This window comes from Diadema antillarum, unplaced genomic scaffold, assembly GCF_040938485.1.
Source record: "Diadema antillarum isolate AM-2024a unplaced genomic scaffold, OU_Dant_1.0 seq00000160_RagTag, whole genome shotgun sequence".
Lineage (NCBI taxonomy): Eukaryota > Metazoa > Echinodermata > Echinoidea > Diadematoida > Diadematidae > Diadema > Diadema antillarum.
In genome coordinates this window covers 236,116-300,946 of record NW_027271231.1, presented here as the reverse complement: position 1 = coordinate 300,946, position 64,831 = coordinate 236,116, and the positions used below count along the sequence as shown (strand labels likewise).

Genomic DNA, 64,831 nt, shown 5'->3' with positions numbered 1-64,831 from the left:
ACTTTCCTTTTCAATAACTGATTGATTCATTATGTACTTTTTTTTTTCTTTCTCTCCTTGTTTGTTGTATTTTTTTTCCTATCTTTCTTTTCTCCTACCTCCCGAGTGAAAGATGGATTTGTGAAGCGCTGTGATACATTTGTACTATTTGTAAGAGCGCTATAGAAATACTAATATTGTATTGTATTGTATTGTATTGTTTGAATTTGTTTGAACGAAAATGCTGAGTTACCCATTTTTGTTTCTGTTTTTATATACAAAATATAATGGAATTCAAAGTTACGTAGCAGATGGTTGTGATTCCAGTTTGACTTTTAGTCTGAATTTCGCTATTTCGTCTTAATTTCAAGGAAAATTACACAGAAAAGCGGGAAACATGCTTCTATGTGATGACCTACTCATGATCTTATAATTGCAGAAAAAAAAATGGCGTGATTTTTACTTCATTAAATTCTGCTTTACCGACCGTTGATAAAAAGGCACAAAATAATAATAACCACCTGTTAAATGTAGATTTTCTGGGTACCAATTCTTGTTATTTTTCTGTTTTATGATTCTGTTACACTTTCGATGCGTGGATGCTGTCTTCGTTTAGGAGAAAATATCTGCGTTTAGGAGAAAATGAAGAAATTATCATTAGTATCAAGGCTTATATTCAAGGCCATCAATTAAGCCAACCTCAGAATAATGAAAACAGGCTTCTTGTTTTGTCGATGCCGAATAAGGAGAGAAGAAAACCAATCCATTAATTGTTGAATTTTCCGGCAGGGTTTAATTGCGCATGCCTCGAAACGGAACCGACTGCTCCCTTGCAGCAATGAGTGCAGAGTGGCGTTATACATATACTAGTATGCCCCTATATTATTAATGTTTCGACTTCTAGGTTACATGAAGTCTTCCAGTTAGGCCTACATTAAATTTTGCACTCTTCTGGGAAGACACGTAATCATCAGAACCCAAATATCATTTTGAAAGAGAAACCAAGTTCATGCTGTATTCACCAACAGTTTATTTCGGCACCTTTTAGAGCGATTCGCTCTTTCTCAAGTGTTGATACTGAGAGAACAATAAGGATATGTTATTGTTATTGTTCTCTCAGTATCAACACTTGAGAAAGAGAGAATCGCTCGAAAACTTGTGTGCCGAAATAAACTGTTGGTGATTGCAGCACGAACTTTGTTTCCGTTTTATATATGTATATATGTATATATGTATATATGTATATATATATATATATATATATATATATATATATATGTTCATATATACATATATATATATATATATATATATATATATATATATATATATTCATGCAGATAAAATAATGATAGCAGCCACATAATGTAAGCTATAGTGAATAACATTTTCGATTACTCATTTGATAGCACACACCTCCTTTTTCATTTTCGGCATTTTAGGATTAACGAGCCTTTGGAATAACGAACCTTATTCTATTTTCCAGAGCATGAGCATGCCACAATAATCTCATTATGAAAGTTACAGTGATCATAATTAAGCAAACATTATTGCCTTATGATCCTTTTAGAAGTTTGACCAGTGTACAGTTATAAATCATAGCACACACACAACCCCCCCCCCCCGAGATTTAGCAAGACTCCACACTCACCTCAATCAGACTTAAGTGTGTGATCACATTTTTTTTTTCTTTGATAGCTCCATGTTTATCAGTATTTATGCTGACTGCATAATCTTTACTTTTAAACTATAGGCAATGTTACAATTCGTTCGACACGTTTTGGACGTGTACACACAAATACACTTTGAGAATTAAAAACAGAAACAACAGCACTTGAAGTTGCATAACTCGCAACATCAGATCTGTGACTTATATTGGCTAACAATGTCCTCTCTCCATGGTAAAGATGCCCCTGATAAGTGGCATGAATATCCACATAACAATTGCATCATTGCTTGTGTTATTATTGTTATCGTTGTTACGTTTGCGTTTGCTCTAACATCTGGGTTATTCGAATTTTTGATTTATTTCAATTGTTCTTCCATTATCATGGCAAACGTAAGCACATCTTTGGTTTTATAATATTATATATTCGTTCCGTACAAAGTAACTTTGAGTCAATTGGGCTGTTGGGTTTACAGTGTGTAATGAAAGTGTATCTATACGCGACATAGGTACAATAGATGATACAGAAGGGCAGCTTGATTTCCTTGTGGCCCTTTGAAATAAACAATACATGTCGTGAAAGATGAAGTTTGACTGTTTTGGTCAAAGGTTAATTTGCCTGTTGAAATTTGTCAATACAAAGTTGTATCACCTGAGCCCTGTTGAATAAAAAAGATGCAATCAAGCAAAGTCAGAATATCGAACGTAAGTCAGCTATCAGCCAATCACAACTGAGTATTCAGAGACTTATGTTTGATTGTTTTCTTTCTGTCTAAAGTTTGATCTCAATTTTTATGCAACAGGACCCCGGACTACTGATCTGCAAAGCTCGACCTGATTTCTCATCCAAGTTCATGTAGATTGCAGGGGCGGATCCAGGAATTCCGTAAAGAGGGGGCGCGTTTACAAAATTAAAGGGGGGTGGGGCGCACGCACCCCTCCCCCATTTTTTCTTTTTTATTTCTTTTGTTTCAACAAAAAATAAAGGGGGGGGGGAGGGCGTGCGCCGGTTGCGGTCCTCCCTGGATCCGCCACTGGATTGACAGTTTCATATAGCAGGTCATGATCGGTTATGCATGTCGGGATTTATTTAGGAATGGTTTTGAGGTCTGCTCCTACCAATGAAAGTACATTTTCTTTTTAATTTTAATGTCCATCCTTCGGTTATGATCATATACCCAATTAACTCTCTGCAATAAACTGGCATGAAATTGTCCAACAGTTACAAAAGAGAAGGAGGGGGAGAGAAAGCGACCCGATTAGATGTGGAGGTGCATGCGCGTGGGTGTATGTAGGTGACTTTGTAAACCATGGACCATCCCTGATGATTCGGAATGTCAAAGGATGTCAACGTGACAGTACAGCCATGTCCTCCTCTTCATTGTCATCAAAGTCCTCATCATTGTCAACATTATCATACTGATCATAACACCCGTCACCTCGTCCCCCTTCAATAGTCGGAGAGTTGCCCCCGTCACGAATAAAGGCACGTAGAAACTTTCTTGAATACTTCATTGGCAGTAAACTTGCATGTTATCTGTTCCTGTGGTTTGGGGTAACAATCAATCATTTGGGGCGGGCATTACCTGCGGTAGCGGAAGGATGTCCTTTGCCGTTAGCCTTGAATGTCCGCTGCTCGTGATACTACAACCGGTTGTGAACACCCTTTATAATAATAGGCACAGTAGGGCGGGACTCCCGATGCGTACGATAATGAGAAATTTGATTGCATCACTATACAACCTGACCAATTTTGGGGCCGGATATAGTTTTCACAGACTCAACACCCCTTACTAAACCTCTCAATGCCGTAGACAATATTTGTTTTTATGCCATATCAATAACTTTAGGACGTTGTGGTGTTCAGAGGGTTAAACGTTTATGATATTATATACACCAATGAACCCGGAGAATATCCGCATCATTCCGTTGACCTAGTCATTGTACACGAATGCAGCAGATAGGTTCGAACTTATAATGTACAGGGAACGTCAAGGGAAAAGCCAAGGAAATACTGGCGGTCTGGGTAACCTGCTTTGTTTCTACATCTGACCGTCGTGTCGAATTCTTATAAATGACCGTTGGGTCGATCGATTTTAGTATACTTTTCATCTCTTCATGCGGAACGTAATCAGTTTTGTGTGGAGCCTAAACCAGCGCTAACCTGCTGCACACGGGGACGCTCGGATTACGCAATCACGTGGCCGTCACACTCAGAGACAAATGTCCCGGATTACATGAAATGAACTGCGCTCATGTTGCCCTCGGGATCGCAGAATGTTCTTCCGCTGACAGCGCCGACGTCAAGCAAGGTACGCGATATCTCAGAGGACTGAGGGGTTATAAAAACGCCAGCACGATCAGTTTGCGCGATGTCACTCGGGCGGATGCAAACAAATGAATCACATGTAATGATCGCATCAGTTTACTCCTAAAAATGATAGTTCAAGCGTCATCAGAGATTCGCACGATAAGTGAGAACAATCTACAGGCGCTAAAACAACAACAACAACAAGGAGAAATGATAGCTTATACCATTCGCTCCTTTATGTTGTTTTGTCATCCTGAAGCAGGCAGTATATATATATTCAGTCGCAATAAATCTTCACACTCTCTTGGACCATCACCTGTGAGAAGTAACAACCAGGCATCTTGCCATAGCCTGTCACCTCTCGTAAGCAGCGCGTAAATCACCACTGGGAGCAACTGCGCAGACGGCGAAGCGACAAGAAGTTTTTCGCACCCAACCTATATTTTCACCGCGTTTGTTCGATAAGCATGTTGTGACTGTGTACATTTACACTTTCAGATCCCCGGCTAGATCGGCGTATTTGTCGCTTGCCTGCAAGAAGGGAACCTTTGTGTCTCGTCTCTCAAATTGGCAAGTATTGAGCGGTTGATGTGTTTGACACGGAGAATCATAGAAAATCAGTGTGACACCTTTGAACTTCCATCTTCCGCACATCAGAGGCACCCCTACGTTTGTTTACGTACGTCAAGCAGAACTCAGAAATCGGTACACCTCGGAGAGAGCAGGGCAGTTGGAAGCCTGTAACCATGGCAACGTTTCCCTGGATTTTGTTTACATTGTGCTTGACATTAGGCACAAGTTCAGCGCTAGTACAAGGTGAGTTGCACGGGAACCAGCTTTTGATACGTAGGATAGGCCTATATTGTGAGGAGGGGGATGTCACATCCCTACTGGAAAGAACACAGTGTCCCACAGTGTGTTCACAGTGTGTTCACATAGTCGACTACTATAGTATGTGAAAACGCTCGAATTTAACAGTGTGAAAATGATTTCACACTGTGGTGTGATGGTTTTCACAGAGTGTTCACATAGTAATGCTTTGTTTCACCCTGTGAATTGATGACTCACATTGTGATAACACTGTTAAAACGCTCGAATTTAACGTGTCTCACACTGTGGGACACTGTGTTCTTTCCAGCGGGGATTATACCTTTGAATGTTTATGACATGATGCTTCATTTGTAGTTTATTTTGCATCATAACATCATACCCGATTATACCAATCATACCAATTCGAAGAAGTTTCAACACAAAACACTGCTCCATTTGCATGACAAAGAGAAAATTGTTCGAGTGACAAAAGACAAGAGACTACTAAAGTTTCTCAACTTCTGCCTCTTATGTTGATTTAATCGCTGTTAATTAAAACTGTTATGAAAAGTGAAAAAGAAAAAAAAACTAAAATGTGTATGCCGGAATTGTTTTCCCCTGGATGTTTGACTCTACATTGAGAAGCAAAGATGAAATAAATGGGCACGACAAAACTGGAAAAAAAAAACAAACATGTGGGAAGGTTGTTTGTTTGTTAGTAAAGCCCCTTTCCATAGCAACGGTAAAGTAGATTAGATCAAGGCAAAACGATGCCCTCAGCTAGCAACTTGACAATGTTAATTCCACGGGACACCTTGTGAAGTGCAAAGGAAAATTCGCAGGAGATTAAGGTCTGTTTGTTCCTGAATAAAGCGATATGTGAGGATGAATCATCGTATTGTGGTTGGACTACCGATGTTTTTTTAGTCCTTGTTTTTGTTTCTCAAACTAACGTATCACATATTTTATGGTTTTCCTCCTCCAAGATGTCGACACTTAAAACACTAAGAATACAGTAGGACCGCGATTATACGGCCATCGATTATCCGGATTCTCTGTTATCCGGATGTCGTCTGGCTGACCTTTCGTTCTATATGCTTTCATGTATTTTCATTGCCAAACCTCACTCATAACAAACACACATTCAACCATAATGATTATCGTGCGAATACACGACGGGACATATTCCAATCGTCCATCGCAGCGGACTAAAACTTTTAAGACAGTTTGTGAGACGATGTCAAAGACTGGTGCCGCGCTTGTCACTGGCACTGAGTACATATAGCAGTGTGGTTACAGTACAGTGCTGCAGAGGTATTCGACAAGTCGCAATATTGATCTCATTGTAGGTCAATATTAATTGATCAAACAATACATGGACGGGATATTTTACTTTTGTTTCGCTTTATTTCCACATCAATTTCTGAAGTATGAAACATAAAAATGCCATCCAGATAATCATGGCATGGTATATACTAGAAAGTGCTGTATTTGAGCATTTCTCTTATCCGGTCAAATCGATTATCCGGACGCCCGCCGATCCCGACGTGGCCGGATAATCGAGGTCCCCATAAACCTCAATCTTGCATGTATCTGAACTAGGTGCACACTTAGAGGGAAACATATATTTTCAAAATCTTCCCCCAACAGTGACGACTTTTTATATTGGTATGTACTTTAAATCCTATGATTACTCAATCAAGTCTTCAAATTTTTCAAACAGGAGTAAAGGTCATTGGCATATTTTGCATGGTGAACTGTAATTTCACATAAATATGTTTATTGAGCAGCCTTAACTACGAAACATGAGATTTCACTCCCTTCTATAGTTTGTATAGATAGACTGAAATTACACAAACAGAATGCAATTTTGCTTCATCGCAATCGGACGTGAGATAGGAACGTTTGGAGAATTTCGGAGCTTAACATGTTTGTACAGGATACTAATTTTGTCTCCACCAAACGCATACGTCGAATGAAAAGATTATCTGCTCAAAATTCTCATTGACCTGCACACAGATCTTCACAAAATTTCTTTTTTTTTCTCAATATGAAAGTAAGAAGTAAAGTTGTGTTCTTCACACGGAATGCTTGTTTCATTGTATTAACCTCTTAGAATTGATGACTTGATTGGCGAAATAAATGAATGTTAGGCATACAATAGAATATACATACACAAATTTGTGTACACACCTACGGGAGATTTATGCTCGCTTTTTAACGAAGTGTAAATTCGCAAGCTTATGGTATTTAATTTATGTTTTTTCTCTTTTAAATTTTGCCACATAACGTACACTATTAGCTTTGAATTAGAAGTGAATAGTATTAATGCTTTCGTTCTTGTTTGACACGTAGTTTTGATAAGACGTGACCCTTTGAATGTTTGTTTCGATTTAAATGAATGAAGGTTCGTTATTCCGAATTAAGTTGTTCGTTAGTCCGAAAATGAAATGAGGATTGTTATTCCGAGGGTTAGTTTATCCTAAATGACCCCCCCCCCCCCAAAAAAAAAAAAAAAAAAAAAAATTAAAAAAAATCGTTATTCCAAAAGTTCGTTAATCCGAAAACGAATAAGGTTCTTAAATTCCTATAGGTTCGTTATATCCTACGCACTTTTTTTTTTGGGGGGGGGATTAACGAACTTTATTCTATTTGTATGCAAAATTTGTACATAAACCACATGATATATAAAGGAAGATTTGCGATTATAATATTACTTTTCTGATGAAATTATAGTGTTATTGTGACATCATGCATTATCGAAGGCTTCCTATCCATTAGGACCATCACGTGGAATGACCAAAATCAAATGGATTTTCCTCTCATCTTCATTCTGTGGAAGTTGTTTTTGTTGTTTTTTCTAGTCTTTCTACATTTGCGGAATCCACATGCCATGTTTGTGGAAACTTTCCCCCAGTGTTAATCATATGAAGGTATTGCACTTCAGTGCTAGTTAATTTAATACTATTAAACTGTTACTTGGAAACACTATATGAAGTTGTGAGCTGTTCCAAGTTCGGGGTTTCTTCACACATGAGCAGAAAAATGTTATTTCTGTAACAACAGGCCATGTTGGCTTATAAATTCACTGTATAAGCATAACCATCTGTGATGTAATGATTATTCAAATAATCCTTATAAATGGTGCTTGCCAGTAAAAGAGGTATTAGTTAATATCAACAGAAAAAGGACTATTGTTTGTTTGTTTTTATATCCGAAACAGTAAAAACATATACAAAATAAACAGTGTTAAACATGACATAATTGAAACATGGATCAAGGGTGAAGTATCAGAACACAATGAAACGAATTTACATGTGACAATGATTGTAGCCCATTTCAGATCTATACATGATAGATCTGGTCTTCCATTCATCAATAAATTCAACGCAAAAATAATGAAATGGATGCTTTCCCAAGAAGTAGTTGCCGAACCATTCTAGTCACGTGGTCTACGCAGGGTCATCTTTTGTTTGAACATGATTAATGAATTCCAAATTCTTAATACTCCGGTATGGTATAGGTTGGGAAGCTAATGCATTATGTCGCTTTGTAAACGAGTGAAGCGCCTAACCAACTGAGAGAAAAAAAAAGGAGAAAGGTCATTTGTACCCATGTGAATAGATATGAATCGTGATCTAACTCCGATCTGGCTTATTTAAAGCGACATTGACGACAAAGCGCAGGCCTGTGAACGTATAGAGAAGACGAACAAATTTCTGAGCGTGTACTCAAACAACCCCAGAGACTCTTTCGCCCACATTTTTTTTTTTTGGGGGGGGGGGGTAGGGGAGGGAAAGAGAAGGGAAGGGAACATTAATTTGTGACTTCGCTATCCTCGACATCCGTTCCGATGACGAGGCGCGGGTCTGTTACCTCTATTTTTCTTCTCTTTGCCCGGGTAAAAGTGACGAGTTAACCCGCCTTACACCTAGCCCCCTAGCTGTCCCAGTTCATCCTTCATGGTACCACATCTGTATGACTCCTACTGATGGATGATGACCCCCAAAGCTTCCGTCTTCACAGTGAGTGTACCTTCCACCTCGAACAGATAAGCAGGGCAACTGTACGTCCCTGGCAACGCATCCTGTTGATATGCACATTGTTGTCAAATCATTTGTGTCCGTCATAATTGTGTTTTTCAAATAGGGAAAACAACAACTGCAAAGCGCACTCTCTCTTTACCAGCAAACACATTTCACCGAGACGTCGTTTATAGCAGTTTTCCTTCTTTTAAATGATGAAATGGAGGCCCAGAGGAAAACGTCAGCAGTGATAAATGTATGAAATGACTTTCTCATATCACAGCTGCAGTCTTCTGAGGTTATTTTATTCCACTGACACTTTGATCTATCGTACTACCTTCTTTTTTTTTCGCATGACCTCGAACCTCCGACATCAATAATTCCTATAATATTAAACATTCTACAGTTCCCTTGACGTCTGTATACCCTTGACATTATTATGCCCAATATAGATTATTTCTGTAGGGAAATATTACAATTCTGGCATTGCCCCAAACATAGAATGCAGCATAAAATTATGACTGTCAGCTATATCATACTCATGTAGTGTATCAATATTATTCTCACTAATATCTTTTCAGGAGTAGTAGCCTATGATTAATGTGACATTGACATTGTTACCAGGAGTTCTATAGTGCTTGTGTGAGATGACTACAGGGGTGGGGTGGGGGTAGAGAAATACAACAAACATGAAAGAAAATTTATGATCTTAAGACTTCGTCTATAAAGCCAGTAATTCTCATAAATGAATGGAAAACTGAGTGGCTTAGATAATAGAGCTGGTGCTGGTAGGACGAAGAGGACATGTTTAAAACCACTGTTAACCATCAGGAGCAGTGATTTACAAAAATGTTTGAATTATCACATTCGATGCACATGTGTAGGTCAGTTGTATCACAAAACATCCTACGATATTAAAAGAAAAATGGCAATAAAGCCTAGAATATAAGGAGATATCGTTTTTTTTTTCTCATTAAACCATAACTGTAGACGGTTGATTATAGAAATAATTTTCAAGAATTTGTTGTTCACATTTTGTATATTTAACAATATTTAACATTGATTATACTGATTAACATTATTGGTTGTTTCTATACCTAACTCATAATTTTAGAATTGTTTTAAAGCACTAAAGCTAGCTAAGTTTTGTGTTATCTGCAAATGATAAATAGTGTGTTTAAGGGGAGGATGAGATTATATTCGTATTCCATGTTTTCTCTTTAAGTGCGATTTTCATTTTTTTTTTAGAAGATAAGAGTAAGTTTCCAGTTTACCATCAAAACTCTCATTTTCCATCTCTCCCTTACTCAGTTTTCCGGCCAAGTGTGATATATGTTATATATAGGAAGAGAGGGAGAGAGAGAGAGAGAGAGAGAGAGAGAGGAAGGGAGAGAAAAAGAGGGGGGTGGGGGCAGTTTTCTGTCTGGGCCAATCATGATTAGTTTCCGTGGAAAGCGAGGGGGAATCGATTTGAATGATTCAATGTAGTCACATCTGTGTAAACATTACATACTAGTAGCTCAAAGTTACAAGTACTCATGTCATCGTAAGTAATACATTGTTTGTTTTACAATATGAAAGCAAATTGCAACAAACGATTTTAAGCGAAGAATGACACACAGAAGGGTTTGATTTAATCAAAACAAAACAAAACAAAACAAAGCAAAACAAAACAAAAAAGCAATAACACTGTCATACTATCCATGATTTTGACAGTGGATTGAAGTTGCTCTGAGGTTTTTCCAACAATTATAATTATCATGTACTGCCACATTATGACTGTGTATTGTCACTTCATTTAATTCATGTTTATCGAGGGTTGTGGAATAGATATACTCTTTTGTAAGAATAGACATCCGTAGTTATGAACATTTTATTGCATTAAAAGCTGCGATTTTAAAAGAAAAAGACTGTCAAGTGATCTATCATATCAATAAAATTGATTTGACACACGTACTTTTCTGGTTATTGGCAGTACTCGCTTCCTGACAACAGTATAATAAAAATGATATAGTTATATATTGGAAAATTAATGTGAGCATTCCCATTACACGCCCCGATGCAAATCGAACGATGAAATGTTTTTATTGAATCCAATAGCAATATAGTCCATGATCACTGGCCAGCGATGTTCACATACTAGACGGGGTTGGGTTTTTTTTTTTAGAGAAAATTTCATCAAATATCGTAAAATTTCCATAAAACTACAAACTTCACAAACCTTCATAAAACTTCATAAAGTACTGGAAATCGTCCACACGTTTGCTCAGCTGCAGGGTCGCTCTACATTTAGGGGAAAACAGCGGATATTTTGTCAGCAAACTTTTTAACACTTTGTCCAGCTGGTGACTCCAGTTATATAAATTTCATTCATCGGTGTAGTCATCTGGAAACAATGGGATTTCCGGTTGGATAGTGTTTGGCATGGCGTTATATATTTACTAGTACGTGCACCACATTGTTGATCACTGCCTTCCGAATATCCCGGCTCTGCAGAATTTGGCTTTGTGCCTGAAAATGATGAGCATTCAGTATGCATTTCCGGGAAAGAATTATGAGCGCGTTACTTTCGATTCCATCGTCCCATGATATCCCGTGTTTTGGGGTGGTTTTTTTTTTTTTTTTTTTTTTGTTTTTTTTTCCTGTTAGTGAAGGGCGTTTGGCTTAACATTGGGTCTCACTGTGTTTCGCACGAAGTGCACTCATCTCGTTCTGTTTCAACACTAATAACGGGAGTGTAAATGGTGTGCACAAGAGCATAATCTGGCTCTTTACACAGGCAAAACATAGTTACAATTGTATTTCTGGTAGCTTTGCCCTTTATATTTGGAGGGTTAAGCGATAATGATGCTGATATCGACGTACATTATGTGTCTTCTCGTTTCTACTGTCATTCCCGCCGTTCTAGGGGATTTCAGCGGACGCTCGCAGATGTGCGGCGAGCCTCCGAGACTCGAACACGGCTCGTGGTCGCTCGTCGGCGACGGGGCCTTCGTGTCTTACCAGTGCCACTCCGGGTACGCCAGGTATGGGGAGGAGACACTCCGATGTCAGAGGGACCGAAGGTGGTCGGGCCAGGCTCCGATATGTGTGGGTGAGTTTCTGTCCGTGCTCATCACGATCATCTGCATCATCTCTCATCTTCCTCCCCCTCCTCCTCCTCCTCTTCCTCAATTTCCTCTTTTGCCACTTCTTTCTTCTACATGCCCCCTCTTCCTCGTAGCATTCTCCACTCCTCCTCCTCCTCCTCCTTCTCTTCCTCGATCTCGTCGATTTTTCCCCACTTATTTCGTCTGCTATTTCTGCTTCTGCTACTCTAACTACAACAAGTGATTCTACTGGTACTACTTTCTACTACTACTACTACTACTATACTACTACTACTACTACTACTCCTACTACTACTACTATTACTACATGTACTACTACTACTACAACTAGTAGTAGTACGGTAGTAGTAGTCAGTAGTGCAACTGCTACTGCTACCAGTATTTTTTTATGTTGATGTACTGCTTCTTCTTCTTCCCCTCCTCCCCCCTGGTTCTCCTTTCCCTCCCTGCCTCCTCCTCTTTCCGTCTTTCTTTCTTTCGTTCTTTCTCTCTTTGTTTATTGTACATCTTAGCCCAAAGTACAAAAATGATATTCTTCGGTTCAACATTGTCCTTGTACTTATGGCTATGGGTGGAAGGTATCGGGCAAAGGGATTTTGTGTAAACACAGTTTGTATATAAACAAGGTACAATATCGTGATCACCCTCATGGCACGTGATCTCCTACAGAAAAAAAAATGAAGACATTCTTTATCATTATTATTTTTTTTTACTTTTACAGCGCCTGGATGCAGCCCTCTGCCTAAATTTGCGACTGGACGCGCTTTCGTCCGCATGGAGGGCGCAGTGGTTGTGTACAAGTGCCCCAGACTGAGCTGGATCCAGGGGTCGAAGACCATATTCTGCGACGGCACTCGATGGAACGACACGGTGCCGACGTGCAGGCAGCAGAGCTTCCCGCGACTGGACTTCCTACCCATCTCCAACTGCCCGCCCCCTCCTAAGGTGCCAGGTGCGGTCGTCGTCAAGAGTTTCGAATCGGTGGCCTACACATGCGTGAATCGCACTTTTCCGACGGTGGGGTCCGAAATCTTGCGGTGTCTGCCCAGCGGGCAGTGGGACAGGACGCCGATCATCTGCGCCAGTGAGTTAACATACGCTATTTTGGGTTAAACACCGATTTGGACAGAAATGAGTCAACACGAGGCGGCCTTTTGCGGTCACGCCACAAAGTTATCAATTAGCATGTCTCGATAAATAGTTAACGGAGCTGCGTCGTCTGATCGTGGGTGGGGTACGATGAGACTTTTTTGTCTTCTGTGCGAGGACGTCACCATGCGCACATTATTGATACGTATACAATTGTACAGTTTGATATTACAATGTATATCACATCATAGATCTCTACCATCACACTCTGGCAAACGAAGTTTTAACCAAGATTTGCATTTAAAGTCAATCATGTTCTCAATCCATTTATATCTTTGTCTGTTTGTCTGTCTGTCTTACACATACACACACACACACACACACATACACATACACACCACATACACAAAACACAAACACATGTATGATAATCATTATTTCTCGCAAGTGATTGCCAAATCAGGCACACCCACTTCATCCCATCCGAGCATGTATACCCATGATATTCTTATCGTGGCTGTTGCTCGAACACATTACGTCGATGTAGGGTCATTTGTCAATCAGTTGCAATGAAGACAACCCTACGCAAGAATCATTAATCTGAATAGATTACGATTTCTTTAATCTCACAAGAGAAGAGTAATAATCAAATCAAAACTCCTCCCACGCCCCTCGCCAACGACGCTGTCATATCAACAGTTCCAGCTGTTCCCCTGCAGAACGCAATACAGGGGATCATCTTTCCTACCGACGACCAAAGGGCTGAAACAGCCTCCCATAGGAAGTAGTGAATGCTCCAACCCTTGATACATTTATGTCAAGGGTCAGCAACTAACCAACCATCATTGGACATTTAAAAAAATACAGTGTAAAAATAAAACAGTTCAGGGCAAGACAGGACAGGTCAAGCTTGGTCTACATCCCTAAGCATCTTCGGGAAGACAAGACTAAGGAGAACTCGAGAATAAAGAAAAAATGGAATAATGGGTCTTTCCATGAGGTAGGGCCTAATTTATTTATTTATTTATTTATTTTAGGGTGGCACGAGAACTTGACATATTAATCATTATTTTAATGTGAACAGTTTGTGCCTGTAAAATGATGTCTGTTTGACGGATAGATCCCTGAAGATTGTTTCCACCTGTTCGCTCCCTGCAGAGACCGGGTGTGAACGCCTCACCGAGCCGGAAAACGGGCTGCTCATTGAGATGCACAGGCTGTCTGTGGTGGAGTTCCGCTGCTTCCTCAACTACCACCTCATCGGCTCCAGGGTCCTCTTCTGCGACGGGCGGCGCTGGAACGGAACAGCGCCCACCTGCGTCCAGGACATTCCCGTGCCGCCAGCTCCGACAGAACCCGCCACCAGAGACCATTCGGTCCTCTTCCGGGTTCGGGAAGGGACGTCCTGCGGTCAGGCCCCGGTCGTCCGTCACGGAACTCCCCGGTACACGACCGAACTCGACGAGCAGGGCACTACCTACTGGGCGGTGACCTACCTGTGTGACCCCGGCTTCCGGCTGCTGAGACAGGGCCGACTTTTTTGTTCGAGGGGAGCGTGGCTTGGGGAAAGCATCCAATGTGTTGGTGCGTACTATTGATGAAACACGCAGGAGGTTTCGTGTCGTATTGATCATACACGAAGAGATACCTAATTATGATAACTAATTAACCTGTCACTGTAGCATCGGTAGCACAATTAATGTAACTTTCAATTCTTGTTGGTCAAGATTTCTCCATAGATTCAAACGGTCATGACACCAGCATCCTATCGACACCGCAAGATGTTTTTCCGTACATGACCGATTTTTTTTTTTTTTTTTTTTAGCCATTACCATAATTAAGATTTCTTCGTATAGAAGAGCTCGTTAAAAAGAACTGTGCTAATTTGGTAATTGAGATCTTGAAGAAATGAAAAGTTCTATCGTAAAACGAGCTAACTATAATCTTCTTAAGTTTAAGATATTTGTGATTAAAGCTGCAAAAAAAGAGGGGAAAAAGAAAATCATAACTTCTAGAATATTCCTTTTCATGTTACAAGTGAAGCATGACTGGAAAGGTTTTATGTTGCTCTGTCTGATGATGGATTTACTTTGAAATGTTTAAAAATGGTGCTTACTTGGTAGCCCATTTTGCGATAAAACTCTTCAAGTACGGATATACAAATGCCTACATTATTCTAAAAGGAGAGCAAGTTGATAAAAACTATGAAGAGTTATTTCATGAGAAATGATATATCCATGTATAGTTGATACGTGAGTGCGTGTCTTTTGTTTGTTGTTGTTTTTTCCTTCTTATTACACCTTTATAAAATGGTCTTGAAACTTGTTTTCCAACTGAAAAGCTCACTGTGGTTTAAGGAACGGGCGATGCGCGCACAACTGTCTGGACATCAACGGGCGGGCTACATGCACTTGTCGTCCAGGTTACCGCCTGCACATCAACGGGAGGAGCTGTGACGGTGCGTAAAGCGTCCTATCAGCTTTGCGCTCGCGGCATATCGCTCGGTTGGGTGGCGTTTTGCGAGAATCTAAGTGGCGAGAACCAATTCATTTTTTTTGACAGTTAAAGCGTACAGGGGGCGGTCTGAATCAATGTAGCAAAATGTCGGATCAAAAATATTGATAGCCTGCGCGTTAGGCCATTATAAGTGTAGTCAGTAATGTATTCATGCAATGAAGACCCTGACCACTTCTTTTTCTTCTTCCTTTTTTTTCAAGGCGGGATAGTTTTTCAAGCTTATTAATTTGCTTAATGAGAGAATTGCATTGATATACTGGTAAGATACCAATGATTTTATTGTGTATTTTATGCATGATGTATTGTGCAATGTTTTCCTGCTACTTTTTTAATAATGATGTTAAACATTAAATTGCGATGAAATGGACGATTTCCATGCTATTTTTATGACGCAGTCTGTCTGCATATTACATTGTCATGTATAAGTTACTGTGTACTCGGAAAAAAAAAATTCTCGGAATAAAATGAAAATAAAGATTGGAATCAAAATGTTGCAAGTACTCTAATTGTGTCGTCTTTATTAGGAAGTGATTAGGGTCGATTTACGCAACAAAGTTTTTGTTCGACTTATCAATCCATATGGGCTGCATTTTGACTTAAAGTATGCAACCTATTATCATGAAATATTACGTGTAGTCTTTAAGAAAAAAATCTTTAAATAAGGAATTCTTATCGACAGTCGTATCTGTAGATATAACAGTGACGAGAAACTGATAAGCAAAGGTGGCATGTTTTTGTTTGTTTGTCTGTTTTTTTTTTTAATTAAAAGCTAATGCTATCCCGTAACTGGTGGTTCTACAACTATATCCAACCCCTCTCTGGTGTATATTTTTCCCCCAGAATAATTGTACTCGCCACCAGCTTTTTTTTTCATTAACTTCCAAAACTACTGAGCAAACAAGAAATAAATGAAATAATGCAACCAATATACTTCAACCTACTACTTGTGTCGGTACCAAAAACAGTATTAGCTCTGAGTGTGCCACTGACGTCATACGATGATATTTTTCTTTCGATTACAATGTGATCCTATCAACATTGTATATCATAAAGATAGATAGTAAGGATTTTTAGAATCGCGTGCAGGGAAAGGGTTGATCAAATTTCAGGTACCGTTAGATGTATGTTTTATTTGTTTGTTTGATTTATTTTCTTCAAACATAAATTTTCATACATAAATCAAATTTCATTCCAGTAATATCACAGAAAACATCAATATACAGATTACAATGTACATGATTCAACGAATGAAAATATAAGATAGCAATAGAGGAAAGATAGTAGAAGAAAGAAAGAAAAACTCGAAGAAAGAAGATGTAATTCCCGTCTGTCTGCCTGTCGGATTTCAAGATGTAGTGGACTGTAATATTTGTTAAAAATCTGATCGAATTCCGATGCACAATATGACATCCCTTCATTTATATAATCATCAATAGTCAGTCGTTGCAACCGGTCACAAATTCAGGGTCTCTTCAGAAGTCTTGCACAGATACTGAAAATACTTCATGAGTCAGGCAGGCTGTTCAATTATATCTCGGTTATATCTCCATTTAAGTCCAGTTAGCATGGAGGTCTCTTACCCCGAAAGAACCAAGGTGTTCTTAGCTAATTGATGCTACTTGTAGGAGGAGGAGCTGCGCAGAGATTTACTTATCATGACTTTAACATTTGTGTCTTGTGTACAAATATCTGTACATCATTTTTTTTTTTAATATTGGAAATAATTACCTCGATCATGTGGGTCACTTCGATATTTTTTAAATCTATTTTCTTTTACGATTTCAGTGTGCTTGAAGACGCAGTATTGTAACTACACTTCAATTAATGCTTTTTGAAATTGTGTTTCAATGCAGATATCAACGAATGCGCTCCGAACAGTGGTAGGGGACCTTGCAGCGAGAGATGCCACAACCACGGGGGCAGCTACTCCTGCAGCTGTCAGCGGGGCTATGAGCTCAACGCCGATGGACACTCGTGCGCATGTGAGTCAGTCAAGCCGGGGGAGGAATGGGGGAAGGCGGAGGAGGGGGGGGGGGGGGGGCACCACTTGGAAGATGATTTGTTTCCTGTTTTTGCCTCGTTTTTCATGATGCATCAACTGTTGATAGAATGGCCCTGATTTTTTTTTTCTTTTACAAGAGGATGTATATCAAAAGTCGGATTAGGTTAGAAGATCGTATCCATGGAGACGCGTTCATGACAGCCAACTTTCCAAGCGGAGAAGTACCTATGTTTTAAGAAGAGAATTGTTTTTCTCCCTAATTCCCCTTCAACAATAAAGTTGCCAGAACCCTGTATCTTCTCCGTGCACCTGTTTAGCCTCTTTACTCCATTGTATTCATGGCTATAGTTACACCCCAAAACAAACAAACAAAACACCCCTTACAAAACAGTCCCATTGAGAAGCAATGTCATGTTTATCGTGTTATGACGATATTCTGTCAACAAATTCGCTTATATCATGAATTTTCGTGCAAAGATGAGTAGGATCTACTTAAGCACACACAATGCATTCTATAAGACGAAATAGCTAAATAACAGTAATTACTAGTCTGTAAATATAACAAACAGAAAAAATGGCATTGATTTCTAATCGGCCATAAAGTATTATAACCTGACTACCCCCGTTTGACCAAAAAAAAAAAAAATCTATTATTTTTATATCCCTGACTACCAATCATTTAATTTGTTTGTAGCATATTGATTTGTCCTGTATTTTTAAAGGCGTTATTTAACGGCACACCCTATAGCCAACGCAGAACACAGACGCTACCGACAGAAAAATAATTGGAATTATGCAGAAATAGTTTTTCTGACTATTAAATGCGCAGAAAGGTATCATACTTCGATAGCCTGGTTACGTAGTTAATGAGTAAATTATCATTCCTTTGATTAAATCCCGGGCTGTTTTATGGGATATTGTAAGCGAAAGTTCAATTTAATTTTAGTCCAATTTATTTTTTTTTTTTCATTTTCTACCACACAACGCAGTATAGGAAAATTACAAATAATCTAGAATAGAGACGCCTACACATTGATCGACGGTAAGATTAAAATCAGAGGTGACTAACTATTGGAAACAAGTATAGATAGTCTCACACCAACTTGTTTCATAATCTACATGTTCTGAAAAAAAAAAGTAGTGGACCACTTGTCTAAGCAGTGCTTATACTCGTATGTGGACAACTAATATAATCGACGCAAAACACTTAGACTTTCTTGATTTACAAAAGAAAAATATAAAGTAATTCAAAACAGGACAGACATTACAGGACAGACAAGAAGAAAACCCACAAAAACAAAAACAAAAGCGCAAAAGCACAGCAACATATGACTGTAAATGTAAATGTAAATGAAACGATAGTGCTATACATTCATTGAGTGATTGTTTGATTTCATTTCCTAATTTCTTTTTAGCGTGTGTAGATGTAATAAAAAGTCAATTGAACGAAGTATGATTGAGTATAACATTTGAAACTAACATTAAACTTGAAAATGCTACTTTTTCTTCAGTAAGTCATGATAAACAAAGCTTGCAATGCATAATGAAGAGTCAAATGATTAGGTCGGTTTAGTTATGTTTTCAACTTCATGCATATTTTCCTCTTAGCACCTGTAGCAAGCTATTTCGATCACAATGTGCATTTCAATGTTTTGAATGCAGTTTACACTTAGGATAGTTGTTACCATATATCGGGCAAGCCTCAGGCAAGCTGTCTGGTAACATCAGTAACATCTGCCATTCCATCTTGCCATACTTCAGGTTTTCGTTCTTTCGAATCATTGACAACTTGAGCTCTTTTAAAAGCAATCCAGAAAGTAGATTTATAGATATTATATTAATCTCTTGCCATTCATTATTGTAACAAGTCATTGTATCAAATTTTTGTTTTCATTAGGCACATTATTCTTTTCTGTCACAATTTCATTCCTGTTGTCATCGAAATGTACTCTTTGTCATTCCAAATCATTTTATGTTTATATTCACATATATGTTCCACTTTTAATTCTGCTCATTTGCAGGTCATTTATGTTGTGTTTAATCAGTTTTATTATTATCATTATATTGTTTTTATTGTTATTATTACTATTATTATTGTACCTGATACTCTTTGTGTTTGAAGCAGTTTTGTAAATTCTTATGCACTGCACGCGTGCCCTGCTGGAAAGCAGCTTCAGAGCTGATAGCAGGCTTTTTACCCTGTTGAAATAAATCAAAGTCATATCAAAATCAAATCAAAATCAAATGCGAAGAGAGAAACAATCTAGGCGTGTTTTTCCTCATCATCTTATAGTTTTTCCTATAGAATTAACAAAGTTTATCCCGTTATGTCTTTGCAGATCAAATCGTGGATCCGTGCTCTCGAATGCGGTGTGCTTACGGCTCATGCGTAACGGTTAACGGGACGGCGTCTTGCCAGTGTCGACGGGGACTCGCTCTGTCACGTGACAGGCGAACGTGTGAAGGTAAAAAATAGTTGTCAGAGTACAGCCGTTTTCAGCTGGCATTCATCTCTCACTCCTTCACACAATTCCTGTATCACCATCTCCCAAAAGAGATTGGTCTTTGATTATGCTCTTGCCCTATTTGGCGATTTTGTTTTTACATATAGATACTATACAATTTATTCATACCAGAATATGTGTCATGTCTTCTGTATTATTAAATAACACATCTGTCAAACTATTTGTGTGCATGATAAAGGCCTTTAATGTTTTTGTTTTTATTTGTTTGCTGTTTGTGTGTTTTTAAGAGTGTATTAAAATTTGCATGCACTATTCTTGAGGATGTATGATTCGTGCTCATACTTTATCAATGCGTGACTGTGAGCTACATAAGAATTTTTAGAGAATAAGAATGAATTACAAAATTAATTTGAAATAATTTCGTCGTCTTGTGCGAACGATAAGAGGAGCAAATACACTAAGCCCACTAAATCACATTAACATGCCCTGCAAAAGTGTCGTATGTCCACTATTCTTAGACTCTGAATGTCAGAGAAGAGATTGGTGAAGTGTCAAAGTTTTCATTGTTCAGCAAATTCGATATTGTTTTATTTTTGCTTCCAAATCATTTGTGTGTCCTTCTCTCGGCTTCGATATCAGCATCTCAATCAAGGTCACAAAATGGCGGGTTATTATGACATTACGTTAGCATCAGTTTTGGTATCACAAATTCTGTCTTTGCAAGCCGTATTGTGAGATCTTTTTATGAATATCATTGTGTCCCTCAACAACTTTTCTTTGAACCGAAAAAAAAAATTCTTAGACATCAACGAGTGTTCACGTCCGTCGTCGCCCTGCGAGTACCAATGCCGCAACACCTTCGGCGGTTACCAGTGCCTGTGTCCATCGGGCTCAGCCCTTGTGGGAGGAAGGCGGTGCAGAGGTAAGCCAAACAAAAGTACTAAGTAGCACTAGCATCGAGTAGTTCGACGTTTTCGGGGGATGGGGTCGAGACCTTGTCAATCGTAATACATGTATTTAAGTTTCCATTACCCAATTCATATTTCCCACTGAGATGTTGGGTGTGGCGTTGTAGTCGGCACTGATTGTGTGTTGCTATAAAGGTAAGGTGTGTCGGGCTCTTAGTTTGATTTCAGTTTTCATGTGTAGTAACAGAGTCTTACTGACCTGTCATGTCTTTGCCATATGTGAAAGGTCGATTTAATAAATGTAGTATCAATTCTGAATAAAAGATGATGTACTCTGACTCCTAGAATGATAGCCCGGGGAATGATAGTCTTCAGACGCTGTCTAGAGCTGATGGTGTCGCCTTTGATGATCTTTTCCTGCCCAGCGAATGGGGGAAGACGTGCTGATCCATCAATCCTAAATAAAGCGAGGAAGCAGCAATTTATTATGCATTCAAAGAGTTGAGTCCCAGGGGCATAGAGCTGTTGAGAAATTACCGAGGGCAATAGGATCAGACATTGTAGGATTCACTGCCCCATCCACTCAGCAATAAGTGGGTATCTCATCGGTCTGGTGATGGCTGGTTGCGGAGATGTCTTCCCGGCGTCTCCGCGATGTCTCCTGGAGACTATAGCCGGGTCCTGAGGAGAATCGAGCATGTTCAAAATTTCAAAGAAACCTTTTCCAATTTCAGCTGGTCCCGGAGATGTCGTTGCCTCGTCGCTGTGACTAATTTTGTCCGAGACGTCTCCGAGACCTAATGGCGACCTACCGGCGACGATTTTGAGACGTCGCGAATACGTCTCGGCAACAGAGAATGCTTCTCGGAGAAGTCGCGATGAAGTTACGGGTGAATAAGTTGTCATCTTGTTTGGAGACGTCTCGGGCGTCGCTCTGCAGTTGTCCCCTTGGTGAGAGCTCAAGCCATTTTTTGGGTCTACCGAGACTGACCATCAGTAGCGGCAGCAGTCGTGGCGACGTCTCCTCCTGTGGGATAGGCCCTTAACCCCTCAGAATGTTTGTAATGTTTTTTCGGATTGAATGAAAATTCTGGGCCCTGTTTCATAACGCCGTTCGTAAAGTTGCGCACGACTTTACTAACGACTTCAATATGGCAAGCCAAGTGGGTTTCCTAATCATTGTTAATCAATTTTGATAGCTAAATTTGCAGATGATAATGATTATTCTTACATGTTAACACACGTTTTTAGTTGAAAGCGTATTTTTGTTTGCTGTAGATGAAAATAATATTGACATACAGTCGTACTTTGTTAAAACGTAAGGGGAAAAGTGGGCACTCATATTGGCACTTCATATTCCAGTCTTTCGTAAAGTCATGCGTAACTTTACGAACAGCTTTATGAAACGGGACCGTGGTCTTTGTGTGTTGCAATGCAATGGCGGATCCAGGCAGGGGTGCACCGGGCGCGCGCCCCCCCTTTTTTTTTCAAAACAAAAGAAATAAAAAGAAAAAATGGGGGTGGGGTGCGTGCGCCCCCATCAATTTTGTAAAAAGGCGCCCCTCTTTACGGAATTCCTGGACCCGCCCCTGCAATGGCATATGATGCATGCATCATTAGTTTGCATGCATTAATCCACCGACTGTTCTTGACGGCAGAATGTCCCGCCAACACCTACCTGAGCTCAAACGGACGGCGCTGCAAACCTTGCCCAGAAAACTCGATCACCAGTGACCCCGGTCGACCTTCAATCGCCGACTGCCGATGCAAAATCGGCTTCATCGTCGTCCCTGGATCTAGTGTTCGATGTGCAGGTGACTATCTGGCAGGCATCAGCGAAAATGATAATAATAACAATACTAATAAAATAATGGTAGTAATAGTAATGATGATGATGATAATAATGATAGTAATATAACAATGATAATGATGCTACTACTACTACTACTACTACTACTAATAATAATAATAATGATAACAATAATGATAATAGTGATAATAATAATAATGATAATAATAATAATAATAATAATAATAGTAAGAAGAAGATAACAAATATTTGGTAATCTTTATACGCTTTACATACAATACTTGAGTGACTCTACAATGCAATATAAAACAGACCCTAAAGAAAAAACAACAACAACAGAGTTTTTGCCCCTAAGAGACGTTTTTTTTTTCTAGGTCACCTGAAGAAATCCGGAAGTGGAATCAGAAATTTGCGCTGAGGGTCCCCCTTTTTTTGTGCTTGTTAGGTGATGAAACCCAGAAGTGGTATTAGAAATATAAACGCACTCTCCCCCCCCCCCAAAAAAAAAAAAAACAAAACAAAACAAAACAAAAACTGGTGACGCCCCTGTAATATCATATGATATACTTGATATAATTTGTTTTTTTTTTCCTTTGGAATGTATAGTAGAAGTACTTAGTAAACACCATCCAATCTGATTCGAAATAGATTTTTAAAACATCGTTTGATTTCAATCTGAATCAACTGACAGTAATGTCAATGCTAGAGAAATGCAACATATAAATTCTGAAATAGTTGATGCCAACTTGCCTCTCTTTGTTACAAATAACATTATTAAGACGAAAACGATATCTAGAATTTTTTTCTTTAAAATGTTATTGTTATTATACATCATCCGTAATCAGGGATGTAGAGAATGTATGTAAGTTGTTAATGTCTTACATTTGAAGATCTTCCAGTTCAATACGGGGGATCAGGAGTGATGAATTGCATCACGTGACTAAAAGTAATAGATAATAGCGTAAGTAACTCACTAAACTTGCTTATTTATTTTATTTTTATTTTTTGTTCTGGTATAATTCACACTACCTCAGTTGTTACGAAATGTTTTATATTGCAATTTACACTGTTCTCAAAGATGTCCTTTGAAATGGATGAAATTACAGTACAAATGTTACGTAATTTTTGTGTGTGTTATTTTTGTGGGTTGTATGTTTTCATAGGGAACTGTTAATCTTTGGTGACGAAGTATGATGTTTTAACCTTTTCATTCCTCGTTCGAATGGAATCCAGACGTCAACGAATGTGCCATGCGCAACCATGCCTGTCAACACTCGTGTATCAACACCGAGGGATCCTACTTCTGCACGTGTAACACTGGTTATACACTAGATCCCCAGGATCAGAATTCGTGTATAGGTAGGCAAGAAAAAGTCAATAACTCTCCCGGTATATGAGTAACACAAACACTAGCCCCTCATGTTGGCTTTACAGGGCTGTACAAATCATACGACTTTCTTCCTTCTTCTGTAGCTCGTTTGTCTTTGTTTTTGAACAAAACATCAAATTTCATGTGTGGACGCTTGTGTATTTTTTTTTTTACATGATCGTTACTTAGCAAAATATGGGATGCAAAGCTGTTTATCTGTTTGATGATTTAAAGGGACAATCATAAAGTAATTAGGCGGATTTGAACAGTATCACCCAGAAATTTACGTTTACATAGTAATGCCCCTTGCTAACTCCCTCATTACACAGGTTAATGCACTTCTCTGTTTGTGAGCGGGTAAGTGGATAGAAGTATCCAGAGTAAGTTTAGGTGGCTCACTTAAAAGAATTAGTTGCCTTCCAGTAGAATTAAGCTGTGTTTGTAGCGGTGCGTGTCTGTGTGTGTGCATGTATGTGAGTAGCATACTATCATGTTTTGTTTTTTCAAAATGTCATAAATTTCAAGTCCATGTTTTCCTTTTTTGTTGTTGAAAGAAATCGATGAGTGCTTACTGAACAACGGAGGTTGTGCGTACCAGTGCCGCAACTCTCCCGGGAGCTTCTCCTGCACCTGTCCCGAGGGTTTCGCCGTCGATCCCCATGATCGGTTCAGCTGCATCGGTAAGACTTTGAATGCAATTAGCAACTGTCACTTCTAATTCAGGGTCGTATCTTCACTGACGGTTTGAAAGTGCATTTGGTGTCTTCCAGTGCACCTTCTTTCGTTTTCCCAATTCTATATCTTTTTGTTTCCACTTGTTTTTTTTTTTTACTGTACTGAGACTTGCTTAGAAAAATAATTTTGCCTGGCATTTGTTCCCTATTTCTATTCATTAAGAGATGCCTTCTTTTTAAATACACAAAGTTTATTGTAATTTTTCGCATAAGATGCGTGATAACGGGGTACATGGTTTCTACATCTAAAGGTGTATACATTTAACAACATTGTCATCATGTTCTCATAGTCGTCACCATAATTACTATTCTAGATATCATGATTACTATAGTATTATCATGTAATAATTATGGTCAATAATTATGATAGTCATAATTATCACCTATATCATTAATCTATTATTATCAGTGGACATTTCATTTAAAAAAAGATTACACATGTTTCTGTCTCGCTTTGATTTTTATTGACGCACAAAAGGAGCATTAATCATTAAGTTCAAGTTTATGAACTTTATTGCTTTTTATTGTACACCCTATATACACCCTATTCTCTTTACATTCGTTCTAGCCCGTCCACGTGCTAGTAAGTATACAATGTGAATGGTCAATGAGCGTGATTTTACAGGATTTCTCATGAGATGCAAGATGTAGACGCTCTACTTCACGAGCCAAAGCCAAATTAAATAATGAGGATTTTTTTTTAATTGCACGTATAAAGACCGTTCACTATTTGTTTTATGAACCCATCGGATGTTAACGGAGCGTGGTCCAAGCCAATTACAAAAGGTCTGAATGTAACGAAACTACGAAAATTGCGAAACTGCTAGTTTATTGAACAGTCAGCTTACCCGATAGCAAAGGTGTGTTATGGTACATTTTAGAGAATGTCATATGATGAGCAATAACGAAAATGTTTGTATTCTGGTGGTTTTTTTTTTTACCATATTATGCAGATGTGAATGAATGCGCCTTCGACAGTTCTAGATGTGACCATGTGTGCGTCAACAACGTGGGTTCGTATTTTTGCACGTGTCCTCAAGGCTACAGGCTCAACGAAGACGGAAGAACATGCACAGGTCTGTACCCAACTTTAAAGTTTGTGCCCGAGAGCTTATATCCACTCCTATTTTTTTCCGATGTATGAGGGCTGCAAGCAAATCAAGCTACGCTTAAAGGGACTGTACAGTATTGGTTGAGGTGGGGATTCATGTTTTCAACATTCCTATAAGTGAGACAATGAGAAACCTCCTATGAAATATGAAAGAGCATGTAATTTCAAGAAGGATTCAACGTTTGTTTGATGAAAATTGGTTTTCAAATGGCTGAGATATCCAAAAAAAAGTTTAATAATAATAAAAGGTGACAGGCCACGCCTTTTATTAGGATCTCTTTGTTTCACCTTGTTTTTGGATATCTTAGCCATTTCAAAACCGATTTTCATCAAATCAACTTTTGAGTCCCTTAGAATTGCATGCTCTTTGACATCTCATAGAGTGGTTTCTGAATATCTCGCAAAACGTTAAAAGCTAAATCCTCACCTCAACCAGAACTGTACACACCCTTTAAGCTGTAGCTGTAACCCTTCTGTATAATTCCTTGTATCGCTGATACGTTTTGCTGTACACTGTAAAGGCAATGAAGAAAAAAAAAACCTACTATGTTAAGAACGTATTTCATATATGTATGCCACCAACAATCTATGTACACATACTCATGAATGTGTATGTACGATGATAATGTAAGAATCAATAAATCAAATCAAATCACTTTCATTGGGTAACCAGGATTATGGGCAGAAGATGCCAGTTAAGATTTTTTTTTTTAAGCTCGCGTAAAGGAACGAAGTAATTGATTATCTCTAGGACTAAATATATTCGAGTAGGCAATTGACAAGCCCGCCCCCTTGATGAGAAAGTTTACATTCCGTAACATCTATCAGGATTCATGCGCTCCACCAAAAAGAGCAAGCACTAATCAACAGCTATATTCAAATTAAAAAAAAAACAATAGTGTAATGACTTCATGACGTCGAGGATATTCATGTATATGATATGATTTATAATACTGCATGAGATACTTAGTGAGGGGTAATATAGTGACGTAACAATTTCACTATCCATTACATTTAGTTTTTTCATTGAGTGTGAACTTTGAATGTGTTAACATGTTAATACTATGTGTTGTAATAATCATTGTTCGCGTCTCATTAAAAGCATTATTCACCATTTTGCAGATGAAACAGAAGCCCAGCATTAGTGCTTCAAAATACTTCTAAGATCTGAGTTAGGGATAGAAACAGCCATTGCGAAAAATTAAATCAGTATAATCAATGTTAGTGTCCTGGGTATGACGTTAAACTGCATCCGGACAGTGTAGGGAGGTCATGCGTGGACTTAGCTTTGGCCACAGCTAAGCTCTTAAAATGTGCATAATTGACCATTATTACCTACACTGTAAGTGGCGAGTAGTCAGCGCCATAAAACTGACTAGGCCCCTCGCTGGCAGCAGGACGAGGAACCAAAATTCAGCACGAGGTGACAGACTACCAACATGGTGACTGGTTATTAGTAGCAGCCGGATGAATGGTATCATCAGCGACTGGTACTGTTGCTCTAGTTAGTTGAGCACTGCGAATGTGGAAAGTAATGGCGACCTACCACATTTCAATTGTATCGCTTACACACCCAAATGGCAGCACAAAGACATGGAAATCACGTTTTTAGGACAGAGGGTGGCTCCACCAGGCCTGAAGTCCTAGAAGTTGCTACTGGCGAAGAGCCTATTGTTGATGCAAGTACCACTACTCAAGATGATGGCCATGCACCAAATCCTGCAGGAAGTACACGACCTGAAGGCGATAGTGTGGAAAACTCAAGAATACGGCTGAGAAACCACATGAGAGTAGCAACATGGAATGTCAGAAGCTTGAGGTCAGGAAAGCTCAAAATGGTCATAAATGAAAGTAAGCGTTATAATATCAGCATAATGGGTATCGCAGAACACAGATGGGCAGGTCAAGGACATTTTCAACCTGAGGAAGGAGGTATGTTTATCTACTCCGGTAGAGAACAACCTGGAATAGGGGGTGTTGGTATATACCTGACAGATGATGTTGCAAACTCTTTATTAGGATATAACCCTATCAGCGATAGGGTATTAACACTGAAACTACAAGGTCAACCAGCAAACATCACGGTCATCCAGGCTTATGCGCCTACGAGTGCAGCCCTTGATGAAGATGTTGAACAGTTTTACGAGAGCATACAACAAGTACTTGACTCAATCCCAACTAACGACATCGTCATCCTGATGGGGGATTTTAATGCAAAAGTAGGTGAGGGTTTTGAACCGGGTGAGGAAACTACAGTTGGTGGCTTTGGGCTAGGTGAAAGAAACGACAGGGGAGAACAACTTGTGTCATTTGCTGTAGCAAATAATCTGAGCATATGCAACACTCTCTTCAAACACCACAAGAGGAGACTGTATACTTGGACAGCCCCAAATGGGACAACAATAAATCAGATCGACTACATTCTTGTCCGCAGAACCATGAGATCAAGTGTTAGAAACACCCGTACATTTCCAGGTGCAGACTGTGGGTCGGATTATCAGCTACTGTGCTTAGATATGAAATGCAAAGTCAAAGCCAAGAAGAAGTGTCAACCAGTCATGAGATTTGATGTGTCAAGCATACCAGATATCTTTTCAGTGGAGGTACATAACCAATATGAGGCCCTAGCAGCGATAGCAGAAGAGATGTCACCAAAATGATCTTTGGGAGGAAACAAAGGAAGCAACACTCACAACAGCCAAAAAACACCTATCACGGAGAAGGAGGAAAAAATCAGAATGGATCTCAGAAGAAACACTCAATCTCATTGAAAAGAGGAGAAGTATGAAAGAGGAAGGTGTTAGCATTGCCAGCTTGGAGTACCGTAATGCAACAAAGGATATCAAGAGGGCATGCCGAAAAGACAAGAGACAATATCTTTTAAACAAGTGTTGTAGTATAGAAGCACACAGTAAAGCAGGCAACAGTAAAGCAATGTATGGTGAAATTAAGAATTTGACCAAAAAGTTTAAACCCAGTCTGAATGTTATTAAGAATAAAGAAGGCAGTATTTTAACAGAAACAAATGACATCCTGGATCGCTGGAAAGAATACTGTAGGGAACTGTACGAGGATGAGGAAGTGGAGGAAGAAGCAGAAGAAAGTCCGCTAAACTGGAAGATAAAGACATCAGAAGACAGTCACCTGACCCCTTTGCGATCTGAAGTAGAAGCGGCAATGAAAGCTCTGAAAGGAGGAAAGTCACCAGGCTGTGATGGGATTCAAGCAGAACTACTCCTTGCTGGTGGTGAAGCAGCCATTACATTGATGCACAAGCTCTGTGTGAAGATATGGCAGACAGGGGAATGGCCTGTTGACTGGTGCCGTGCTCTGTTTGTGCCCATCCCAAAGAAAGGTGATCTACAAATTTGTGAAAATTACAGAACAATCTCCCTTATATGTCATGCAAGCAAGATCATGCTAAAAATACTTCTTAGTAGGATCACTCAACAACTAGAGAAGGAATTGAATGATGCCCAAGCAGGTTTCAGGAAACACCGGGGCACTCGAGACCACATCTTCAACCTACAACTGCTCATTCAAAAATGTCATGAAATGAACCAGGAGGTATTCATTTGTTTTGTAGATTATTCCAAAGCTTTTGATAGTATCAAATATAACCGTCTTTGGAAAGTGATGCTGGAAATGGGCTTCCCCCATCATGTAATTAAGTTGATTAAATTTTTGTATGCAGAGCAACAGTCAGCTGTTAGATTGGAATGTGGCACCACGGACTGGTTTGGCATCAAGAAAGGAGTACGACAGGGATGTACACTCTCTCCAGCACTTTTCAACATCTACACAGAGAACATAATGAGGGAAGTACTGGACAGAAAACAAGCAGAAAATTTTGATCTCCTACATGTTGGAGGGAAAGAGCTAGGAGATTTGCGATATGCAGATGATGCAGCTATAATCTCTAAATCAAAAACTGGCCTGAGAAGTTTTGTCACAACCCTAAATGAGAGAAGTAACTCATATGGTCTGAAAATGAACGCATCAAAGACAAAAGTTATGTCAGTGGCTAAAGAGACAAGGGGAAATGATGAAAGAGTTAGCATTGATGGTTCAATACTGGAGGAGGTTGACAACTTCAAGTACCTTGGGGTGAGAATGCAGCAAAATGGTGATAACAGCAGGGAAATCAAAAGCCGACTAGCTATGGGTTTGAAGGCATTGAATGCCATGAAGAAGCTATGGCAAGGACAAGACAAGGAGACAAAACTCAGAGTTCTCAGAGCCTGCATTTTCCCAATTGCAACCTACGCATCCGAAGCTTGGGTTCTACGGAAGGCAGATGAGAAAAGAATCTGTGCATTTGAAAATAAATGTTATCGCAGAATTTTGAGAGTCCCGTGGGTGGAACGACGAACAAATGAAGACATCAGAAAGGTACTCAATGTACCGAGTGACTGGCTACTGAAGTATGTAAAGAAACAGAAGCTTGGATATTTTGGGCATATTATGAGACACAGTGGGATGGAAAAGAGAGTCCTTATGGCCCAATTCCCTGGAAAGCGTAGTAGAGAGAGACCAAGATATAGATGGGACAGAACGGTGAGGGAGACATTTGGTTCTATGGAGAAAGCAACTAGAATGGCTCAAAACAGACGTTTGTATCATGCTGCCGTGAGGGAAGCTACGCTCTGACAAGAGTATGCTGCGACGACGACGACGACGAATCAATGTTAAGTACTGTTAAATATACAACATGTGAACGATAGTAATAATGAAAAATTATCATAACAAGACTCATTCCATAGCCAATTCAAACCAAGAAAGCACTGATGGTTACCATGGATTCCAGAGTTAGCATTAATTGTAACGTTACCACAGTTTTGTGCAACATGGCCCTGATTGTGAATATAATAAATATTAAGTATAAGCCATATTTGCAGTTTGGGAAGATCGCTAGGGCGAGATTTCTAAGTAAACTACAGTATAATTATTATCATTATGTATATGTAGGTACAGTGGAATTCTCTTTGGTTTGCTAACCGAAACATTCGCATCAGAAATCTGATTGAGAGGGCGTTGCAATTTATTTCAGTCTGATGTTAACTTTACTAACATAATTTAATATGCACGGGACTTTAAGGCGTCCCTTCTTCTCACGCAAAGTACTAGTACTATCAGATCCCAAAAAGTGCCAATGGTGCCAGTGTTAACGTTTCATCTAGATAACAGTCTGCAGTAAAAGAGTACAATGAGAGGTCGCACGTTGGTGTTTGGAAGCTGTTGCAATGTCAGTATTATCGCAGTCAGTTAAAACCTAATGACAGGAGGTGAAACTGTCAGTGGAAGCTCAGACCGGTGCCGCGAGATTACCTCTTTTGATTTGAATTATGGTAAAGGTCGAGGGGAATTCCCGGCGAAAGTCCCGCCGCCTTGTAATTGGGATAGTTTATTTCCTGTTTCTTTGGATTATCTATTGATACAATCAAGACGCTAGTTGCCATCTACTCTGTACAGTACTGTAATAAAGATAGCAATGACAAATTGCACTTTTTCAACTTTGAGTGTCATCACGAAGGAACAATGACTGTCTCAGTGAAATAATGAGATCCGTCAGTGAAAGTGGCCGAATAAATAGGCCACCCTTTAGGAATACAGGTTTGTGTTTACGGTTGTGTTCAGGGTTTCTTCTAACATTTTATGGTCCATAACATTTAACATGGCCACCTGCGTGATAACTTGGTCACTCCCACAAAGGCCAGAAAGGAGAGAAAACGGATAATGGTTTAGCATTTGTTGGAGTTAGATTTCTCGACAACGTGGATATATTGAATGTTATGGACCATAGAAGGTTAGAAAAACCTGCCGTGGCCTGCAGGCTGGCCTGTTAATTTGACCACTTTCACAGATCTCACCCATTCAGTGAGACATCCTTCGTTTATTTTTGATTTATTGTTTATTGTCCCCGCCGAACGAGTTCGAGCAGGGGACTATGAAACGGGCTCCGTACGTGTGTGTGTCCGTGTGTCCGTCCGTGTGTCCGTCCGTCCGTCCGTGTGTCCGTCCGTGTGTGCGTCCGTGTGTGATCAAAATCTTCAATTTGCTACTACTCTGTCATTTATGAGCCAATTTTGATTCTGTTTGCTTTATATGATAGCACTACATGGGAGCTTTAAAACTTCTACACAGAATTTCAGTCGTGACCTTTGACCTTGACCTTTGACCTATATTGTACATTTTGCTTCAAAATGCTACTCCTTCGCCATTTCTAACCCGATTTCGATTCCGTTTGCTTTATGTGATGGCACTAGGTGAGGGCTTCAAAACTTCTACACAGAATTTTGACCTTTGACTTCTTTGACCTTTGACCTTGATTTTTGACCTGTATTGTACATTGGATACAAAATGCTACTCCTTCGCTATTTCTTACCCGATTTCAATTCCGTTTGCTTTATGTGATGGCACTAGGTGAGGGCTTCAAAACTTCTACACAGAATTTTGACCTTTGTCTTCTTTGACCTTTGACCTTGATTTTTGACCCATATTGTACATTGGCTACAAAATGCTACTCCTTCGCCATTTCTAACCCGATTTCGATTCTGTTTGCTTTATGTGATGGCACTAGGTGAGGGCTTCAAAACTTCTACACAGAATTTTGACCTTTGACTTCTTTGATCTTTGACCTTGATTTTTGACCTCTATTGTACATTTTGCTACAAAATGCTACTCCTTCGCCATTTCTTACCCGATTTCGATTCTGTTTGCTATATGTGATGGCACTAGGTGAGGGCTTCAAAACTTTTACACAGAATTTTGACCTTTGACCTTAATTTTTGACCTACATTTTCTTGTACATTTTGCTACAAAATGCTACCTTTGCCATTTCTAACCCGATTTCGATTCCGTTTGCTTTATGTGATGGCACTAGGTAAGCGCTTCAAAACTTCTACACAGAATTTTAACCTTTGACTTCTTTGACCTTTGACCTTGATTTTTGACCTATATTGTACATTTTGCTACAAAATGCTACTTCCGGCGGGGACATATATTACGCACTGCGTAATTTCTACTTTTCCTTGTTTAATTATTCCTGTTACAATTATCCGCTATTTAGTTGCAATAAAAGATACTGGCAATAATGAATACATGTTTCCTTTAGATCACGACTTCAGAGCTGGATTGTAATGCTGCAAAATGCTTTTAAGTTTCTCAAGAATTATTTCCTCTGTGTCTTTTAATTTAACGGGGTGGACTATTAATGTTCTCTCTTCTCCATCTCTCACCCTTCCTGTCTCTCCCCTCTCTTCCTCTATCTATCTATCTATCCACCTATCTATCTATCTACTTACCTATCTATCTACCATTGGCCATACTATCAGCCGAAACTTGCAGTCCGCTGTCAGACCCCAGAAACGGAAGAGTGAGCAGAAGCTGTGGCCGGGACCAAGGCGACACCGGTCTGCCGGGTAAAGAACCGCAGAAAACTCTCCGCAATAAAAAAAAAACAAAAACCTATGAACCTCTGGTACAATGCACTGCTCTTTTTATCACTAGGTTATTCTACTTAGCCCATAACTCGTCCTGTGTCCTTTAAGTACTTGTTAATGTAGAGCTTGAAAAACACAATTATTTTTCAGTTGTAATGTAACTGCAACACCCATTCTTGTACCGCGTTCTATATCTCTCTGGAATTACACAAGTGGAATAGATATTGGTCCCTGAGTGAGTAGGTACTTGTTAGAATGAATTCCAATCGAAAAACGAAAACAAAAGGAATAATCAGTGCATGATAACCATTAGAACAAACGACCTGAACAAAGATATGGTAACTTGGGGCCGACGAATAGAAAATTGCAAAGTAAGGGTGAATGTTCATAATCTTGAAAAGAGTGGAAAAAAAGTCGACTGAAATATTCAAGGCCTCAAGCCGTCACGCATAGTGACTATGCTGTCCTATGTTGGAAAAAGGAAGCAATTACCATGTAATGTACCATAGTAATGAATGTCTTTAGACTAAGCAACACTCGTCCTACTGATGAGATATGTCCGCATCAAGACGTCCTACGGTTAAATTGAACTGGTGTCAATGTAAATTACAGATAAATTTTGCTCATCTATATTAAAGGAACAGCATTCTGTCGCTTGTTTCTCTTGTCAGGCTAGGACATAACATGCAGTATAAACCTGTGCTCACCTTAGATTCAAGTTTCCTTCCTCAAGATGTAGAAACAAGACTTAATTTGCATATAATTTATCTACGAACAATATCGAATGACTATGTCCTCTCAATGTTGTTTCCCTCACATTTCTTTGCCATCAAGACTAATCGCAATTATACCTTAATCAGTGTTATGTGAGTGCGATCTCATAAAGGGGGCCAAAGAGGCGCAAAGGCACCAATGTGTGTATGTTGTTTACTGTCCTCCAATACGGTATGTTTTTTTTCTGCTCTTTTTCAGTCCAAACAACATGCACGTATAACTGCAACCGAGGTTACTACTTGGAAGGCGAGGAGCAGCTCGTGTGTACAGCCAACGGCCAGTGGTCAGGGGAAGTTCCCCTTTGCGTTCGTGAGTACCGCATCGGCCATGCGTTTAACCTTAAGCGGAATTGTCGCATTCTTTGTGATTTTTTGCCACTGTTTTTCCTCACAATCTTATGATGTTAATTTATTGAATATATCAACTACACCTGCAAATATTTCAATTGATATGCATGATATTTATGTATAATTTTGAGCTTGCCACATGTTATTCCTGTTTCATTTCATTTCATTTCATTCATTTATTTATGCACGGCACATACTTCAGCCCGTAGGCTGTTCTTCCGCAGGTCCGTGCGGATAAAAAATACAACATAGATATACATTTTATACAGAAATGATCAAAGAAACCAAACAAACAAAAACAAAACTCATACTTAAAAACCGAAAAAAACATATAGAAAAAAACACAATAACATGTTGATGAAACTGCGGCACACATTTCGACAGAAACAGACATGATCAATCAAAGATAACCATGTACAATTATACAAATGATCGCCGTAGTTTAAAATGAAAGAGACTAAAAAATTGAGAGTTCAGGAGAAAGAGAGAATGAGGGAGACAGACAGAAAGAGAAACACAGAGAGAGAGAGAGAGAAAGAGAGAGGAGAGATAGGGAGAGAGAAGCACATACAAAGGGGGAAACTGAAAAAGTTGTCAATTAACAGTTTCGGTCAAGTGCGTTTTTAAAGCTTACAAACGTTGGTTTTTGTTTCAATTCCAATGGTAACTTATTCCAATGCATTGATCCAGAATATGTCAAACTTTTATGTTTGAAACAAGTCTTAATCAAAGGTAACACAAAATTTAACGATGAATTCCTTACGTTATAGCTGAAAACTTTAAGTTGAATTATATCAAGCAAATATTTCGGACAAAACTTGTGTGCAATTTTATACATAATTTGTAGAGTATGTTTATGTCGCCTCTTATCCAGTTTATCGATGGGGAGTGCTGTGTATAATAAATCAGTGGGGAACCTAGCTTGTACGTTCAGTACTGCACGCAGTGATCTATTTTGAAGAATTTGGAGTCTTTGAATATGAGATTTCTTTATATTCCTCCACACAACATCACAGTAATCTAATTTACTTTGAATAATTGATTTATAAAACAAAAGGGCTATATCATCAGAAATAAAAGACCGAATTCGTTTCAACAAGTACAAATTTTTCACTGTACTTTTACACAAATAATCAATATGTTCATTCCAGTCAAGTGATTGGTCAACAAAAACGCCAAGATGTTTACAACAAGAAACTTGTTTAATGGTTGTATTGTTAATTACTATATTGATATGTTGCTTTTTAACTCGCTTATGTGAACCAATTATCATAGCTTCACATTTATTGGAATTTAGAACTAAATGATTACACTTCAGCCATTTAGATACATATTCCAAATCGGTATTAAGTTTGGCTTCAATCTGACTGATTCTCTCTCCAGAAAAATAAATACATGTGTCATCCGCGTACAACGCAACAGATGAATGCTGCAAACAATTGGGTAGGTCGTTAATGTAGATCATAAACAAAAGAGGACCGAGATTGGACCCCTGTGGGACGCCACACCTTACATTCAAAGGCTGGGATCTAACTGCATTGACTTCAGTGTACTGAAAGCGACCACTCAAATAATCCCCAAACCATTCACAGGCGAGAGGACCCATACCAATCAAGCGCAGTTTGTCAAGAAGTACAGAGTGATCGACTGTATCAAACGCTTTTCGCAGGTCAATAGTAACCATGCCAACGAGTTTCCCTGTGTCCATAGAACTTAACCAGTCTTCCGTTACTTTTAGGAGGGTGGTCTGAGTGGAGTGTAGAGAACGAAAACCAGACTGGTTTACATTGATAATATCAGCAGCTTTCAAATAAACATGAACTTGATTGTACACAATTTTCTCTAGTATCTTAGCGCAAAGAGGTAATATAGATATCGGTCTATAGTTATTCATATCAGTCTTTTTACCACTCTTCAAACGGGTGTAATTCTGGAACATTTCAGTTTCATTGGCACCTTCCCTGTTCGAATGGACAGATTGAACATTTGGGTCAAAGGAATCGCAATATATTTAGAAATAAGTTTCAACAAAAACAATGGTAAATTATCACTTCCACAAGACTTTTTATCTGGTAATACGTCTATTACGTCGATTACATCTCTTTCCAAGATCGAGTGAAATTCAAACGTATTGTCACGTGCTCTTATGAACTGTCTGTATTGTGTGCTATCATCACACTCCACACTTTTTTGTATGGACTCACCAATTTCAGTAAAGAATGAATTAAAACAGTCTGCTATTTCTCGTTTGTCACTTATAATTCCATTCTCTTTTTCTATAGACATAATATTTTCTTTCCGACTTTTTGATGGCATGAGATGTTTCAACGATTTCCAAATTGCACTGGAACTACTAATATTCGATTTCACGGTATTACTAACAAATTCAGTTTTGGCCTTTCTCACTTCCTTTGTGACGAGATTCCTTAGTTTCCGATATTCAAACCAATCACATTCTTGCTTAGATTTTATTGCTTTTTTCTTTTGTACATTTCTTGTGCGAATTAATTCCAGTATATTGACAGTCATCCATGGCGAGTTTTTCTTTTTAACTCTTTGTTTCTTTAATGGTGCATGTTTATCAATGACTTTTATTAAACTTTCCTCAAACGAGCGATATGCATCATCAACATTTGTCATAGTTGTGATATCACTCCAAATTATTTTACTCACATCATCGACAAATTCTCTCATATTTACTGCATTAACATTACGCATTTCTCTGTACCTGTGACAATTTCCTTGTAATCCAGGCGATTTATTTCCCCATGTACAGTATATCAAAAAATGATCGCTGAGAGAAATGGGCAAAACTCCAGACTGAACGATTTTTTCAGACTTATTGGTGATAACCAAATCTACAATCGAAGAAGTTGTTTGTGTGACTCTGGTCGGACTATCAATAACTTGTGTTAAGTTATAACTTTCAAACAATTGTAAGAGTCGCTTAGTCTGCCATAAATTCACACCAGACGGCTTCGTCATATTACAATTGATGTCACCGAGAATAACAAAATCAGTGTTTAAGTCATCGATATTTTGCAAAAACGATTGAAAATGTTCAAATACTTCATGATTGGCGCTAGGTGGCCTATACCACACAACTACTATCAAGTTCTTTCTATTTGTGAACTTCAATTCAATAGGCAACAACTCCAGACTGTCTTCGACTAAATCTGTACGTATTTCATACATCATATTTGATTTGACATAGGCGGCGACACCACCTCCATAGCGGTCCCTATCCCTGCGTATGATATCATATCCATCAATACTTAATTCAGAATCAGAAATTAAATCATTTATATGTGTTTCAGTCAAAAGAAAAACATCAGCTGAAAGTTTATGTTGAAGTGATCTCAGTTCATCTATGTTCTTCAATAAAGACGTGCAATTTAAATGTGTCAATTTCAATCCTTTACACTTAGAAATTCTCTGAACATTTACTTCAAAATCTTCAACGTTGGGTTCACATCTGTCTGTACTTATACACTCATCGGATGGCCCACTTAACTCGGGGTTGAGTGAATATGGATAGAATGGCAATTCTTTGGATAAACAAACATCACATATCCAATCATTTTCTGATTCGAATGTTTTTCTGTCAACTGACGTGCATTTGAGATGGCACCATAATGAACATTTAACACACATCATAGCATTTTGATTATTTTTGACTGCTTTACAGCATATGATACATGGGTATAGTGTTGGCATATTGCTAAATCATCGTTACATTACTATATCACCATCATACTCATTGCAACTAACTGAGACGTTCGATGTCGGCCTTTGTCCGGATGACGATTTTCCTCCTGTCAGCACCAGTTCCAGTTGTCAAGGCGTAGATCTTTCCATCTTGCGACCATGTCCAGGCGATGGCATCACTGGTCCTCGCAGCGTACATCAAGCTCTGGCGATGGCTGGTTAGATCCTCGTTGATGAAGACAGATGTCCCTTTCAACTTCGACCTTGCAGCGTAGACCTTTTGACGCACATTGTAGCTGGCGAACTTGATTATGATGCTTTTTCCCCTCTCTGGCCCTGTCCTGGTGCTGCTTCTCGAGGTGATTCTATGGCTGCGATCAATGTCGGATGCTGCCAGGTGAATGTTCATGTGGTCTCTCACAATGTCGGTGATGAGTGTATCGGTATTTTCGTCCGGCTTTTCCTTGACACCGTAGAATCGCAGACAGTTCCGGCGACTATACTGCTCTTGTTCCTCGAGCGCTGAGTTCATGGCGGAGAGTTTTCCTTCCAGCTCCTTCACTTTCTTTTCCAAGCTGTTCACATGAACTTGGTGTTGGTCGGCGTCCATTTTGAGAGCCTCATACACCTGCTGTGTAACTTGTTCAAGAACAGCTTCTTTCACGGCGCACACGAGAGCTTTCAACACATCATCAGAACAAAGAGCTTCCTTTATTTTCACTTCAATGGCGAGATCGAGAGTGGTATTACCCTCGATTGTCCCGGCCTCGGTTTGATGACCAGCGGTCAGTTCCTCGGTCATCGGTGCTTGAATCAGCCCCCTGGTCCGGGCGCGGGTTTTCGGAGCTTCGTGTTCAGCAGATCGCCCGTTGCTCGACATTTTGACCGTCAAATTACACCAAAATCAAGCGACAAAACAGTATCTTTTTGACGTTCAAGCTGTCACATCCTCACGTCTATGTCACAGTGACAAAGCACAACACCAGTATGTGCAAAGGAACGCGCAAATATCGAAAAATATCCACAACTCCAGGAGCAGCTATGATAGACGTCTCCCCTCCTCTCCTACCAAATTCCTGTATATGTAACGTATACACTTATCTACTTATTCCTATCTTTACCTCTCCTTTTCCTCTATCCCTCTCGTATCTCTACTCCACACTTCTTCCGTATTGATACTTACTTTGAGAATCACTACCATAATGTTACTTTCCCTTATATTTCTGCAATTCTGAATGGATATATATGAAATTTTATGTACATTTCGGGACAGTTAGAAAAAAAAATTATTTTGAAAAATTTGATGTTGTTATTTGGACGATGTTTAAAGAAGAATGTATGTCACGGGATCTTGGAGTCGGGCGAGAGTGCTACGGTTCCCATATATATGTTTCACGGGATAATCTAGTCATTAGAACGAAATTTGGTTACGAAATATATAAACAATTGATATAATTATATTTGGGGTTCTGCAATGACATATTTCTAAACATCTTATTTTTGGTTATCATCAGTCATGCAAAATTGATGTCCTGCGTATGATGTTCTGTAGTTTTATTGGAGTACAGGCAAACCAGTTGTCACAGTATTTTTCATATAGTTCTGCTTGTTTTGACCAATGTGGAATATGTTCTTACCGTGCGTTTTATATATCGGATATTGCTCAATCTATTGATTTGTGTAATTATGATATTTTCTCACTCATTTTTATTATGCCTGTAAATGCTTTATTTAACTGTCTAAAATTATTTGTAATGTTATACGCAATTTACCCCTGGGCTTCGAGATATACATTGTAATATGAATAAAAAAAACTTTTCTGAACTTCCTTCCTTCCACTGGGCCATTTTCTGCGTCATTAGATGAAAGATGCCCTCATTTCTCACTTCCCAGCGAGAGTGAAAAAAATGAGGAAGATAATGAAATTCATTCGCATGTCAGTGGTCATTTTTTTCCTATCATAATACACATTCCATACCATTCAGCCCAATACTTCTAGGAGTAGGGACCTATGTGAAATAAGTGGGTGAGTACAAGTCTAGTTTGTCAAATGAAAAACCGCTTTGATTCTTGTTAAGAATAAAGTTTTGGGTAATGTGTGTTTTATTGAACCTTTTCCGTGTTCCTAGTGGTAATATTATTGATTAGCTATTGAATATGCCAGTGTATTTCATTATGATTCATGTTCATGAATAAACAATTTCCAAGTGAAAGTGACTTTTTGCCGAGCTAATTTTCCCTGAATTTTCAATCCGTTTTTCCATGTGCAGGAACCGACTGTGCCAGCTTTGAGCCTCTCGAGTTCGGCCAGATTCTGCCCGAGAGCTGTCGCCTTGGACCCAGCGAGCCTCAGTCCGCCTGCACCTTCTCCTGCCAGAGCGGCTACCACCTTCTTGGTGCCTCGGTCGTGACGTGTTCGCGAAGGGGAGAATGGTCGCGGAGGGCGCCAATTTGTTCAAAAGGTAAAGGAGACCTCCGGATGATTTTCAGATTTTTACATTTGAACAACTATAAATTAGCTATACTGAGGACAGAATTTCAGAATTTATGATAATTTGGATGAAGAATGAGAGTATTTTCAAAATTTATAACAAATTGCAATGAACAAGGATGATGACATGGCAGGATCACCATAAGAATGCATGAGCTGGGGCTCAAGGGAGCAGAACAAAAAAAAAAGAAAGCATGCATAGATTATACACAGGTGAACTCGCGAGCAAGTGGTATTGTAATGTATTTACATTGCTACATTTCTGAAATATGTGAGCCTCCTATGTCATCGTCCTTGTTCAGTGTAGTATGTTTAAGGTTTTTTTCAAATTATTGTCTCTCTGCTCAAGAACCACAATAGATGCCACAAATCTATACATGGAGCTGTTGATTTATGTACTACATGATGTAAAATTATGAAAATCGTCTGGAATGCCCCTTGATTAAATTCTTATGGTGCAGAACTCATTATAATACCCTAATTGTGCAGAAAATGCTATTGCTGGGTTCGTTTGACGAGGCTAACCGAGTTGAACTCACGTACTTGAACAATGAATATGAACTTGATGCCGTATTGTATGAAGATTTGAAATAGATTTTGTCAAATCATTTGAAATCCAGATTTCTTTGACCCTCATTCTTATTGGTAAATCAAGTTATGTTACCGTGAAATCACAGCTACCTCTGTATCAATAGATGAATTGAAGAATGCCTTTGGTCTTTAATCATTATGTAATATTGACCAAAATAAAACCCAAACAGACAAACACCCCAACAGAATACTGATCATTTCATAGCCAGACAAACACAGAAAATACGAAGATTAAGAAAGCAGTTTTACCCCAAGCTCTGTAAAGCAGTGGAAAATCAAATCTAAGAACTGGATCTTGCTTTTTCGGCACATTCCGGGCAACGGGTCACGGGTTTGGTTGACAAGTTGTGTATTGCATGTTAAGGGTTATCATAATTATAATCTTCCCTTTCTTTATCTTCCCAGATTCTCGGATTCGATGCCATGAAAACATCACGGCCATTTTACCACAGGGGTCATCGCAGATGATCGTCCCCCTTCCCGAAGCTGATCACGTCCTGGACTTCGTCAACGCGTCGCATCCGCTGTCGGGACACTCTTTCGGGATCGGCGAAACGCTGGTTACGTACACGGCCTACACGAGTGACGCCAGGACGGCCGAATCGTGTAAGATGGCCGTCACCGTCGTGGGTAAGCCGCTGTCACTAAACCAATTAAAGGGATGGTGTAGTTTGGTTGAGATGGAGGCTTCATGTTTCCAATTCTTCGCTAGATAATGAGAAACTATTCTTGAAATATGAAAGAGCATACAATGCTATGATCAGCATATCTTTTGCTTAAATTTTATTGCATGAAAATTGGTTTTGAAATGGCTGAGATATGCAAAAACAAAGTGGTCTTTATAAAAGATGGGACCCACCTCTTATCAGAGACACTTTGTTTTACTTTGTTTTTGGAGATCTCAGCCATTTCAAAACCGATTTTCATCAAATAAACTTTAAATTCCTCTACTCTTTAACATTTCATAGAAGTGGTTTCTAATCATTATCTCGCAAAAAGTTGAAATATGAATCCCTGTCTCAACCAAAACTATACCATTCCTTTGAGACTTGCTGAATAAAGTTTGGTTACTTTATCTTTCAAAGTAACGAATTCCAGCAACCCAGCGATATATATCTTTCTTTCTTTTTTCTTCTTTTTTTTTAGCACTAACAAATTGAAAAAGACAGACGTAGTAAACAATAGAATGGCATAATGGGCGTCGGGCAGTTGGGCGTCTTTGTGTACTGTTGCGTCTTTATATCAAGTAAGTTTTAAATACGCTCGAGCCAAGTGGCTGAATGGCTCCGTATTATTATACATGTCTGCACCTTTGATATTCTTTGCCATTTTATGAATGTAGAGAATAGAACATTTTCTATTGATCACCAATAACTCTGTAAAACTTCTCTTTACTCTGTAATTGTTTGTCTTAAGCCACAGTTACAGTTCACTTCAAAATACCAATATTGCAACTTAGGTTCGGATTTCCGATATTTCGCAAGCACACGCGTCAGATAAGCAACATTTATATAATATTGACTGGCCTCGAGGGAGATACCAGAAAATATTGCCCAAATTAAAAGAATATTGCCCGAGTCGAAGACGAGGGCAATATTCTTTCTGTGCGGGCAATATTTATCTGGTATCTCCCTCAAGGCCAGTCAATATCATAATTATTACCTATCCCCTACGTAAATTAGGAAAATATGTGAATACGGCTATACACTATGATATAGATCAAGCCACATTTGACTACCTGTAGATCATCAACATGTCGAATAACTGAAAAATTGTTCATCAATGTATATCATTCAACTCCAACTTCAAAGATACATATGTAGTCGTAACAGGCGAATTTCAAACATCTGAACGCTTTTACACTTTATTTTTACTTCTGTTTAAATTTGGAGGGTTGTAAAGCTGATGGTCACTGTGCAGTTATTGAGCGCAAATGGACTAGTCATTGTTTGACGCGTAGTGCTGCTGGAAGTGGTCGACCTTGTATGACTTGATTTATCGGCGTTCTTCTGCGGTGCGCGTAACCGACACGCAGCGGCGTCCTGGAATGTTTTCTTTTCGTGGTCGATCGGAATGTTTACATTTAAAGCAGGGAGGTGGGGAGAGAGATTCCACTCTTTTTCTTCCCACCTCCCTGTGTAAAGTGAATAGCGAAAACCGGAAGAGGCAAAAGACCAACGAATATTGACTGATGACCTTTGACCCTGCAAAATAACAACTGCAATTGCCTCGCAAAACTACCTTGTATAGGTAATAATTATTTTTTTCCACTTAGCTCGGAAAGAGATGTGCTCGTTCACCATTCCGTAGATCACATTTCTTCACTTGTCATAGTACAGTTCGACCTCGATTATCAGGCCCTCTCTTATCCGAACATCTCTATTTTAGTATCCGGACGCCTCCTGGCAGTGAGGACAAAAACAACATCAACAAAGAAAAAGTGATTTAAAATACAATTCAAACCCCGCCAACTCACGCAATTTTCCTATGATGATGCCACAGAAACATGAAACGAATTTTACATTAAAATCTTTCTATTCCATTACCGTGATTTTAAGTAGGCTAGCACGAATTACATTATTGTTGCGGTGTACACTGTCTTCGTAGCTACCACTGGGTTGGAACATTGAAACATTGCTTCTCCCATAACCGGCCAAATCGCTTATCCGGAAGAGTGACAGTCCCGACATGCCCGGATAACAGAGGTCGGACTATTGTCACTTTGATGTTCCCATCAAATATCATAATATTCCACAATTCATCCCTACCACAGACAGCGAGTCCCCGCAGCCCGTCGAGTGTCCCCAACAGGTGACTTTGAAGGTTCAAGAACGCTACCCATCCTCGATCAACCTGACGCAGCCAACTTTTACTGATAACGTGGAGATCGCTAGTGTCACACGCGAAATAGTGAGTCCACAGCAAGTGCGTTTGTTTTTGAAGTTATTGTAAGATCTTACTTTATTGTTTAATTTATTCTGCAACTGTGTTTTATTGTTAAACACATTTTTGTTTGTAAAAATGTATCATTCAATGTTTGACCACTGGTTTATTCTAGGGTATCTCTTGGACATAAAACTCTTTAAAAACTGTTAGTCCATGCAAGGCTGTAATGTATTTGATAAATGTATGCGTTTTCTCCGAGTTCTAGGCCCCGTTTTAACAAAAGATATAATCGATTATGAATTTCTTTACCGCACAGGCTGCCATAAACTTACTTGATAAAAAATCAACTATACAATCAATTATAATAACTCTTCATTAAACAGGGCCCTAGTCTGTAGGTTGCAAACTGATGAGCAAATCACAAACAAAAGCGTGTGATCTCAAAAGTGACGCGACATTTGATTGCTCCTGCGTCAGTTGCTCCGATATTGTTTTCTCCAAGGACTTTGGGTTATGGTTAGGGTTGTGATAGGGCTATATAGGATTAGTTTGATGTGAGGATTAGGATTAGGCATAAGGTTATGTTTGTGGGTAGAATATATTATGTTTTGAATAGCATGCAGATATTTCATGAGAGTAATTGTGGCAGGAGCAAATGTCATGGAACCGATCACAACTTTCTACTTTGATTACCTATTATGTCAAGTCCGTAATTTGTTCTTGAATCCGTCTAAATCACTGAACTGAGATTTATCAAATTCAAAGTACATTTTCGTATAGGTTACAGTAGTAGTGATAAAAAATGATAATAATAATAATTGTGGATTTATATTGCGCAGTTTCTATGAAGCATATATCAACTGCGCATAACAATAAGATATAATCAAAGAAAAAAAAAACCGAGTAAATGCACGACAAAGAAAAATGATATTTTTCATCTTTGTGTTCACATTTATCTACCTCCCAAATACGTAAAAATTTATTTGTAAACTTCGAATTAAAATCTAAGATGATTTTCATTTTTTAACTACAAAAGTAAAATTCTAAGTGTTCATGCAACTGTATCAAAGACGCTGTTACAGTATTAGTGAGTACACTTATAGACAAACCTAGTAATAAACAGTAAAACGTAAATTTGGTCACGTGTGATTACTAAGCGTACTGCAATGTGACGTATGTATTCCATGTCTAGTTCCCTGACGGTGACATCACGTGGGGAGAATATACAGCCCGGTATGTTGCCACTGACACGTCTGGTAACACAGCTACTTGCACTTTCGGAATCACTGTACAGCGTGAGTATAAGCAACGTAAAAAAACCCCCAAAACACACACACACACACACACACGCACACACGCACACACAAACAAGAGTTTACACACAAACACAGACATGTATTCATAATCGTGATAATTTCTGTCATGATCACTACCATTGCTATACAATCATGACCATTGTTTGATTGATTGATTGATTTATTTATTTTTCTTCCAACACAATTTCATACATAAATCAAAATTATTTTCAGAAATATCACATGGAATATCAGTAAGCAGATTACAAGTACATGATTCAAAGTAGGAAAATCGATGTGTAAATTAATTTCATTAACAAATTATAAATCGTATTACCAATTTTCCAAATAATTATCTGAGAAATTATGCGGAAGAAGGACTGCCACTATAAGCAAAAGCTTGAGCACGTGGCAGCCCAGGCACCTATCTACATAATACACAGAAAATTATATTGTTTGCGGAATGGAGAAATACTACAAAATATAAAACACTGTAAATACATTATGTTTTTTATATATGTATAGTGCATAGGTACGAATAAGAGTAACGTGAAATATGATGATGATGATGATGATGGTGATGTATGATGATGTTGACAGGGTAATGATGAAGAAAAATGTGATAATGAAGATGAAAGTGATAGTGGGGATGCTGAAGATAATGGGAATGAAATGAAATGATAGACACAGAAACATTGCGTATATTTATTGTAGTTTTAAATCCAATTTACAGGAAAAGAAATGTGATCATACAAAAAATATATATATTCAAATGCTATATTCATAGATTGTAATCTGACAGTAATGTAGTTTTCAATCTAGCCTTGAAAGAATATAAAGTTTTACACGATTTAACATAATCTGGGAGTGTATTCCAAAGATTTGGTCCATTGTGTCTTATAGATGTTTGTGCAATTAATAATCTGGGATTTACTAAATGAAAATTTTGCGAATTACGAGTGGGATATGAATGAACGGTATAATTCAGTTTAAAGAAATCGTGAAAAATGTTTGGAAGTAAGTTGTTCAAATACTTATACATAAAAAGCAAAGAATGTAGTGTATTTATATCAAATATATTCAGTGTTTTTAACTGATAAAAAAGTGAACTGGTGTGGGCTAAGTATTGTGATCCAGTACAGATGCGAATGGCTTTCTTTTGTAGTAAATAAATAGGGTTGAGTTTAGTTTTTGAACTTGTAGCCCACACTAGATTACAATACATAATATATGGTAGGATGAAAGAATTGTAAAGCATAAAAAGAGTATGTTCAGTATGTCAAAAGAGTATGTCAAAAGATAGTGATGATTACCATTACCATCATCGTTGTTAGTATCAATGTGAGAGTCATAATCACCAATTTGCATCATAATTGATCAAAATTTAGTGTTGCCTGCATCATTTTTTACATCACGGACGATATTGCTTTTTTTACACATCCAGTAGGCCTACTACTAGATGCCTACTACTGCTAAATAACAATGGCAGGTTATGACTTATTAGAAGCTGAGTAATAGGGACCACTCCATTTTTCATAGTTTATTGTGTGACGTCATTAGCAAAAATTTGCTTTGACTTGAACATCAATCCTTCTCCTGATACGGTGATTTGTGGATTTGCACAGCTCTCGCCATGGATTGTGGCGTACTGGACGGCCCACTCAACGGCCACCACTTCTGCACCGCCTGGCGCGAAGGACAGATGTGCCAGCCGGCGTGCCTACCTGGTTTCTACTTTTTCGATGGTCCCCTCCCTAGAGCGACTTACACTTGCGACAGTACCGCACAGTGGAGCCCATCGAAACAGGTCCCAGATTGCACCGCAGTCGAGCTCGTGAGGAGGAACGCCTCGGCGCCGTGTGTGGCGGGAAAGCAGCTGAAGACATTCCCCGCACTTAGCGGCCCAGCTTGCAGTAAGGACAGATGTTAACTTATAATCAGGCCACCCATACTGCAGATCGCACCAGAAGCCTCGGTCACAAATACCTTTACGAACTGCTACGAACGCCGTACGAACGATTTTTAAACAATTTCGTAACATCTTCTTAAGAAGGCCATACGAAACCAACGTTCGTAGACCGTTCGTAAGTTCGTAGCCTGATCGATGGTCTTGTCCAAGATTTTATTTTAACTTCGTATGAAACCCTCTCTTCGTAAGGCGGGAGTAGGAACGTCGTACGAACATTGTAAGAACTACGCACGATTTTGTAGGATCGAGAGACAGTTCTAGAAGCCTTAAATTCTTACGATGAGTTGTTCATAGAGGGCTCTTACGTCTTTCGTAAGATGGCCGTAAGTCTAACGAAAGAATAAAGCTACGGTCACAAAGCTTTGTACGAACGATGCGAATGTTACTGTTCTTACGAATTCTGGAATTCGTAGAGATTCGTAGATCGGACACAGATTCTTCCGGCCTTCTTACGAATTTCGTACGAACGCTTTTTAATTCGCAAGAACAACTTAAGACCTTTTAGAGAAACGAAAGGATTTTCAGTTATACAATGGCCGTAGAATTCGTAAGTTATTCGTAAGAATGCCTTGAGTTATTCTTTCGTCAGACCTACGGGCATCTTACGATTTCTTTTTGTCGTAAATTGGTCGTACCTGCAACTCTCGGCACTCTTAAGTCATTCGTAAGGAGATTTCACGATTTTTTGCATATTTCAAGGCTTCTAGAATTGTCTCTCGATCCTAAAAAATCTTGCGTAGTTCTTACAATGTTCGCACGACGTTCATACGGCCGTCTTACGAAGAGAGGGTTTCGTACGAAGTTAAAAAAATCTTGGACAAGACCATCGACCAGGCTACGAACTTACGAACGATCTACGAATGGTCTACGAACGCTGGTTTCGTACAGCCTTCTTAAGAAGATCTTACGAAATCGTTTAAAAATCGTTCGTACGGCGTTCGTAGCAGTTCGTAAAGGCATTTTTGACCGAGCCTTAACTCAAGGCATTCTTACGAAAAACGTACGAATTCTACGGCCATTGTATAACTGAAGATCATTTTGTTTCTCTAGGAGGTCTTTAGTTGTTATTGCGAGTTAAACAGCGTTCGTACGAAATTGGTAAGAAGGCCGTAAGAATCTGTGCCCCACCTCTACGAATCTCTACGAACTCCAGAATTCGTACGAACAGGTACATTCGTACGAACGCATCGTTCGTACGAAGCTTTGTGACCGTAGCTTTACTAGCATCTTTATGTTGTCCTTTTCATCACTTTTCATGTCTCTATATGAGATAATCACAAAGATCTGAAACAAGATCGTGATGTTTGTTGGCTTCTATTAAAGAAAGAAAATATTCGAGAAATGTTGGGGTTTTTTTCGGTGATAGCCCTCATGATTTACCCACTGGTAACTTAGTCTTGTTTTGTAAAAACAAAAACGAAAACAAGAAACGAATAAATGTCCAGGGGATAAGATAGTTCGAATAGCACGGGAATAAAATGAACAAGTGAAGAAAATGTCTTTAAAGAAAGGTTGTTGTTGTTTTTTTTTTACTGAAAAACAAAACTATGAAACGAATCTCTATCCCCTATGTCAGGAAATGAATCTCTGACATCCTTGAAATTGTCACGTGGATTTTAACTCGCTAGTTTAAAGGAAATAAATACAGAAATTCTGCTCATTTAACCATCTTTATGCTTTTTATTCCCTATGTCATTTGAAGTTTGACTTAATCGAAAATTCTTAGTCTCCCCTTTAGTTTCCCACTTTGTTTTCTTAGGGGTAATAAAGAGATAAAGAGAGCAAAGACTTATTTTTCCTATTTCATTCATGTCTCTCATTGTGTTAAACTGGTCTTTTGTTGTCAATGTTATCGTGAAGGGCATTTGCAAATGAAAGAGAACATGCCAATTTTTGCAATTTTTGATTTTGTGGCTTGGAGGACAAAAACGAATGTGCTCACTCATGCGTAAAGTTTTCTTTTTAATGAATCCATGAGCTTAATAGCCAATTAAAGTACCGTTAATATGGTATAGAATACATTGATTTTCATAAAAATCTTCTATGAAAAATATGACCTCGAAAAAGTGTTTACTTTCTTTTTTTGCTGAGTGTAGATAGAAGGTTGATTCTTTGGCTTTCTTGGGTCTCTTCCACTGTAACTGCTCTTGCGTACGTGCAGATTGCAAATGTTGAATTGAATTTTGTCTTTTTTTTTCCATTTCTGTTGAGCGAAAAGAACAGACATGTGAGAAAAAAATGGATGCTTAACATGTTTAAGTTCCGGAGAGGTTACCGAGGGCATCACAGGATTATTTTCTGGAGCCAACTTTATGTAATTACGGAAGGAACTGTGATGCGAGTATCGGGAAACGATTTAGCCTTCAGCATCCGAATGGAGAAACTTGGATAAAATGTGTAAACTTTGCCCTGATATGATTGTAATCTCACCGAGCTGACCTGTTATTGTCCCTGGTTTTTTTTTTTTTGTATGGATTTGCATGGAGAACTATGCTGCCCTACTTTGGCAAAAGGAAGCAAGTGACATACCATCCGAATATGAGTTATTGATGTTTTCATAATTCACATAATGAGCTCTTCTTCCAGGCCAAATTTCATGCAGAAACACTCATCCTACCAAGAGATATGTTAGATAAGACATCATGATAGTCCATTGACGTCAGTGTAAATGACAGACACATTTCGTTCTTTTACGAGAATTGTCACTTTTGTCACTTGCTTCCTTTTGCCAAAGTAGGGCAGTATGGTTGATTTCCTTTTTGTAACAATTGTCTCAGCTCAAAAAAGAAAGGGGAAAATTCGACGAACCTTCCTCTTGTTCGAATGTGATTTATCACCATATTTTGCAGCTTAAAGGGCTAATGTTGACTTAAGCTATAAGTAAGCGGGTATTAGTCAGTCACCGAATCGCAACCTTTTGCAATCCGGGTTCTTAGTTTGAATGTCCTGTTTGTAGCTCATCTGTTTCAAAATGCGGTTATATTGATATTCAAGAGGTGTGGAGGTGTGTCCATCATAATGTACAAATGCAAAGTTTTCGGCCTTTCTCGGTCTTAGTCGCGCCTGTTGTACAACAAACCAATAACCAAGTATTATCAAATTAGAATCTGGACATAACACAGTAATAATCGTATCATAAATAAAATAGTCTAAATAATGCATGAATGTAAACCAGTTTAATATTCTGCGTGATTTCGTTACAATAGTAAAAGTCCTGTTGGTCCTCCATTTACAGTTGACTGCCCCCGTGGTATGTATTCCGTGGACCTCGGTCCAGCCACGCAGCCTGTCTGTAAGCTGTGTCCTCGAGGTCTGTACCAGGACAGTACTGGGCGGACCTCGTGCCTCATGTGTCCAGACGGCACCACGACAACTATGAGGGGCGCCACCAGTGCCAGGCAGTGTGGAGGTGAATAACTCATATTGTAGTAAGATTATGTGCACATTTTGGAAAATGACCTTTTTTTTTCGCTCAGTTTTTTAGGTACTTCACTCATGGTCAAAGTGGCATGATACATTATCTTGACAGATGTAACAATTTGAGGCATTTATATGTTCAAAAAAAGAATGAGCAATGAACCTGTGCAGACCGGATGACCAGAATCGTCAGCTCGTCAATTAATATTTGAAAAGAATCTATTTCACTGTTTCGCATTGATGACATAATGGCTTTGGCAGACTTTTTTCTGGTAGTATTGCCAAATACTAGGCTGTAATGAATACTTTATTGCTGTCAGGATGATGTGCTGCCAAGCACCAATAGACCGTTTCTGTAATTGATTACAATTCGTGGATATTTCTTTTCCTACAGTCTAGAAACGAAAGAATGCCATTCACCTGTTTGCTGCATGTAACTAGGTTCCATAAGCAGGAATTCATTTAGTTGTTGCTAGATAGGGCAAGCCTCCGGCTTTGTGGTTGTTAAGGTCAACAAAGCAGGCATATGATGTGAATACATTTCAGAAGCGGTCTAATTTAAGTATTACATGAATAATCACTAAATCACACTTGCTTGCCTTAGTGGATTTACAAACAAACGTGCTTGATATTATCGCAAATTACTTTTTTTTACTGGTCATGCACACAGTGGAATTACGGACGGGTCTATTATCAATCACGGATCCCTGTAGGAGGTTATACCCCCTACCAGGGATCAGTGATTATGAAATTTCCCACCGTCACATTTCACCTACCAACTGCTGATAACCACAAATGGCACACTCATACATTCACATAAATTTACTTCAGAGGTTCTTCGTAACCTCAAATGAATGGTTCTTGTGCGTAATGTATCACTATAACACAATGTATTGTTGTCATGATGCAACACTATGCGGACCTGTCAATAAATTGTTCTCGTGTGGCTGGCACTCGCAAAGAAAACAGCAGGGAATTCAAACTAGGGCCTATCTCTTTATACTTCATAATTATGTGCCTTGATTGAGCAAAGATTATTTGAAAATGCATATTTTGCTGCCACCTAGCATTGAAAGATGAATTTGGATGGAAATCAAAATGGCTTGCAAAGCCACCGTACATGCCATAGAGTCGAGCTGTGCAGTAAGCAACTCCTTGTGCCCCAAGGTAGTCCTGTTGGATGGAAAGGTTGGAAGTTTGCTGCGGAGAAAGAAAGGGGAACTTGAACTCCCACTGATTCAGGAAGTGCATTGTATGAAACAAAATAAACAGCCAACCAGCTTACTAAGACCAAAACGTCTTTCACTTTGTTTGAATTCGCGTGAACCTTACTGTTACATTCGTTGTTGTTAGTTTTTCAACATATTTCCTTCCTACAGCCTTTGAACGTATCCGTTCTGTGTTTTTTTTTCCCCACAGCATTATGTATGATATGTGATTATGCGACAAACGTACTTTAAAGGGATGATATAATAGTTTTGGTTGAGATGGGATTTTATGGGGTTTTCCCCCTACAGATTGTGTGTGTGTGTGTGTGTGTGGGGGGGGGGGTGCTGAGTTTGGGCTTTCGAACGCTGTTAACACTTGCCGTGTTCAGACATTCTATGAACTTTGCTTTTTTCCGAAATTGTGACCTGATGGTCATCCGAACTTTCGCACACGCATCAATACCAGACAGATATCGAATCAAACGATTCTTTAATGTTCTTTATTTCAACTGTTCAGTTAATTCAGCTAATTTCTGTTTGTTCATTTGTTGTTGTTGTTGTTTTTTTAAATTTCTTTGCAGTCACAGTCGAAAGGACCAGGCGGCCGGCGCAGTGAGCAAAGATCGAACAATGCGGGGACATTGCGGGATGCCTTGAGGACATTACAGTGACGAAATAATAATCTCTTGTGACGTCATTTTGTCAGAAAAATCGGTTCAGTCTGTATTGTACGTCGGTCCATGGATGCGCCATGAAATTATTAAACAAAATCACACCTTGTCATTATATCTAACACAATACCGCATTTTTTTTATACTGATGGCTGTACTTGCATGTGGATTGTATGTGTGATGCGTGGTAGGGTGCATCTTTGAGAAGTGATGATTGCCAAGGAGAATTGGAACGGATCGCTTTGGGGATTCAGGTTCGGTTTGTATCAAGGATACAAAGATTACATTATCACGGAGTCATCCAGTTGAGTACATGCGTACTTCTATTCTGTTCATATATTTGCATATATACTTCATTGTATATACTGTACATTATGTTTGTATTCTTGTCAGACTCAGAGAGAGGGAGAGAGAATATGTGCGTATGTGGCCATTGATTTCGTCCAGTGATATTTATAACTTTCATTACTTGTTATGAGTGGACACTAACATCTTCGTCCAAGACTATTGCAAACAATGGATGCCTTTGAGCCTCTATTAACTTGAGTGTCACAAGAGATAGAGAATAATCATGTTTTCTGTGTGGATTCGTTTGCAAACCACGTGATTAAAATCGTTACAGCATTGATGTGTATATAAAGAGTGTTCACTGAAGGAGAAGTCATTTTTTTACGTAATACATGTAGTATATTGTCATTCCTCTATAGTTTGATAAAATGTGACTGTAAAAGGAGTGGGAAAGATAAGTGATTATATACCTTGATTTGCCTACGATAATTTTCTGTAACGATAATAAATGTCCGAAAGAGTTATGAATTAGTAGTAATCTATGCGTTGATGTGCATCACACTAAAACAGAGTGATGTGAGTCAAAAGTAACTTTGTTACCGACGAATGAAGTTAGGGAGAATATGATGATTTATAATGACAAAAGTTTTGTATCTTTCAAGCATTTCTCGATAGAATTTCCAGATGTCTGTCAGCTTTTTTTTTATAGTGTATATACATTACTTGCAACAAAACAGCATCAGACAATGCAGCATGGCACACATAGTTTTAGCACTGCACAAAGTACGAAAATACTCGTCCCAGAGGTCAACGTACTTCACCTGGAAGAAATAGAAGAAGAAGCTCTGTATAGAATGATTCTGACAAACCGTATTCTTCCTTAGTATGACTTGTGAAGAATAGGTATGTAATTGTAAAGTGACGCGCATCATTTAGAAATACGATGTCTTTTCCCTGTCTTGCATGGGTAAAAAATGGCATTGATTAGCATATCGCTGTGGGGGCGACTAAACTTTGTATCTCCAAAATGTCAAATGCTCAGGAGAGCGAAAAAAAAACCACAAAGCAGCCAAAGCGCTACAACAAATGGGAAAGCCTTTCCTTTGACATCTAGGACTTGGACAAGACATCATTTAACTGATTATCTGACAATTAATCCACAAAAAAGTGATTTACACCAAAATTTGAAACACAAAGCCTTGCCACCTCAGTGACGATATGCATTTCACAGGAAAGTATTCTCTAGATAATGATATACTTGCATATAGTGAGACAAGTTATGTGACAAGAATCATTTAAGTAACAGATTTACTGTCAATCTGGTTGTAATCCAACATTCGTGACTAGTAGGAAACACCGTGAAGTGTCCCTTAACGAACAGAGAAAGACAATTAGTTAAACGTAGGAATATGACACCCTGTAACTTTTTGTCGCCATTTCCATCTTATCTTGCACTAATTTTAAGTCAAATACATATATATGTGTATCATAATAAGAAAGCTAACTTTGAAAACACCACCTGCGAAACTTAAATTCGCACCATTTCGTGACTTAGTGAAAGGTCACCTGTATCATTCTATGCCTCGTCGTTGTGTTGTTTAGTATTCGGTGAAACGTAATCACGTTGATAGGCTACTTGACGCGATTACTAGTATATACGTGTGTGTAATTCTTGAATGAAAATACATGCTTAACACTGTACATGTACTTTGCGATGTTGTCATAAAACACATCATCTACAAAATGGGCAATGTGAAAAGTAAATTGAGAGTCCCTTTTAGTAGTCACATTATCATGATTATGCTTCTATTTGTGCGTGTGCATACGAGTATGTTGATTGAATGCAAGACAAAAACTTTACCACTTGTAGCTAATGTGTTCTGTCATCTAAGGTGATTTGATTCAAATCAATACTGTCATATGCCTGTACTATTTTGTATTCCTTTCACGACAGGCCCCACGTTGACTAGGGGAGCATTGGCTCATCATTCCCTTCTGACACTGAAAGTGATTATTCCCTTCTGACACTGGAAGTGATTATTCCCTTCTGACACTGAAAGTGATTATTCCCTTCTGACGCTGGAAGTAATTATTCCTTTCTGACACTGAAAGTAATTATTCCCTTCTGACACTGGAAGTGATTATTCCCTTCAGACCTTGAAAGTGATTATTCCCTTCTGACACTGAAAGTAATTATTCCCTTCTGACACTGAAAGTAACTATTCCCTTTTGACACTGGAGGTGATTATTCCCTTCTGACACTGAAAGTAATTATTCCCTTCTGACACTGAACGTAATTATTCCCTTCTGACACTGGAAGTGATTATTCCATTCTGACACTGAAAGTGATTATTCCATTCTGACAATGAAAGTGATTATTCCATTCTGACACTGAAAATAATTATTCCCTTCTGACACTGGAAGTGATTATTCCATTCCGACACTGAAAGTGATTATTCCACTCTGACACTGGAAGTGATTATTCTCTTCTGACACTGAAAGTGATCATTCCCTTCTGACACTAAAAGCAATTATTCCCTTCTGACACTGAAAGTAATTCTTCCCTTCTGACACTGGAAGTGATTATTCCCTTCTGACACTAAAAGTGATTATTCCCTTCTGACACTGGAAGTGATTATTCCCTTCTGACACTGAAAGTAATTATTCCCTTCTGACACTGAAAGTAATTATTCCCTTATTAAGCCAGAAAATTTTGTTTCTTTGGCTCTTATTATTTCCTTTCTACTCTTTTATTATCATTTTTCTGGGGGCCATCCTTTAAATATTCCCTCGAGAGGAATGTTAGCAGGAAAAACAGAATTCGAGTCAGGTGATATGTCACTCTCTTTGGGGGGACATTAGTCTGCAAAAGTAGGACGCAGTTTTGACATGTGGACGTACATTATTTTGTCAACCCTTGACAATCGAGTTCAAAACGCACAACAACAGACAAGGGGAAAAAATGGCAACAGGTGTGCGACGACCTGTGTCGTTTACAGTGTCTACTGAGTGAATAATTGTAATCAAAAATTCTTGAAGCATGCGATGACGGCCCTCGTAACCCGTCATCCTGTTACCCTGAGGTCTGGAAAGGTTAAAAATAAAGTGATCTGGGTGTAAAGTCAGAAAAACACCCCAAACCTGACGGGTAATTTCAATCTCTCGAGATATCAAAGAATAATAATTAAATTGTGCTCTCTCTTCTTCTTCTTCTTCTTCTTCTTTTTTTTTTGGGGGGGGGGGGGGTATGAATAGAGTGTTTATGGTATTATTGATTTACCAACAAAATTGTAGTACGGCCTCCAAATATTTCTTATTCTATACACTTACCTTGACAATATCTAAGATTCAAAGCCGGGCTCCTTAAACTATAATCTTTGGAGGACTTTTTTGTTTGTACCTTTGTTTAGATATATACTCGAAAAGTAATTATAAACCAATTTGGATGGAAATTCTCATGATTGGTCCGTTGTGGTAATTGAGCAGGTGATCAATTTAGAAGGTGAGCCGGTGCATGGTCTGCATGGATCCAGAATTTTAATTGTTTTGAGGATGCGTTCACAGATCTGTAGTACTAAGTGACCCCCGTGATCTTGGTGTTAGTTTAAGCACCTCAAGTGTTTTATTTTTCAATGCCAATTTATGAATCATTTCTATCATTAGAAAGAGGTTAAAGTCTGAGGGATTTAGAATCGGATTCCAAAAAGGAAAATCAGTGTGCAGCAATTTTATCCCCAACCCAACTTTTTTTTCCCAAATGATGCCGAATCGTTGTAAGGTTTATGTGGTCTTTATGAAAAATATGCAATGTTGATTTCCCATGTACAACTGTAGTTGTTCATATCACAAAACTGTATTTCAAAGGCGGATTATAATTATACACTTAGACTCGTATCCCAATCCTGTGCTATAATCGACACAGCAATCGACTTGCCTGAATGTTTTTTTTCTTGTTTGCTTATATATATATATATATATATATATATATATATATATATATATGCGTGTGTCTATGTGTGTGTGTGTGTGTGTGTGTGTGTGTGTGTTATAAAATACCATGCTCTCCTTTCCTCTATTTTGCTATATATACTGAAGACAGAATCTCGTATCTTGGCGGAAGCGAATACATCCCCGCTATAAACAGTAAATTTCAAAGAATATACAAACAAATAAAAACAACAACTTTCATACGTAAATGTTCCATACTTACTATCACTAGCTACTGCCTTAAGACCAGAAGATATAATGTTGATAGATGTTGAAATGTTCCTCCAATGACCATATAAGACTATTTCTCGAAAACTCGAAGAGGTATGATATCATAATAGTTTCCTTTTCTTTACTGCACGCTCACTATTGAAGTCAATATCAAGTTGCCCTTATTGAATTGTCCAATCCATGACAATACATTGTAGGACTGCAAATAGTTAGCTGCGTGGTGGCTTGTATGTATAATGAGAATGCTTTAGACATTTAAAAGTTCCTACTAATTTGCTATGGGTTTTTATAGGTATCTAGGGATAGAACAGAACGAGGAAGTGAATTACAGGACTTTAATACGGAAGTGAGGAAACGGCCTCGACTCTTTCCCTAGGTCGAAAATGTGGCTGATGCTGCTCGAGGTTATAAACAGGTAAGCAGACGACACACTTTCAACGACAGGAAGGAAATTCAAGAGATGATAGACAGCTTGAATGTTGCCATTTTTGTTAATGTTTTATTATTTTGTAATGTAGTGGTATTTTGTTCAACATGATACTGCTTGACTATTCCGCTTTTCAAACCCAAAGATACTTGGTCCCCTTTGCCCCAACCTCGACTTGCGATTTAATTGCATGGATGCTGTCGATGGGGGCCATCGCCTTGCTTCTCCGTCTGAGAGCATTTTCAATTTCAATTTCAATTTCAATTTATTTTCATATTTCTCGATGAAAAAGTACATCAAATATAACAAAATTAAATGAAATACATGACATACATAGAATATTGCAAATATGTAAAACAAAATAGTGGTCGATCTGTTAAGTTTGGAATCTGTGAATGAATGCTAAAGAAATATGAAGGAACCTACTTAAAAGCGAGCTTGTTGAGCGTAGGTCCCGGTTAAAAACGAGTTTAAGATTGAGAAGGGGAGCACGGGTACAACAATGACCGGAACATAAGAGAAAAACAAAATAAAAAAGTACAAATATAGAGTTATATAGCAAATTCTTCTTTAGTGCAGGTTATAGGGGTCGGAAAAGCCACATGCTGTATATAGGCGGATGAACCATTGTCGTTCTGGCAATACAATATGACTTAATATAGTTATAATAACAATGATACCGTTCAGACAGTATTAGAAATGTGTACATTGCGTGTATTAAGAAGGGAACACATGCACCTGCAAATCCATTAAAAAAAGACATTCAACAACCAGTTGCAGTGCAGTGAAAATGTGAAATACCAGCTGTTTCCTCGTCCCAGCTATCTTTAAAGAAGGAAAAATATACATAAACACAGTGATAGAATTTAAGGGCGCAAACAGCTGGGCTCTTAAAGTCTGGTTTAACATGACAACAACCCTGGAGTACAGTATAACGGGATAGTCCTGAACAGCACAAAACAGAATTTCAATGAGCTGATGTAGCGTAATTATTCAATAAATACTGTCTTAAATTGCATTTGAAGGATGATAGTGATAAACAACCTTTTGAGTTCAGGGGGGAGGTCGTTCCAGTATTTCGGTCCCGCATACATAATTGTTTTCATCGCGAAAATTGTGCGAGTACGTGGAAGGTGATAAGCGTCCCGTTGGCGGGTGGGATAATTGTGAACTGAGTAGTTTCTTTTGAACATGTGAAGAAAAACATCAGGAAGATCATTCGTTGAGTATTTATACATGAAAATACCTAGATTGTAATCAAACAAATCAATCAATTTCAAAATTTTATTCTTGTGAAAAAATTCATTTGTATGAGATAAATATCCGGCGTTATTGATAATTCTGATGGCGCGTTTTTGAAGAAGGAATAGCGAATCAAGCAAAAATTTGGACGAATTACCCCATGCTAGGATTCCATAGTTGAGGTAAGGGGAAATCATTGTTGAATATATAATTTGTAATATATGTATGGGGAAATTATATTTCAGCTTGTTTAAAATTCCAATGTTTCTGGAAAAAATTTTTACTTAAATAGTTAATATGGGTTTTCCAGGATAGATCACTATCAATGTAAAGTCCCAGAAACTTGATACTATCTACCTGGTTTAAATTGATACCATTGATCTTAACATAATCAGAAACAGAGTTCAGAGAATTGCTGAACAGCATATAATGCGTCTTATCAATATTTAGTGACAACTTATTTGCGTGGATCCAGGACTGAACAAGTTTCAGTTCATTGTTTAACATATGTATAAGCGTGTTTGAGTTACGATGTGAAAGAAATAAATTTGTGTCATCAGCAAAGCATATGAAAGAAAGAATCTGGGACGAATTTTGGAGGTCGTTTATGTACAGGATAAATAATAACGGGCCAAGTAGGGAACCCTGAGGGACACCACAAGAAGTTGTTATCAAGAGAGACTCACATCCATTTACATAAACATATTGCTTTCTATTAGTAAGGTAGTCTTTAAACCAATCTTGAGCTGTCCCACGAATGCCGTAATGGCTTAACTTATAAAGCAAAATATCATGGTCTATCGTATCAAACGCTTTCGAGAAGTCGAGAAAAACGCCTATAGTATGGGAAGCGTCGTCTGAAGCATGTGCTACTTTATCAATGAAAGCTAACAAAGCGTGGGTTGTGCTATGCTGTTTTCTGAAACCAAACTGAAAATTCGAAAGAATATTGCAGTTGATAAGGAATCTAAGAGTTCGTTTGTGAACAAGCTTTTCTAAGATTTTTGAAATTGAAGTTAAAAGAGATATTGGACGATAATTGCTAACCGATTCTTCAGCACCCTTTTTGAATATGGGAACGACTATAGCAATTTTCATCTTTGCAGGGACCTTTCCAGTCGACAAAGATTGATTAAAAATATAAGTAAGGGGAGTAATTATTTCAGTTATTATGTTTTTTAACAGAAAAACTGAAATTCCGCCATCACCAGTACTTTTCTTGTTATTTAGTTTGCGAACAATTTCTTTAATTTCTTCCTCAACAATGGGAACAAAAAACAAAGTGTGTGCATTCCTATCCCTTAGAAACGAATGAAAAGGTGTCCCGGAGCGAGGTATTTTCTTGGCAAGATCTGGCCCAAGGTTAACGAAGAAGTCATTGAATGCATCTGCCATCTCCTCTGGATTGTCTATCAGGCGACCCTCTTTCAGAATACGATTTGGAGAATTCGCCTTTGTGCTGGATTTTAAAGCTGTGTTGATCACCTTCCACGTACTCTTTATATCAGATTTGCATCTATCGAACTGTCGGTGAAAATACTGTTGCTTAGCTAAGCGTAACGTAGAGGTCAGGGTATTTCGATAACAAACATAACGAGATTTAGTTGAAACATTTGGGGATTTGCGGTATCTACAAAATAATCTGTTTTTCTTATTAATAGACCTAAGAAGAGATTTCGTGATCCAAGGCTGTCTTGGTATTCTTTTATAATTAGATTTAGATCGTTTTAACAAAGGTATATGATTATCACAAGTTTCTATCAAAATTTTCATTAAAACCTCAAAGGATGAGTTTACATTTCCTGCGTTGTAGACAGGAGACCAGTCAACGGACCCAAATCCCTCCCTGAGCCTATTTAGATTGCGTTCAGACATGTCACGAATACCATGGTTAGATGTTGGAGTTTTTCTTGTTGTAAACTGAGGTACAAGGGTATAAATCGGGAAGTGATCAGAAATGTCAGAGACTACAATACCAGTTGTGACATCAAGAGATAAATTATTAAAAAATATATTATCGATAAGAGTTGAAGTAACATCGGAAATTCGAGTAGGTTTTCTTATAAAAGGAATGAAGGATTTGGACAACATAAAGTTGAGGAAATCTTGACAGACTGTAGTATCATTATAACTATTTTGTAGCCCGGGCTTAAAAAACGACGACCACCACCAACCACCACCACCACCACCACAACAACAACAACAACAACCACTGGCGTAGCCGGGGGGGGGGGGGGGGGGGACGATGGGGTCGGTCGCCCCCCCCCCCCAAGATTTGGACCGGGGATTTGCGAGGCGGAAAAAAAATGCGTGTATACTGTATGCATGCACATGAAGCGGGTCTCCTATTCAACCTTTCATCAAATAAGATCATAATTTTTTTTAACATTTCACTTAAAGTGTGCACCAGATCGTTGAATTTTAATTGAAATTATGCAAAATCTCTCGTGCTTCGGAGGGGGTATGCCCCTCCCAAACCCTCCCCCTCTGTGCCTCTTTCCCTAGCCTTAGTACACTTTTTAGATTTACACAAAATTATGAATAATTCTGAGTGCACAAGACTTATCACTTATATTCCGAAAACTCAAAGTTCCCTCATGTACACTGCAAAAAGCCCGGGGTTAAATAGTGAACACCGAGCTGGTGTTAAATTTTCGGTGCTCATTTATGGTGTTAAATTAACACCTCCGGGTGTCATTTCCAAATTTTAAACTGTTTTTTGAAGAGTTTCTTAGTAACTGCACTTCTTGTTTTTAATTTAAACAAGACGATCAAGAATTTTACATTAAAATACTAGATTTTTGAAAAAAAATTGAAAATAAATTTACACCGAAGTAACACCAGCTGGTGTGGTCTCTTATTGAAGCTGGACGGGTGTTAAACCATTGATATTAACACCAACGAATATCAAATCAACACCATGTGGTGTCATTTTTTAATTAACACCAGTACAGTGTCAAAATAACACCAAGTACAGTGTCAAATTAACACCACGAAGTGTCAGGTGAACACTTTTCAACACCATCACAGTGCAGTGTGGTCCTTTATTGAAGTTTGATCGGTGTTAAATTTAACACCCGTGGTGTTAAATCTAACACCGATGTTTTTACAGTGTACAAGGGGAATTTCCAATTTTAATCGACCCTTTCCTCCCTCATTCCCCCCCCCCCCCACATTAATTTCTTTTAATGATTTCCCAAATATTCCATCAAATATGCGTATAGGAGATATCTCAATTTCAACCTTAAAAAGGCAAAAGCTCCATCGTACGGGAAGGGTGGAGATAACACTCGCCCACGCCTTCTTCCTGCTCGCCCGCCCCCCCCCCCCCCCCCATGCATAGAAGTAGACTGTGGCTACGCTTTGAACATAAACAGTTTTCCAAATATGACACAAATATGACACTTTACTGTGTAAAGAAATGCGTCACTTTTCCACACCATGTATAGTAATGAGGTACATGATGAAGCATGCTCCTGCACCTGCTTATTTCTTGGGTCTTTCTTCTGCTTGCTCGCTTTTCTTCATTATTTTCTTTTATTTCTTTTCTCTCTCTCCTTCATTGAAACCAGTTGTAAATTGTACAAACGCAACAGGTGATTCCATTTGGTTTTTACCCCCAGGGAGGCACGCTTTACACCATTTTGGGGTGAGGAAGTAGACAACTCAATAGGTTTGACTCAATTAACACGTTATGTAATCCCGAGCCTGATGGAGCGGGGTATCGCTCTGACTGATCCTGTTTTGCTTTGTCAGTTGCTAGGTGTTACTTTCACTCCCAGTACACCGTATCTGATTTGTATGGCATTATTGTTGTTAGAATGTGTTAATTCGACTTGGAAGCACGTCATATATTTGACAGATGATCTACAGCTTTATTATTTCGATGGGTCAATAACACTTAAAGGACCTTATTTTCGTGTTTGCCCAGCAATGTGTCATGTATAATACTCAGTAACCCAAATACCTCTGTTTGTTCATTTCGTTGCCTTTTAATCAAGACGACATTCACAATGTAGCGTGCTATGTTCGTGCTTTCTTTCTCTCGTTCACCCTCTCTTCCTTTTCATTAAGAAATAGCTGACAATCTGAATGGTTCCTTCGCACCTTGTTATGACCATGATCTTCGTGACGATTACTTGTGACATGAGATAGGATTTTTTTTTTTCTGTTCATCCTCTGAAAAGGTGGCGTGACATCGCCTGTCAGTTCAGTGAACTGCGAATGTAGTGTAACGATGTCACGTATATTGTAATACGAATCTAGGAGATTGGAAGTAGCAGTGTTGCGTATTGAAATCCCGAGTTCAATTGGAAAGGTGTCATGTCCTTATACCGGGTGTTACCTATTTTCCCTCTTTACTCTTAACAAATTGAATTTGAATTGCATTGACTTAATGCTTTTGTTTAAGATGCAATGGCACGCCACGAATTCGGTTTTACTTTCATTTTCCTTTTGAAATTAGGGTAACCAAACTGCAAGCCTTGTTTCATTTAAGATGAGGTGCTTCCAGATTCTATTACATTATAATGTAATGGATGTTTGACTGCTACCTTGTTGCTTTTTCCGAGGATTGGTTTAATTCGTCCCTTCTCCTTTGTTAGGAGAATTCTTGTTTCAACTCTGAGTTGGTGAATAATTTGATTTTTATTGAATTTATAGTTTGGGTTCGGCAAACCTTGATGGGGTGGGAAGGGCTCTCTTTTTTGCAAGTTGTTCACTACTCATGAATATGAGCTATAGAATTATGTGTAACAAGCTGTATTTTTTTCTTGTCTTTGTGTTGTCCTTGTTTATCGTCGGTACTCTGCTCTCTTGTAACCCTTGCACCTTGTCTTCTCCTGCTTCTCTCCCCCTTCTACTATTCCATTCTTCTCGCAGCGTTGCTCGCATTCTTCCGTTATCCCTTTTCTTCTGTTCCTTGGGTCATTGCCTTGTGCACTCGAACACACTCTGCAGGGTTCTCGCTGCAACTCGAGTTCGGTCTTGCCATTCATCCTTTATATTTTAGATGATGTGAATTGAAAACTTCGCTTTCAGTTCACTAAATAACGACGAATCTTTTGAAATGTTTCATCAAGATTCAGTATCATACACAGTTAATGACTCCCAAAATGATGAGTATCCTGCTGTTTATGATTTCGATTTCTGTGAAACAGATGTAGAATTTGATGAGGATAATAATGAACGATATTCAAGCTCCAAGTGTTATACTATGAATCAATTCAAATCTTTAACCGGACTCACCGATTGTTTTTCATTGTTGCATTTGAACATAAGGAGTTTGAACAAGAATTTTGATAAATTCTGTGTTTTTTTTGGATAATACTCATGATATATCTTTTTCTATAATAGGTCTTACTGAAACATGGATTACTCAGGATTCTGCTTCCGCATATTCTCTTCCAGGCTATGATTTTATAGAGAATAGTAGACGCGATAGAATGGGCGGAGGTGTTGGTTTATACGTTAAACAAAACCTTGATTACGTTATACAAAAAGATTTAATTTGTATGAACGGAATCGTTGAATCATTATGTGTCGAAATTAAGGTCGCCCATGCCAAAAATATACTTGTATTTATAATGTATAGACCTCCTAATTCTAACACCCAAGATTTTTTGGATTATTTGCAATTTCTATTCCATAATCCAATATTTCATAATAAAGACTGTTATATTATGGGAGATTTCAATATAGATTTATCTAAGTTTCAAACAATGAATACTGCTCAATCTTTTCTTGATATTATGATGTCCACATCTTTTTTACCCCTTATAACCAAACCAACTCGAGTAACCAATCACTCGGCAACTCTGATTGATAATATATTTTGTAATATTAACCCCTTACCAGTCTCCGGCATTATCCTTTCATATTCATCAGATCATTACCCTATTTTCACTCACATTCCCCTTCAGAAAAAAATCACCATAAACGACCCGGTGTCA

The 64,831-nt window shown here is 38.6% G+C and overlaps 1 protein-coding gene across 1 annotated transcript; it reads left to right on the top strand.

The window, feature by feature from the left end:
- The first annotated feature begins 4,234 nt into the window (after positions 1 to 4,234).
- LOC139727934 (uncharacterized) lies at positions 4,235 to 47,370 on the top strand. Its single transcript, XM_071638907.1, has 19 exons — positions 4,235 to 4,772; positions 11,700 to 11,885; positions 12,623 to 12,985; positions 14,149 to 14,574; positions 15,332 to 15,448; positions 17,361 to 17,489; positions 19,849 to 19,974; positions 20,777 to 20,896; positions 22,541 to 22,696; positions 23,926 to 24,051; positions 24,616 to 24,741; positions 25,749 to 25,871; positions 33,241 to 33,327; positions 34,321 to 34,431; positions 40,448 to 40,639; positions 41,665 to 41,889; positions 44,033 to 44,169; positions 45,338 to 45,440; positions 47,066 to 47,370. The coding sequence occupies exons 1-19, from the start codon at positions 4,703 to 4,705 to the stop codon at positions 47,368 to 47,370; spliced, it is 3,228 nt and encodes a 1,075-aa protein (XP_071495008.1). The 5' UTR covers positions 4,235 to 4,702.
- The last annotated feature ends 17,461 nt before the right edge of the window (positions 47,371 to 64,831 follow it).

Bases quoted from the DNA above. Each gene is read 5' to 3' on its own strand.
- LOC139727934 (XM_071638907.1), top strand. From the start codon at position 4,703: ATGGCAACGTTTCCCTGGATTTTGTTTACATTGTGCTTGACATTAGGC. The intron at 4,773-11,699 runs GTGAGTTGCACG...CCGCCGTTCTAG, and splicing joins AAGTTCAGCGCTAGTACAAG to GGGATTTCAGCGGACGCTCG. The intron at 19,975-20,776 runs GTAAAAAATAGT...AAAAATTCTTAG, and splicing joins TGACAGGCGAACGTGTGAAG to ACATCAACGAGTGTTCACGT.